Genomic DNA, 72089 nt, shown 5'->3' with positions numbered 1-72089 from the left:
TAGTTATAGTGAAATCTTCTTAATTATTTTTTTCCATAATAAACCTTGCAAAATCTTGAATATGATGTGCTAACTTAACCGGTTCCACTTTATCAAAACTTTCTCCATTAATTACTCTTTTCTTTAAGAAAGAAAGGGCCAGACTGTATTTTTCTGCCCATAACATCACAACTACCATTCTTATAACACCCATCATTAATTAAAAGTAGGAGTGGATAAAAATGGACATGCCAAGCTGAAAGTCATTCCAAGTTGATAATTCGCTATGATTTGGGATGGGGAGAGAATAAAAAGTAATTGTTTCAGAGTCTTTAAACACCTGGAGCATAATGTTATTTATGACCATCTGAGAAAAGACAAATGACTTTTCCTGAGAACTCCTGCAGTGAAGGTAGATAACTTGTTCCACCGCTCTGTCCACTCATTACTACTGAGTGCTCGTAATGCCTGTGCGATGACCAATGCTCCCTCAGACAGAAACTATGACTTGGGGGAGGGTTGTGTATGTATGTTGCAGAGCGTTTCAGAAGGGAAAGGTAAATGTACAAAATCATTCCACTCCTAATACAAAGGTCAGGATCAAAGGGAATGGTACATTTTTTTATCTTCTCTCATTTTCATGCTTTTTTCCTTCCTTCCTCCATGCATTTTCCTCCCTCCCTTTGCTTTCTTCCTCCTTTTCCTCTCCTCCACCCCTGCCAGTCTCCCATTTACACATCATTTCCTCTTCTTTAATCCTTTTTGTTTCTTCTTCTTCCAAAATATGCCTTAAGTCTGAAGCAAAACAGTACAAGTAATGAGAAATAATAATACCTAAACAGTTATGGGGCTGAGCACAGTACTTTTTATATCATATCTTTTGACAATCAAAGGTTGTTAATCTTGGGCATTGTTGTAATCCTGTGATGTCAAACAGCTGATGTTTCACAAAATTAAGCGGCTTTTTTTTGCTTTTGTTTTTTTGCTTTTTTGGTGTTTTTTTTTAGTCAAAAAGTACTCCAAAAAATTTTGCAAACAAGTTGAATGATTCTCCTTCAAAATGATTCTTTAAATTTCAGAGAGAAATACTCTTTTTATTAAAATATTGACTTTAGAAAAGTGTGTGGTCCTGTTTTATTATTTGAAGATAAATGGGTAAAATCCGCTGTTACTGGATCCCTCTCATTTCTCTGATAGAGGGAGTTGGATGTTTGAGTAATTTACAGGGATTTATGGGTAACACCTGGTTTGGGGTTTGGCAGTCCCAATAGGAACTGCCACAAGGAATTTGCAACTTGCCTGAATTGCATTATTAGATCACATTCAGAAAGTAAACGGAACCACTTGATGCTTTGACAAGAGGTAGTTGTAACACTTAGAAACCAACATTTCCACCATCGGTGTCTCCTCAAATCCTGATATAAACCCATATAGGTAGTCTGCAATTGAAGGCTGTGACATCTTTGTCATTTCGTTTTCAAATAGCTCTGAAAAGTAGTGTAATGACCACAGATTGGTGGGGAGAAGTAATTACAGAGGTCTTAAACAGTTGGTCACCTTAGATTGTTTCCTCCTCTGGAAACTATAATAGCTGGTGTGATTTGTAGTGGACAAGACTTATAGAGTCCACATCTCTAGGAAAGCTATATTTCAGCTCTGAGCAATAAGAGTCTGGCATGCAAAATAAGAACTTGGATTGAAAGAATGAATTTCAGATTTTTTTCCACCTAATATGATTGAAAAGCCCAAAGTATATCCCCAAATGTTGAGCTAAATGCCTTTTTAAAAATATTTGTTTTATTTTTCAGTTACAGTTGACATACAATATTCAGCTAAATGTCTTTACTTTACTTTAGATTTTTTTAAATCCCATCTAGTCTAGGGAGCTCTCTTTTTGAATGCACATACCACTGAAAGGTCTAACTAACACATTAACAAATAGACATGGTTAATACTCTTACATATTTTCATTTACCAGAATCTGAAAATTCTATAAAATGAAATATCAGCTTCATCTTCCAAGTATTTAAATATTAACACTGAGGTTGGTGAGAGTGGGAACAACTGAAATTCTCATACCATGCTAGTGGAAATATTAATGGCACAACGATTCTGGAGGGCAATTTAAGCAATATGTGTCAAAGGGCTTAAAAATATGCTGTTGAACCAGTAATCGTATATTTTGTCATATATGCATAAGTACATCTATGGGAACCTTGAAAATAGTTGAAAAATGTGTAATAAGACGGAAAAATGCTCACAACATAATAATATCTAACACTTATTGAGCTCTTATCATGTAAAAACACTGCTCTGATTCCTTTATCTGCTAATTTCATCCTCACAATAATTGCCAGGTGAATAAACAGATGCATAGAGTCAAAGTAACTTGCCCAGGACTGCCCAGCTGATAAGTGGTGAAGAAATAACATGAACCCAAACAGTTTGAGTCCACAGCCCTTGTTCTTACTAAAATATCGATTATGTTTTTTTCTCTGGATAAGAAAATTACAGGGGATTTGGAATTTGGTCTCTGTAGCTTCTATGTTGTCTAAAATTTCTACCTGCCTTTCTATGTTCTCTTCTCTTCTACTCCGGCGAAATTCACTAGAGGATTCCCAAGACCATGGAAGATGTTGGGTCACCAGATGAAAGGAGCTTGCTCCCCTGATGAACGCAATAGCAGAATCTCTCTTTTGACCTACAATGACTCGCACCTTAATCAAAAATTAACACCTCACTGTGTTAAGCCACCGAGATCGTGGGGTTATTATAGTAGCTTATTCCGACCAACACACCTATTCATCTCCCAAACCTCACACCCATGACCTCCTCAACTATGAATAAGTCCCCCGTTATTTCTTCAAACTGCTTGGCACACCTCCCTCATAAGAAGCACAGTCCTATCTTTCCTGTAAGTTTTTTTGAGTAGTGCCACTGAAAGGAATGGTCCACAAACACTTTGTTTCCAGTCTACAGGGAAATAAGGAGCCTGCACCAAGATGTAAATAAAGGTGATGTTTCTTCATTGATCAAATCTGAAAACGTGTTATTTTAATACATCCGAATGATACCAGTGCAACATTTTCTAAAATCAGTGTTCAAGAAACAATAGTTCCTTAAAAGTACTGTGAAAGTATATTTATTAAGTAGAGAAATTCAAGGAAAGATACCTATCGAAATGGAATTGCAGTCCCTGGACTATTTTAATGAATGATGTTTTTTCTGTGCCTAACACTGGTGTGAACTCTGTGGGATTTGTAAAGGAAGTCTAACAGACAGCTCCTGACCTTGAAGAGTAAGCATTCTAGTTGGAGGGACAAATAGATAATGCAAAACATCACGGCAGGACATTTAATTGCTAATCACGTGATCACGGAATTCAGAAAGAAGAGGTCCTATATGCCTCAGTAAGAAAACCAATCACTCTGAATACATTTTCCATTATTGACTACTCTCCATATTTTGACTGATCTACTATGCTTCATTATCCCTGCATGCTTAGAAATAATCTTTAAGGTTAAATGGGAACAGCTGAAAAGGAAAAGAAAATTCCTTTGCAAAATCCTTTTGTCCTTAGTACGGGGGAAGAAAAATCCGCTGGATAAACAGTTAGACATTCTTACGCTGAGAGATATCCTCTCAGACATTCATTCAGCTCTCCTCTTGGCGTCCATTTCCATACCTTTTAGTGCCTTAATGATCAAAGCTCAGCCCACAGAAAAGTGTTACCGCTTTCTTTTAGGAACCGGTATACAATTAGCCCCTCAGAAGCATCTCCCGCTCATCCCACTGGAGGGACAGTATGGGGAGGAATAGGGGGTCACCCTATTTTTTTCCTAAATATTGAGTGTAAAAATAAGAGGAGATTGGAGGTCCAGTGAGCGTCAGGAGATGAAAAAACAAAAAGCTGCCCATTTGCCCAACACAATGGAAGAGAACAAATAAATATCTATCTATTCAATTAGTTTTGCATGTGAAGAAACTGAGACTCACAGTAGGAAGATGATTTTTCAATGTCACTCAGTATATGAGTGTTAGAGACGAGAAGCAGGGCTTTGAAACTTGTGCTTTTTCCAATAATGCTCACAGCCCGGAAGTCTAATGATTCATTCAACTCACTGTGGTTGTTCAGAGTATGTCAAGTGTAACTGAAGATCAGAGATGAAACACCAGGAAGGAAGATTGAAATGGTTAAGGGGTCTGTGCCTCTCCGAGTATCCCAGAACCCTACTGATTGGGAAAGGATCCTAACTTCCTCCCATGCGCCAGCCTTTTTGTTCAGACCTGTATGACATTTTATTAAACAAAATGATCAATGACCTTAAATAGGGAAATAAATAAAACACATGATTCCTTCCCCCCAGTAGAAGGAAAACAATTGGCCATGGGCAGAAGGGAGTGGGGGTGGCCTGCAAGAGAGAGGGGGCATCAAGCCTCGTTCCATGCCTTTCTCTTTTATTTCTGTTTCAATTACACCATTCACCTATCTCCATGCTAGCACTTACTGAAATATATTTATCACAATTGTATACGTACTGGTCTCCTGACAAGACTCTCAGCTCCCTAAGAATGATTTCTCTGTCTTGGCACTATTGGCATCTAGGGCTGGATTATTCTTCATTGTGAGCTTGTCCTGTGCATTGTAAGATGTTTAGCAGCCTCTCTGGTCTCTACGCACAAGATGCCAGTAGCACCCCCACCGTGAGTTGTGACAACCAAATATGTCTCCACACATGGACAAGTGTCTCCAGGGGAAGTGGAGGGATTTCCCCCAGTTGAGAACAGCTGTCCTTAGGCATGAAGACAATGTTTTTATCATCTTTGAGTCCCCAGCACATAGATCAGTAACTGGCACTCAGCAAACATTTCACCAGTCAATTCAACAACTAACCAATGTATAGGAGCTTAAAGCTCAACTCTTAAAAGTAATATATTACCTAAATTTAGCAGGCTATAAATGAAGGAGCACTTGCCTCCCCACTCCAAAAACAGAGGTCTTCTGAAGTGCTTTCTAGTTCTATTATTATGTGAAAATAGGCATTTTGATTTTGTAAGTCCTCGCTAGTGATTTCCAAAATTCATATGATATTCTCTGTCCCTGTTACTGGTAGCAGTCCTATTCTAGGTCTCAGCCCAGTTTATCTGGGATACTAAATTCCAGGTAGTGGGTAATCATTGTCACAATAATCAGTTTGCTTTCTGAAAAAATAAGTGACAAAGACAGTCACAAAAAATAAGTGACAAAGACATTCACAAGTTGTGCAAGGGTGGAGAGTAATGAATTATGGAAATTATCTGTCACCATTCACCCAGCTCTGATAACCTTTGTGCCCTTAATGAGAAACAAATACCAAGCAAGTTCCAGCTGGGGATTAAAGTCAAGACTCCCAAGCCCCCTGCATGTCTAATACCAGCTGTTCTCCCAAGCACAGACCATACAGAACTCCCGAATCCAAACTCTTCAGGGCTTGGCCCTGGCAATGGGACTAGAATTAGAAGAGAATGCAAATCTGACTCCACCAAGAAGAAAATACAAGAAATGGAGGAGGAGGGTAGCAGGCACCTCTCTTCTGCATTATTTGGGGCAATCACTACAGTTTGAGAAACACAGACCAGCAGCCCTTGTAAAGTTCGTCCTGCACTTGCCAAGCTCCAGTTTAAGGTGGAAATTCAATTTATTGCTGGGTCCCTTCAAAAGCTAGTGGTGGAGTTAATGGGAGATTGATTTTTTGTAAAAGTGGGAGTGTGGGCGCTGGGAGGAAAGAATTGCATGGAGAGTGGAAGCGTGAACTGCTGGAGGGAAGTAACCCAGGAAGGAGGGCAGGGGTGCGGAGAATTTCCCTGCATTTTGCCTCCTGCTAACGTGTCTCTTTTAATGAGGTCCCCCAGTATTGCAGGGTTTTCCTGCAGGGTGGAGAGACTAGAAATGTGACAACAGCTTCATAAGAGGCCAAAGAGCAAGATGAAGCCTTTGGGCTCCTGTGCCTACAGCACCTGTTGTGCCCCTTGTGACAGCAGTCAGTCCCCACCTCTCCCCCTCAGAAAGGGCATATTGAATAAACCAGTTCCAAGTTCTCATACATGACTTACAGAAACCAAAGCGTGGAGACCTGTACACCTCCCTCAAGCCCTGTCTTTTTCCACTAATTCTCTATGACCTTGGGCAAGTCATTTACCCTCTCCAGGCGTCCGTTTTCTTTTTGGTTAAATAAGGATAAGAATAGTGCTCACCCTCGCTCACCTTAGGTGAGCTAAGCAAAGTAATTAGATAATACTTCTGTCCTAGATTTCTGGGGAAGGGTGAGGTTGTCTACAGAGGACCCCAATGAGCTCATGTGCATCTGACTGTGAAGCTCTTAAAGAGGCCACGACGAAGTCCCCTTCATCTTTGAAGCTTTGGTCTGGAATAATAAGCACTGTCTTTGCTTGAATGCTGTATTGTGTACTATGCCCTGTTCTTCGCGCTTTATGATCATGAGTTCATATGACCCTCAAAAAAAATATGAGGAAGGTACTATTACCCTTATTAAAGGAAACTGAAGACGTTTCCGACACAGCTGCAAGAGATGGGGTCTAGGTCCCTTCTCTTGGATCTGGAAGGACTTGCAATTGCCTCAACTAACAAAGCATGGCAGAAGTCAGCATTATGACCCTGATAATGGGTCATAAAAAGCAGCGCAGCTTCCAGCTTGTCTTCTAGAGCATTTACACATGGAGCGTGAGCAGCTCTGTAAGGAGTATGACCACACTGAGGTTGCCATGATGGGACAAGGCCAAGCCACATAGAGAGGCCACATGTGCATGGTCTGGTGAACAATTCTAGTCTTCCATTCAGCCCAGTCCCGTGCAGGCAATTCCAGCCTTCAGAGGATTCTGAAGGTCTCCAGCCATTTGTCACCCTCTGGCTTTAAGTCCTCCCCTCGGAGGCCCCAGCCATCACAGAACAGACACAGCCATCCCTGCTGGGCCTTGTCGGAATTCCTGACCCTCGGAATCCATGAGAAAAGTAATGTAGTTGTTTCAATCCACTATGTTTTGGGGGTAATTTGTTACATAGCAATAGTAAGTGAGATAGAAAACAGAGGTTTAGGCCTAAGGCCAAAGGGCTCTTAGATTGAGAAGCCAGGATTCCTAGGCATGTGGCTCCCACACACACGCTCTTAAACACCAGGTTCTTCTGCTTTGTAAGAGTGGTTGTGTCAATATATGTCCACTGAATGGATGAAAAAGAGTTCCAATCAATAACGATTACAATTAATGACAACAACTATTTTTATTGACTTTTGTAAACATACAAATATTTAAATCATAAATTATTTAAACGTGTATTTGTTTACACCAATCAACCAAAAAGAATTCTTTATTGCAGCTATTCTCATATAATGCCTCCGAGGTAATAACTATGCTTTTAGAAACTCTAAACTGATAAAATACACACTCTCCACAATCCAGCCATCACTAAGTGGATAAAAGGATTCACATATTATGGTGCCAAGGCCAGTCAAGCGTCTAAACCCAAATCCAGACTTTTCTAAGATAACGTGTGGCCTTTATTCTAGACTAAAATCCAGCAAGCATCTTCTCTTCTTTTTTTTTTTAATATCCTGGAATCTTTACCCTACCATACACTATAATACAAAGCACCACAGTACAAACCACCAACCACATTAAATGGCCGTGGGGCGAGGAATAAACTCCATACACACCTGAGTCAGTAGTATTATCTAGGATGTTGAGAGTGAGTCTGATCCTCTCCTTACTCCAGCTCAACAGCAAATAACAATGCATGACAACAATTTAAAGAGAAAAAGAACAAAACTTCCTCATTTCCCAGCGCACCATGATTCATGGCTTTCTAACTTCCCATTAACAAGCGGGGGGGAATCTATATCACAGTATTGGCTCTGGTTTCCCTGAACCTCAGAGAGAATACTGAGTGTATGTGTTCTCTCTAAGCTAAAGAAGAACAGGAAAACCTTATTGTAATGTATCATCACTGTGCTGGATTCCAAAGTCCAGAGGAACCTGGATTTCTTACAGGGCTTATGGCCAAGATTTTGGGAGTCCCAGACTACAGAAACCTCATCGTCTTTCAGGGTAAACATCTTTTCCAGTGAATCCAAGGTGATCATATTAATTCAGACACCCTTACTTATCCACTTGCCATTTGAGACATAAGACACTGGGACAGTAATTTCTCCAGTCTTGTTTTGTGAATATCTGCTCATAAGCTCTTTCCCTCTCACCATACCCTCTGCATGGAGTGTCCACTGTACCCAGACTTCTCTGCTTGTCCAAGTTCTGTCCTTTTTGTAAGGCCAATTTCAGGTTCAATAATTTTCACCCAGCATCCCTTTCCAAAATGCCTTTATATTCTGAATTCCAGCAACATGTACTCGAGTTATTGTTTCTGCCATTTTTCATATAACATTGCCATCATAGATATCCTTCTTTCCCACATGTATGACATGCCATGAGAGGAACAGAGAGCCGTCTCAGATTTTACAGTATCACTGGAAATTGTGGGGTGATATCCATTATTTGGTGAAGAAAAGAGAGTATGTGAGAAAAGTTACTATGGAAAGGAGGATCAGGTGAAGAGATTAAAAAAGGGGGGACTCTGATCCTGGCTGTTATCGTTGATAGACTGTGGCCAAGTCATTTCCTGTGTGTAGAACTCAGTTTTCTTTTCTAGAAAAAAACCTTGATTTGGCCAAGATGGCCTCTGAGTCCCTTTGAATTCTACTCTGAGGTCCACCAGTAACTGTGTGAGACACAGAGAAACTGTTCCTCTGCTTTAGGACTGCAGGTTTATTAGTTAACATATACTAAAAGAGATTAAATGCTGAAATCTCAGTGACAACACAATGTGAGGAGATTTCTTGTTTGTATACAACCTAGCCTGTGGCAGCAGCTGGGCTCTGCTCCACACACAACCAGTCGGGCGCACAAATTGGTGGAGGCTCTTCCAGATTCAGTGAGACTTCCAAATTCTCCCTGGGCACAGACATTGGGAGAGGAAAGAGAGGGTCTTACATGGAAATAAGGTTACCAGGTATAATACAGAATGCCCAGTTCGATTTGATTTGCAGACAGACCATGAATAATTTTTAGTATAGTATGTGGCACATAATTATGTGAAAACTCGAATTTATTGGGCATCCCATGTTTTTATTTGCTAAATCTGACAAGTCAGCTGGGCAATTTTGATGTGTCAAGCTCTAAAGTGATGCTGATCACTGCCATTAATCATTCATCAGAACTGTTATATGACCCCACCTCGCTACAAGAGGTCCTGGGAAATTTAGCCCCAGCTGGGCAGCTACTTCGCAGCAAAAACTCTACACCTGCCATTTTATGTTTCTCTGGAGGACAGCTAGCCACCTGTGCCACTACACAGTTGTTACTATCAACCTGCTGATTCAAAGGGAAAATAAACAGTATTTAGAGTGCTTTTTTTTAATGATTTCAAAGACTTGGCCTTCTTAAATATGAATGGGCTGAGGCTGGAACTGAGTGTAACGGGCATTTTATCCCATCCTGAGGTCAAAAAAATGGAGCTTTACTCTATCTGGACAGTTTACTTTCCCAGATGGAGAATTAAAATTAAGAATCAATATTCAGGTATTCTTTTTCATTTGCTTTAATTTCCTATTTACATATCATATCTTATTCAAAAGACTCTAGAATGTCATTTTGATTCAATTCAATGGTTGTTCTCTATGTTAATTCTAGGGTCCTATCTTTCCTTCCATTTCTCCCTACGTTATTTATTACTGGATGTTATACCACGATATAAGATAAACTCTTACTTTTCTAATCAAAAGTCAAAATGAACTGCTGCTGTATAAACTGCCCAGTTTTCTTCTGTGCTCTGAAGGTTATGCCAGGACTAAGCCATTACAATGTGAAAACATCTGAGCTACCGTAGCTAGCCTCCAAGAAATAGAAAAGGCTATAACGTCTGAAAGCTTAATATGGAGTTGGGGATGGATGGGCCAGACTGCAAGATGAATGGAAAGCAGTGTGGTCTGCAGAGTGTTCGAGTTTTTTTTTTTTTTCAAAAGGAATTTTTTACCCCAGGCCAGAAGCCTTTGTGTCAGGGAGACTGTCTCATTTCTCTGCTCAAAGGCTGTCAGAGATGACTGAGATTTGAGAGTAGTTTCTGATGTTGACGAGGTCAAGGGAGGCAGCCCTGCGAACCATCAGTCACTGCGTCAGCGGTGAGCCGAGGAGACACGTGAGCCCCACAGTAAAACCTGGAAAGCTATTTTCTCCAGAGGAACAGAAGAGAAGGGGGAGGTGCAGATGAGAGAAAGGAGAAAAGACACAGGTCAAATGGTCACCATGAAATTTAGCACATTAGTATTCAGCTGGAATCAGAAAAACTTTCTCAGTCCCAACTGGGAGTGTTCTGAAGAAAGAAGTTGACTACAGGCAAAGATCATATTAATATTACGGTGCTTAATCAATACATAAAACCCTCCGATGTACTTTTGCATGGCTGCTCTATACAGTTAGGACCTGCAGTGATTCTGATTCTGCCTGATGGTGTTTGCAAATGGCACAGGTTAGAGGCATCCAGACTCAGACCGTGGGAATGTGGTACTGGCAGTATATTCCTTGCTTCAGGGATCGGTTGGGTTTGCATAAAGCTGGTCAGGCTGCAGCTCAGTTAAAATCAGGCACTAGCTCAGTGTAAGAAAGTCTCAGTGGATACGGCAATGCTCTGCTCTGGGAAGGATGGGCCAATGGAAGCCACCATGTGTTATCTCTGTAGGTTAACCCCCTAAAATTGGCTTGCAGGTTGGAAGCCTTGAAGCCATGACTGGATCCTGAAGTCTTAAATGGAAATGTGAAGAGTTTTCCAGATTTCAATACCTAGTTGGGATCAAATGAAAAGAGCATCTCAAACTCAATCACTTGGCCAAATATCTGTACACCCTCTCTGAAAATTCAAAGGCTACGCAAACCAACAGACCATACAGAGTCTATATATATGTCGGACAATTAGTTTCACAAACTCATTCTAGAAAAAGTGCTATAATACATACCTCATTGCTGAATATCACTACAGTCACCTTCGAAGTACTCCCCTTGGGAAGCTATGCACCGACGCCAGTGCCTAGTCCACCCTTCAAAGCAATTTTGGAACTCTTTTTCTGGAATGGCCATCAGAGCGGGCGTACTATTACACTTGATGTCCTGAATGTCAACAAAATATCTTCCTTTCAATATATCCTTTACCTTCAGGTAAAGAAAGAAGTCATTGGGGGCCAGATCAGGTGAGCAGGGAGGGTGTTCCAATACAGTTATTTGTTTACTGGCTCAAAACTCCCTCACAGACACTGTCATGTGAGTTGGTGCATTGTCGTGATGCAAGAGCCATGAATTGTCGGCGAAAAGTTCAGTCTGTCTAACTTTTTCATGCAGCCTTTTGAGCACTTCCAAATAGTAAACTTGGTTAACTGTCTGTTCAGTTGGTACAAATTCATAATGAATGATCCCTCTGATATCAAATGGGGTTAGCAACACGGTTGCAACAAGTTCACAAACTTAATTGTCTGACCTCATAGACATGTAGAGAAAAGGTATCTTTCTATTAGAAATCCATAGAAACATTTCCCAATTTGGAGAATGTTTCTCCAATTCCATTTATTTACTTCAGTGGTTCTTAAATGGAAGAGGACATCTAGCAATGTCTAAAGATATTTTTGGCTGTCACACTGGGAAGGGGTTTGCTTTTGGCACTCAGTGGGTAGAAGCCAGAAATGCTGCTAAACATCCTTTAATGCTCAGGTCACACAGACCCCTTTCCAAAGAATCATATGTCTCAAAATGCCAACAGTGCTGAGGTTGAGAAACCCTCGCTAATTAAAACTAGGGTACTTTGGCCATCAGATGTGGAAAGAGCCACTCAAATCATCTCATTCCCCAAAATCATGACTTAGGGCTCATACTTGTACTCCTCTGCACTCCTTCTTTCCTTTATCATGTTTCCTGCTCCCCATGTCTTTCTGTCTATATCAAAATCAAATTATTTTTATTGGTATTCAACATTGCAAATGTAAACTTCTATGCACCTGTCATAATGAAGGGGTCTGTCTGTTTTACCCTCATAAAAATGTTAGTCAACTCTGAGTTGATCAGGTGGGACAACCGGATACATAAGAGTTTGTCAAACTCTTTGGAGTTAGGCCAGCCTGATAGCAAAGAGATCTAAGTTTTTATCTTCTGAGATTCTAATGTTTAGCATAAGGAACCTGGAGAATGCCAGCTGAACTCTCCCTACCCTCCCAGTTTGGAGGAATAAAGCAGCTGGAGTGAGATTCGGAAAGCTTCCCATTTCTCTCCACTGGCGTGCATTTTAAGATCTCCTCTTCTGTGGTACACGGGAAGCTCAGAGCTCATATTAGAGCCCGTATTTAGCCTGTTCTGGAGCCTTGCATTAAAGTTAAGTTCTCTTTTTTGAATAATCCCTTGGACTTCTCAGCATTACTGATTCCAGTGTTTCATCTGTGTTTCTTCTTGTAGATCTTCTAAGTGGAAATTCATTTTCTCTTTGCCTGTCCACTGGTCTCGTTTCTCTGTTCTCCCTTGCATTTGTAATGCGTCTGAATTGGGTGGCATCTGCGCATTTCATGACTGTTCCTAGTTCCCTCAACTGGAACACATATAAAAATGCTAAAGAGCACTAAACCTAACTTCACCTGTCCCCTGTGGGACTCCATTAGGCACCTTGCCTGATTGGGTACACTGCCCTTTATCTTGACTTTGCCTCCAGTGTCTTGGCTGAAGCCCTTAGTTACTTAAAAGATAATGTGGTTTCCAGTAGTGGTCGTCATCATCTTTAAAATTAACTGTACTTCTGAATAGTTCCCTTGTCTTTTCTTGGTGGCCAAAACCTCAGCCTTGGCTCACATCATGCACTAGTCTCTCCCCCAACACTCCAAGTAAGTTTCAAGCTGTCTCCAAGACAAGTCTTAAAACACCACACTTTCCAAAAACTTAAGTCAGTGATGATGACATCGTCAATGCATCTGGCTTTGTTCTTCACTGGACATCATAGAAAGTGACTGTTTGGCTCATAGGAAAAAATGAACTCTATTTCTACTCCTTTCTCTTTTCTTCCACCTTGTTGTCAAACACCAACTCCAAACCTCTTCTAGTCTCCTTTTTGCAGAAAACCACTGAGCTACATCTAGGCAGGTATACCATAGCCATCCAGAGTTGTGTGTGTTGCCCAAGAGGGCATCAGATGGAATAAATCAAGGTGCACATCACAGGAAGCCTTTCTATGCCACTCTTACACTGGATGCAAACTTGTCAGAGATTCCTCCTTTGGGCTTTGAAAACTGGTTGCCCCAATCCAGTTTCAGAGAAGCCAGATTTGAGATGACCATTATTTCATTGAAGTTCCAAAATCATTGACAATGCAGCCCTAGAGATATGGACCACTAATTCATTTCCTGCAAAACAGGATGCTGCCAAGTGAAATCCATGCCTATTTTTCTAGATTTCAGATTATGTCATTCATTCAACAAGTATTAATTCCCGACCTACTGTGGCCCAGACACTCTTCTAGGTGTTGAAGATTGAGTGCTGACTAAGAGGAAAAATCCCTGCTCCCACAGAGTCTAAAATTAAAGTGGGGCAAGATAAAGTAGGAAAGGCTGGTATGTTTTCAGGTAGTAATAAGTGCTAACTTAAGAAAACTAAAGCAGTGCAAGGAATAGAAAGATGTGTGAGGGAACAAGTGGCTATTTTAGGTAGGATGACGAGGGAGGGCTTCCTTGAGGGGCAGCATTTCACAGGACCCCGGATAAAAGGAAGAAGCCACTTAGATGAAGATCTGGGGGAAATGCCTTCTAGATCTGAAGTGCAGAGGCTTGAGATAGCAATGAAATCTACATGACCAAAGAAGATCAGTGACACTGGAGCAGAGCAAGAGCGAAACAAGACCTGAGACATGAATGGAGGCTGGATCACATAAACCCAGTGGCAAGAATGGTGAAGGGCTGCCTATTAGTTTCCTGTGGCTGTCCAAATAAATTACCACAAACTGGGTAGCTTTAAATCACAGAAGTTTTTCTCTCACAGTCTGGATGCCAGAAATCTGAAATGAGGTGTCAACAGGATCGATTCCCTCTGTAAAATCTGAGGGACAGTCTGTTCTATGCCTCTCTCCTAGCTTCCGGTGGCTCCTGGCAATCCTTAGCATTCCTTGGCGTGTAGACGCGTCACTCCAGTCTCTGCCTTTGTTTTCACATGGTGTTCTTCTCCACATCTGTAGGTCCCAAATTTTTCTCAGCCTTTCTCTTATAAGGACATCATTGGATTTGGATTTCACTCTAAATCCAAGGTGATCTCATCTCGAGATCCTTAACTATATCCACAAAGACCCTTTTCCCAAATGAAGTCATAGTCACAGGTTCCAGGGGTCAAAACATAGACATATTTCGGGGTGAGGGGGGAATCTGGGGGCGGGGCACCATTCAACCCACTAGAAGGAGCCAGCAGAGGATTCAAACCTGGGTTGAATCCCTATTCAACCTGACCTGCTACATCTTAAAAGGTCACTGTCTGCCATGTATAGTTGTCTGGTGGGGATACAGTAGCAGCATGGAGATGACACACACTGTCCTATGGATTCCACTGCATTCCATTTACCCTTTTGTTTGGGGTAGCAAGGGATCAGGAAAGCTTAACGGAAGGATTGAGGTAAGAAGAAAGAACAAAATGTTTCTTGTCCACCTATAGGAAGGTAACTACTGATGCTCTAAAAAGATAGACTAAATAGTAAATCCACCAAAGATTCAGTTAGAAAAGCTCAAGGCTGACTACCTACATAGCAAATGTTCATGCAGTCATGTTGTAAAACATTCTCTTTAAAACTACCAGTAATAACGCCTATTTATGAAGTGCTTACTAAGTGCAAGGGACTGATGTGATTGCTTTACACGTATTATTTCTCACTAAATTATTGCAATATTACATATCATTAGTTGTCTTTTGCTTCTAAGGCGCTACAATTGGAAGGATTCAAATCTACAGTTATCACAAGCTACAGCCTGGGCTCTAACACTAATCTATGTCATCATTATCAGTAATTTCTTTTAAAAATTTGAATTTAGTGTCATTATTGAATTGAATATTTCAAACATTGGATTTCACCTGACTCTGGATTTAGCTAAAATTCTAACCTGCTCATCTAAACAATAATCATGTAGCAGCCACTGTTTACTACTATTACAGTAAGGGACCTAAGGGGAAAATATTACCCACAATGCTTCACAATGGCCTATCTCTTTTCGGATATTAGCGATCCTCTCCAACATGGGAGAGTGCCTGGTATGCGACATGTACTACTTGCTTTAAAGAAAGTAGTCCTAAAATATTAGCTTCTCAAAGGTACCTTAGGTAGGAACCCTCTCATTTGACAGATGAGAGATAGAAAGCCCAGAAATAACTCTAGAACCCATTCTCCTCGAATCCTACCCAATTCTACTTTCTTTTAATATTGCTTTTCCTTTGGCAGAAATAGGTTAATGACAATTCTCTGCTATATTCTTATTTTTTAAAAAAACATATCTACAATACCAATACCATGCTTAGCAACACTTAATGAATTGATAATCATTGGTAGCTGATAACATTCTCAAAAATGATGCATCCAGAGTATGTATCTCCTGATGGAAATACACGACGCCACTAATGGAGTAGTGTTATTCCTCCTGCTCCCCAAAAAATCAAGTCCAAAATAATCAAGGTTCTATATCTATTAATTTGCGGGAAATACAAGAATCATGCAAAAATACCAAGGGGATACAATCAACAAATTAAAAAATGGTGGAAATTCCAAGGACAATTGCATGAAATTTATTTAAAATATACAAAAATAAAGAATTAAGTTATAGATAAAAAGAGACTGAAGAGAAAATCAACCAACCTCAACGTATGACAAGCAAACAAACTGTTAATGAAATGTATTATGTAATTATAAATTTACAAGAAATTCAACAGACAGGAGACATAGCCAAGAAGAGCTTGACAGTATAGTGATGACAATGAAAAATTATTGTTAATCATTTTAGGTGGGACAAGCACTGTGATCATATTTTCAGTCCTTACCTTTTAGAAATATATGCATTTAGAAATACATATACATATATGTATATATATGGAAATATGGATGAAACAATAGGATGACTTTGTTTCAAAGTAATCTAACGGGGGAAGGTATTCCTGAAATAAGACCAGCCCTGAATTTATAACTGTGGAAGTGAGTAACAGGTACATCGGGATCATAATGCTATTGTATTTTTATGCATATCGAAAATTTCCAACATTGAAGTTAAAAAAAACTTAAGAAGTCCAAAACGAAAATAAAATATAAAATGCTATATGTGCTCATTGTAGAAATTCTGGAAAGCATAGAAAAATGTTCAAATGTTTTTACAAAACTACTCCTAAAGCTGCCCCATTAGGAGTCCCTGTTAAATGAAATACCAAGTGCTCCGGAGGCTGGCTCTCTGCTCTCCAGGACTGTGTTCTAATCTGAGTGCCCTAAATAGGACGGAGAGTTCCTGTGAAGTTTGAAGAAGTTGATCTTTGGAAACATTTTTCCTTAGGTCGCTGCATGTTCCCATATCTCCAGATCAAAAGAGAAGTACTAGTCAAGAAATACATCCTCCTTGTATATAAGTGAACTTCAGTAGGTAGTTGCAAAAAAGCAAATCTGGGTCCAAGTTTGCAAACCAAATATTTCAGTGTAAGATGAGCTTCCACATTAACACCTGGATTGAAGCTTGAAGGCTTCCTTGTAGGGCCCTTGCTTCATTTGGATCTGGTTCCCTCCTCCCCATATCCCTGCACCAGACACACTAACACCGTGACAAAGTCTCTTTTCTAGTGACTTGGAGTTTACTCCCTTCTGGAGACTATATCAACCAAATAACAAATTGAGACGGGTACACAGAACTTCACCACAGTCAACGTGGTTTAGAATTGTTATCCCAAGTGGGCTGGGAAAGTCAGCTGTAGTGATAGGCAAGCTCTGCCCTATGTTTCCACACTGAAAGCACCCTATCCCTCCACAGTTAAATCCTGTCATAATGAGCTCACAGATTCATGCTGGTTTCCTTCCTGTGGCAAGGAAACAGGGCAAGCATCTTTCTAGCTCCTGCTTCTGCATCAAACAGCTGTGGCACTTGTCACTGGGAATGTTAAGACAATTTCCCCACTCTAACAAGATTTTCCTCTTGAGTAAAATAATTTTTCTCAGTATGACTAGATTTTTTTTACATCTACAACCAGTTTTCAGTGAAGGGTGGATTTTTCCCCCCCACATTCAGAAGTGATTTATATTAGGCATTTAAAGGCAAACATGGACATTTTTCTTATTTTTTATTATTATTATTTCTTTAAGCGAGCAAGCAAGAGAAATCCAACAACTTGGAGTAGATTTACAGTTAGTTCTTCGACCCTTTCTCTTGCCCTGGAGCCTGATGGGACTTGAGTGTCCTTGGAGGAATGGCAGAGGGAAATGCTAGGGGCCAATTGCTGATTTTATCATTCAAACACAAAATTTGTTACACCACTTTATCGGTCACAGGGAAAGCAATTATATTGTGGTTCAATTTTCCACTCAATGGCTGTACTGGGGATCAAAGTCAGTTTTTATGATGGGAAAAACTGTTTTGCTATTTTATTTGTTACTTAAAATAAAGAAGTACCATTATTATAATGCTTTCTGAGGTTTTGCCACCCCTGAACCCCTACTCTTTCATGAGATACAGTGGATTATTTTGGCTGTCTCCCTCCCTTTGATTAAATAATCAGTTTTCTTCCCATCCTCTAAAGCATATTTTACTGTAGAAATGAAATTGGCACGGTTTCAGGCAACACAGCATTAGGACTCTAATGATAGCCACGAAAGGCAAAACCTGCCCTGCGTTATTTATTCTTTTCTAGACTGGTACTTTTTCAAAAGAAGCAAGCAAGCATTGTGCGTGTGTGTGTGTGTGTGTGTGTGTGTGTGTGTGTTATTTACTATATATTGTTGTGACAGATGTTTACTCTCACCCATCTTCCACGTGAAATAATTAACATATGTTTTGGCTGCATTTATAATTCCTTTTTTGTTATAGAAAAAATAAAATGTGATTGGGTGTAGCGAAGGATCCATATGAAATTATAAGTAAAAAATCATACGTTTTAATTCAAAATAAAATAGGACATTTTGCCGTCAATTATAACCCTTTCATCTTATTTTCTATGTTCATTTCATTGAGAAAATTAAAGGAAGTAAAATTGAAACTATCAAAATCAAGAAAAAGTTACTGTTATTTTGCTAAGAATCCAAATTCAGCATGAGTTGATTACTAACCTTTTTTATTTAAAAGTTCCAGTTTTAAACTGAGAAATCCAGTGAGGTTCAGAATTTCAAACAATTGTGCTATGGGGCTACAGTTTGTAGTAGGACTGAATAGCTAAGTAAAAAACTAGTCGTTTTTATTGCACACTTTGTCATATTTGTTAAGAAAAAAAATAAGTAAGAGATATTTCCCTCTTTCAAACTATATCAAGTGTACCCTCCCTTTTCTAGTTGGTTTCAGCTTTTACAACTTGATTGCGACCATCTTCATTTTTTCTGGTCTCCTGCTAATTGCCTCCAGGCTCAGAGTCTTACAACATATCCCCTGAATCTGGGAGCAGGGAATTCTGGAATTTGCTGTAGGTAAATAATTATGGCAGTAGCTGAGTGATGGTCTAGCTACCACGGGACACTTTTGTCCTCATCGTGAAGCTTGAGGCGATGCAGGAGAGACGAGTGTAAAGCTCCATAAAAGTTTGCATGGGGAGGCAGCATCGGCAGGCTGGGGTGTACCTCCCTCACTCCATTTCTGCCCATCCTGGGTACTTGTGTAGACTGACTGCTGGCTTGGAGAGCAGGAGAGTCTCCCTCTCAGCGGTTTCCCTTTAGGCTTTGTCCGTTCATCTGCGTGTAAAGTGTTTTTTGTGTAACGTTGATTTTTATGACTTGGGACAAGACACTGGGCCTCAGAAAAGGCAAGCGCGTGCACCTGAGAAAGGTGTTTCTGATACCTCCCGCTACTATTTATTGAGAGTTTGTTGTATGCTGGGTTCTGTGTATACATTATCCATTACGTCCTTGGAGTAATCCTGCAAGGCACGAATTATTATCCTCATTTTTTAAGATGAGAGAGCTTAGATCCTAAAACTTATTTAAACTACTCTTTAAACTATTCCCCAAACTACCCTTGGAACACTTACTAGATGGTAAAGATTAGACAGATAATAATATTAACCCATCTCAATATAACAATACTCCTCAACTAATCTTAAACACCATATTCTAAAACTGTAAGTTAATTTTTTTCCCCTTTACATACTCCAAATGTTCTTAATTACATAGACCTTTAATTAAATAATTTGGACATTTAACTTATTTTGACAAAGCAGACTAATGAAAATTTTACTTTTCCATAGACGTCTACTGCTTTGTGTTCTGAACCTGTGAAAGCATCGCCTGTGCTGCTTATACATCTATAGTTTTATTCTGTCAAACAAAATGCAACTTTTTCAATTTAGTGACTGGCACAGTGACTAAGTACTGTTCATTAAAAAACCATTTTGATTTAGATGCTTAGATGTCAAATAACTAGGCCAACTGTTTTTCTTTTCTATTATTTTTAAGGAACTTAATGAGGAGTCCTATTTATCTTGTGATAATCCAGTCAATCAATTAATAATTTGCCTACAAATGGTCAGCTCAAGCCAGAGGCAAAACAACCTGCTTTTGCTCAGGACATTGAAAAAAGTAATTGGAGTGGCAATAGGTGTCTTAAATATCTGGACTTTAAAAACAGGATTATCTAAATGGAATAGAGTGAATGTAATCCTGAGCATTGCCCCATGTTCCCAATGGGTTTTCTCTAGATTAGTATAGATTAGTTGGTTGTCATGACACCAAACTCTTCATTTAATGCAATATGAGACTGTAAATGAGACTAGTTCTCTCTACTATGATATTATGATGCATTTTAAATAACATTTTTAAACTTTCTCTGAATTTTGAACCAAATTTTTAAGTGGTCTTTTTAAGATATTCATTCCTATGATATATAATTTTACATTTACTTTGATGTATTAAAAACTCCAGTTCTCATAAGAACACAAAACTGAATACCTTGTAAATCATTGAATTACCCTCCCCCTTTAAGAAAATCTAGTATGTTAATATTCAAATTTAGAAAGTAGATGAGGCGACTGGTAATGATTCTTTTTCTTTGGAATTTTTCACTTTACCTACAGGATAATGGATTTTTTAAATTCCAAATTGTCCCTGCTCATTTATTTTAGTACTTATTACATTTGCATTTTTATTATCTGTTTACCTGTTTTCATTCCTTACTATGCAATGCCCTTTTGAAGGGCAGGATCCTTGACTTTTAAATTTTGTCTTACTCCATTGCTTAACACATATAAGGAACTCAAATATTGTTGTATTAATGAAGTAATTAATAAAGTAATATGATTTGAAACTTAACTTTAAAGAAATATATATTTTTCTCTTTTCTTAATCCCTACACCTCTCAGACACACTAAGCTCTGTTTATAATTAGTTCTAACCTTTTCTAAAGAGCTTTTGTAGTTCTTGTAGAAAACATATAGGCTCATTTTTCAGAAAGAAATGCTATGGAACTAGATTCTTCCCCTCTGAGAAAACTTCCATAGAATTATGAAAAGAATGAACTGAACCAAACACCTTCTTCTGCAGTTTTCAGAGCAAATATTTTTTTTCTGTCCTTTTTCCTTTAACAGCACAAAGAAGAAAATGAAAATAAATAAGTAAATAAAATATTTTATCCCCAATGCTTTAAGTCCTACAATCACAAACTTCTATTTACAAACACTGGATTTCAAATAGCATCATCGGTAAATAAGGCTGCCATTTCAAGCTTAAAAGCATAGCTGATGAGAGACATGATGATTGCTTAAAATATCCTAAGGGTATGAAAACTAAAGTGGAGAAAGAATTATTTAGGCATAACTAAAGCATAACTAAAGGGAGATATAACTGGATGGAGAAATACTGTTAAGTTTTTTTTTTTTTTTTTTTTAAAGAATAATTTTAGGGAAAGAAGCAGTATATATAAAAAAAAAAAAAACCCTCAAACTTTCTTAACAGTCTATTGGGCTGTGGAATTGGTTTTAATGGAAAGTAGTAGGAAAAAATCATGAGTGCTTAAAACTAGACCAAAAACTACCAAGGACGAAATACAGATGAGGACAGTCTCACACAGGCAAGAGGTGTGTAAAAGTGACGAAACAAAGTACTATTTTTAAGCATCTTGATTTCAAGAAACAAAATCCTCATGTTTTTCCGAATTTGCTTTTCCAAGCAAATGTGCTAAGTAGAGCCCCTGTGAATAATTTCTAACAGCCGTTCAAGTAAAATCCTATTTTTCATGCAGAAAGTTAATGATTGTTTACACACACGCACACGCGCACACACACACACACACACACACACACACACACACACACACCTTCCAAATTTGATATTCTATTTTATCTTCTAAACAACTAAATAAGTAAAGGGATGCTCTTTGGACTTTTTTTTTCCCTCGAAATCTATTGGTCTCCATATGTAACCCTACTTAGAGTAGTAGAAGAATAAAGATCTGTTGGTTTTCCTCCCCAGCTATAAAAGTGCCAAGATTCTTCAGCCTGATAAATTTAAATGAGATGAAGGCATCTCCCACAGGGGAATCAGCAGACATAAATTTTTCAGTAAACCTGCACCTAGCGTGAGGAAGGGAAACCTCCCTGAATTTTTCCCTTCCTTTATCTCTTATTTCAGTTGCAGAATGGATAAGCAAGAACAATTTCTCTTTTTCCTCTGAATCTCCAAAAGACAGTGATTTTAGATATAACCAAGGAGATTCTATGTGGTACAGAAATTTCTGAATATAAGCGAACAACTGTTCTTCTTCCCTATGCCGACTGGGCTGGCTACCTGATTTTAATGGCGTCCCATTGTGACTGAAGAGCCTAGTAAGGGCGCTCCATGGAGTTGTGAGATTGATGCTGGGGCCACCTTCCTTCTGGGGTTCCTGCGTCTTGTTGGTTGGAATGCTGATGGGTAAGAGCTGTTTGCCACTTTCTGTCTCCCTGCTATTTGGGTTTTTACTGCCCTTGAACCACTTCCTAGTTTCATTATATATTTGCCCTTGCTCTATTCCTTGTTGAACAGCAATGGATTGCAAATGCAGTAAATAATTCAAAATAAAAATCAGGGTGTGTCTTGAGGCAAAATCAGCTTTTTTATTTGGACTGATCTGACAAATCCATGAATTCAGTGGAGTGGTTGACTAAATCAATTAATATTCAGGTGAAGGAGCAACATGAATGGTATATTATAGAGCAAAAGCTCAAAGTTGTTGGGTGGCATTTAAACCCCTTCGCCAAGAATCCTAGACTTGAAATTAAGTCCAAATTAGAAACTTTGAAAATTAAGGTTGTCTATTCAACTTATTGTCTGTGTGACCTTGGAGCAAGTTATTTAACCTCATTAATTCTCAGTTTCTTCATCCATAGCGTATGTGTATATAGTGAGAGTCACTCAAACAGGTAAGGAGACCTAATAATATGTATTTTTCTAAGACCTTTGCAAGCACTGCATGAAATGTGTGACTGGACCCGATATTTGCTTAAAAAATGATGTTGTGCTATATGTATATTAAGTGGAATTTGTCAATTTACTATATTAAATACTCAACTGTGAAACATTTACTATCTGCTGAACCATGACTCTCCAGTGTGATCCAAGGACTCTTCGATGTCCCAAAGAACAATTTAGAGTATTGGCAAACCTCCAAAAGTCACCCTTCTTTTCATAATAACACTAGTTGCTTTGCTTTTTTTCTCTCAATCTCTCCCATGAGTATAATAGAGCCTTCCAGACCTCACACATGTGATATCCTATGGTTGAATGCAAAAGTAGACATGAAAAGAGATTTGCAAGATTGTAAATGGGTCTTGAGAGAAAGAAAAGCTTGAGAGTCGCTGTGCTAAACTATATTAGTTCACTTTAGGTAGATGTGTCCTGAGATGAACCTGTGTGTGGTACTTGAAATTACTCAGCTAAGTATCTGAGCTCTGTATTTCACAGACGTGAAGCCACAGCCTTCAGTTCACACTCTTCAGTCACTGTGAGCTAGAGTTAAGGAACTTAAAGTCCCGTTATTAGATGTTCTCTCAGTCTAAAAAATAAAACCTGGAGGAAGAATATCCATCATGGTCATATCTATGATTGAATCTACAGAACTGTGAGTTGAGTGTCTTTCTTTAAATTCATCATTAGTTTACTTAGCACCTACAGTGTGCCAAGCACTGTATTGCAATCTGCACAAAAGGTCTTTTATTTAATCCTCAGAACCCTGTGAGATCCTTAGGCAGGGCCCTCAACTCAGTCCTTCATTTTCCACATCTGTAAAATAGGTATAATAATAGTTACCAACAGCATGGGGTTATTACAGGGTTAAATGAGTAGAAATATGCAAAGTGCTAAGAAAAATGCCTGCCATTTAGCAATCACCATATAACTGCCATGATTATTTCTACTATCAATCCAAATAATATTCTCGATTATAGAGTTAAATCCACCATTTAACATACTCATGGTTATGTAGTGCCCATGAGCCAATCAGAAGATGTTATTACTGGGTGTGTAATGAGGCCAGAGTCATCACAGGCTCAAACCCCAACCATCCTTCTCATTCCAGAACTACATATTTCATTCCTTGCTCTGGCAAATCCATTCTTTGATCTAAAGGATGACCAGATAACAGAAGCTGAATTTATTCCAAGAATATTTGGGGTATTACACGGTAGGCAGTCTTGTAAGGAAATCCTCAGGGATGACCAGAATTAGAGGGTGGAGTGAAAGGGGAAGTAAGAAGACAACCTTGTTCACCAAGCTAATGAGCTTGATTTGGCTCTGAAGAATCATTGGAATGTGGGGTTGCAGAATTACAGGGTCAAGTCTAGGCTTTAAAATTATTTTAACTATAAGCATGGAAGATGAATTATAGGGAACAAAAGTGGAGGCGATGAGGTTAATTAATTGGGAGATTATTAATGCATTTAAAGTGAGAGATTATGAGGGTCTGAGCTCAGAAGTAATAGTATAAATAAGGAGGATGGTGCATTCATGAAAAATGTGTGTGTCACTGTGAATATGTGTGTGTGTTGTGTATGTTGAATTTTAGAGCTGGAAACTACATTATAAATCATCTAATCCTTCCCTCCTCCCACCATCAATTTTACACATTGAAAAACTGAAGTAAAGTGTTGTGCTAAAGCTTCAGAGACAGAAAGTTTTGTAGAAAGGAAAAAGAAGCTTAATCATTTGACCTGGTTCCTAATTCTACTTTGGTCCCTCACCTCTTTAAGATTCAGCTGCTTATTTTCTGAAATGTAAGTAAAATTACCTGTCCTACCTGCCTCACAGAATTGTTGAAGCAATGTACCTCATGAGTCAATGTATTTGTAAGCACTAGATAACCTATAAAACATACTACGCATATAAATTATAATTTCTAAGTCCTCTGATGCATTTTCCACTCTTTGCCTTGTGAGAAGAGGAAATGGCACTAGTGATGTCAGGTGAGAGAGGCCATCCCATATTCTGATGGACAGATCCATCATCCTTCCAAAAGAATGCAGCAGGGCTGATTTCCAGAACCTGACAGAAGTCAGGTGACAGTGGGCTGCCATGTTCAGGGATATTTGTGTTTCTCATTCCTTCACGGAAATTGAAAGATGATGCCTCACTCTTGTCTACTCGTAAGCCAAGAGTGGAGAGAAGTGGATAGATAAAGATGCATAAAAATAAGTTATAAAAATGAGAAAAACATCACGGCATTCAGTGTCCCCCAGTAGATGGACAAAGCTTGCTAACAAATACCCAGAAGCACTTATATATGTCACACAGAGAAGCAATTTACATCAAAAGTGGTACATCGGTCCCAGTTTTACTAGAAGAAGATCAATAGTGAGAAACTTTTTATGTTACATTATTTTTTAGATACCTTTCTCTCTCTCTCTCACTATCTCTTACCTATCTCTATCTCTCTCTGTCTCATTGTGTGGAATATTATATGGCAAAGCATTACCATTTTAGTTAATAAGTTGAGCCCTGCATTAATTTAATGAATATAAATGGAAATACATTTTTCTGAGGAAGAGTTATAAATCCAAACTCTCTGAGTTCTATCAATCTGGGAAAACGAATCCCCTGGCAAGAGGCAAAACAAAACTAGTGTTCTCATATTTTTTTATTTAGAGGTAAGATTTGATTATACCTCTACACTCCATAAAATTTCCCTGCATCAACTACAGGCTCATATAGAAAAATATGGCACTCAGCAAAACCATTAACAATACAGAGGGTTATGGGGGAAAAAACGAGATTGGGGCAGACCAATCAAATCTACAGAACTTTGTAATAGAACCCAAACAACAACAACAACAAAATAACAATCTGAATTAAAATACTACCACAAGGAAAATCATATAACATAATGATAATCCATAGATGCTGAAAAACCTTTTGACAAGATTCGTCCTTCATTCTAAAAAAAAAAAAAAACATGAAAGGGAAAAAAAAACATATGTATACTCACACACACCTCAGTCCTAAGTCCAGCATCTTACTTAATGGGGAAACATTAGAGGCATTTCCATCAAAATTAGGAACAAGGCAAGGACGCCCACCATACGCTAATGTTTAATGTATAGAAGGCATTTGTCAATGCATTTAGACAACTCAACTAGAGGCATACAAATTGGGGTGGGAGGAGAGTGTCACTTTTTGAGGATGATTTGAGAGTAACTGGAAAAGTCTAGAGTATCAAATGATAAAAACTACTTCATCAATTGAAACAATTCAGTCAGGTACCAGGATATAAAGTTAACATATAGAAATTAACAGCTTGTAAACACAATAAGACAGAGGACACACTGGCAAGAAAATACATTTTCAATTACTTAGGAATATACTAAACAAAAAATGTATAAGACTTATATGGTAAAAACGTTAAAATATTCCTGAAGTCAAAAAAGTAGACTGAACAACTGTAAAGACATTTCTTCATCTTATGTAGGATGCCTCCCCAGAATAAAGAGTGATCAGAAACAGCTGTGATACATTAACACAATGGAGCACTATGCAGCTGTATTTGAAAAACTACAGATCTCTATTAATTGGTATAATGTGATTTCTAAGATCCATAGGAAAATGGGGAAAAAAATCAAAATGCAAAAGAGTGCCTATGCTATGCTACCTTAAAATAGTTTAACTTAGTAAAAAGAGAAGCTGTTCTTGAAGCCACTAAGGCAAGACATTTGTTGCACTTAAGAAAGGCACCTCTGCAGAATTTTAATTTTTTTTCTCAAGTCATATAGAGCTAATGCATTCTCTTTCATTCAGAACATTTGGCCCTAATTGCTACAAACTTGAACATTCTGGGTAAGAACCAACACCATGTCCTCAGTACACCACCACACCAGTATATTGATATTATTCATTTTTGCCAATGGCATATGCACCAAAGAGGAAAAAATGCATTGCAGCAGAATGAACTGGATTGCTAATCATTTTCATTGTTTTAAGGAAATGGGTTCCCCTGAGACCAATAAAGTAAATTAGAAACTCAGCTTTATCAGTTGTGTGGCCATAGGCTCATAATTTTTCTGAGCCTCGGTTTTTAAATACGTAAAACCAAGGTATTAACTAACAATGCTTACTTCATAAGGTTGCTGTGAGGATTCAATGAGATACTGCATGGAAATGCCTAGCACAGACTCCATAAAAGCACCTATTGGTACTGCCTTCCTTAGTTAGCATTCTGCCCTTTCTTTGGCCATGCCATAGCACTGAGCTCTGCATACGTATCACACAGACACACCAATGAACATAGGCACACATAAATATGCTCAAACACTGTCCAGTCTTATATAGCTCCCTCTCCTTTTTGAAAGCTCGAGAACCTTAATGCACTTTGTACATCAAATTCTTATTCTGATCTTCGGGACTCTGCTCATTTTATTCCTTCCACCTAGAAGGTCCTGCTCCCCATTTTTCAAATCGTATCTCGAGTCCCTAAACATCCCTTCCGCCTTTACCACATCACTCAGCACCCACTGAGCTTTCATGGTTCATTGGTCTATAGCAGGCTTGAGCATACTGACTTGCCATGTTCTTCAGTTATTTTGTGTTTACATCATTACAGCAACAAGCTTTCAACGTCTTTCATTCCTCGAATGTAGTATCAAGCAGTGTGTGTCATGTATTGTCGATTATCTACAAAACCTTATCAAACTGAATTGATTTGAAATGTGTCTCACCATACTTTGTAAATACGTTTCAAACAAGTATACAGTAGTGCAGAAAAACTGACTCCATATTTATAAAATCCCACCCTTGAGACTTCATGACAAGGAATTTATGAACTGTATTACACTAATTATGCCATCATATAATTTTGTCTATTAACCTCAAGGGGATGTTACCAGTTGTGGAAATTTTTTGACAAGTTGTCATATTTCAATCCGAGTTATAACAGATTCTGACACTCTAAAAATCTTGATGTAATGTGCCAGAAATAGACAGTGACTGTCACTGATAGTCTTGTCTCTTCTAAACTAAATTCATTCCTCAGGGTCATCACATCTCAGCAATGAGATTTCAACACTGGTTCTCATCCAGGTCAATGAATAAGATATCATGCAATTGGGCTTTCCATAGAAATAATAATCGGATTGAGGTTTTCACCTCCAGCTATCAGGTTCTTTTGCACTTCCACCTCTCAATAGTTTAAGGGAAAAACAACTGTTAAATTCTAAATAGAATTGAGATGGAATCATTTTTTAAAAATTTTCTTTCAATTTAAATTGCTATAAAATATTATATTAGTTTCAGGTATACAACATAGTGACTAGACATTTTGGAACAATTTCTTAATCAAAATCTAATTCTCTTTGGAAGTCAGGCATAAGACTAGGGTACAAAGCAAAACAGCAACAATAAAATCATAAGCTGTGTTTTGTGTGGTTTTAGTTATATTAATATAAACCAAAGACCATTTAGAGTATTTCTATGCAAGTATAGTATACTTTATGTGGTTAAGCAGAATAATGGCCCCCAAAGATATCCACATCCTAATCCCCAGAACTTGTGAATTTGCAGACAAAATTAATTTAAGGACCTTACGATAGGAAAATTATCCTGGATTATGCAGGTGGGCTCAATGCACTTACAAAAAGTGGAAGAAGGATGCAGAAGAGAAGAGGCAAAGAGAGATGTGACGGTGGAAGACTGGCGAGAGAGATGCTACAATGCTATATTTACAGATGGATGAAGGAGGCCATGAACCAAGGAATGCAGGCAGCCTCTTCGAAGCTGAAAAAGGCAAGGAAACAGATTTTCCCCTAGAGCCTCCAGAAAGGAATGACGCTCTGCTTCTACCTTGATTTTAGCCAGTGTTGGAATTCTAACACACAGAACTACAACTTAATACCTTTATTCTGTTCTAGGCAACAAAGTTTGTGGTGATTTTGTTATGGGCAGCAATAGCAAACTAATATACTTTACCTACAGAATATTGTAATCTCTATGAAGGCATGACCTTTGATCTGTATGTTCCTCACTTCCAAAGCCTGGAATAATGGAATAGTGCTTGATCCATGATATACATTTAGTACATATCTTTTGAAAGAAACATTGATGGAAATGTTCATATTTTTACCAAAACAATCCCAGTATATTATCTACCCTTAACTCCTACAACAATCTTGTACTTTATATTTAGGTACCGTATCATCAGATGTCTTGAATTTTATAGCTAGGGAAATATTTAGTAACGTTTTGATTATCTAGGTACATGGAGGTAAGGTCAAGGCATGAGACAAGGTCATCTGACTTTCAATCCAGTGACCTTTTCATTGTAGGACTGCATGACTACTCAACTGCGGTTTCTAAAAGAAAAAAAATGGATCGACTAATAGAACCCTCATTTTAGAGCAATCTGTTACAAGGAATGTGTCTGTAAAACAGGCTCACACCCTCTGTCTAGTCCCATTTGATTTTGAAGATAATTCAAATTAGGAACGAAATGACATCACACCTGAAAAGAAATGTCTTGCCATTCTGCTTAGAAATCTCATCAAATGGAGACGGTGTCCCGGGTTCTTTCTCTGGTCATAGAGAGCACAGACATGATCTATTGTGGTTGCTCCCAGAGCCAGGCAGCATAAGTCGGGGGAAAAGAGCCACAGCACTGCTGAAGAATTACCATAGAAGCCAGAAGTCCAACCAGAGGCAGGAAGGCTTATTGTCCCAGAATCAGGCCTCTACGTACACTTAGTGCACAGGAATCCTACTTGCGTCTCCTTTGATTCTATCCTTGGCTTCTTTGGTGGCTGTGTTAGTCTACTGCAGCATAACATAATGCCCTAAAACGTAATGATTTTGAACAGCAATTAGTTAGTATTTCACATGGTTTCTGTAGGTCATGAATTCAGAAAGGGGACAGAGGGGATGGCTGGTTCCTGCTTCACAACATTTGGGTTGTCAGCTAGATAATTCAAGAGGCTGGGAGGCTGTGGTCATCTGAAGGCCTGACTGGGGCTGGAGGATACACTTCTAACATGGCTCACTCATGTGGCTAGCAAGTCGGTACTGGATATTGGCAGAGGACTCACTTCCTTTCTACCTGGGCCTCTCCATGGGATTGCTTACTGTCTTCACTGATGGCATCTGGCTTCTTCCAGAATGAACAATCTAAGAAATTAATGGATAAGCTGTAATATATTTTATTACCTAAAGTCACATACCATCATTTCCATAATATTCTGCTGGACACATAAATCGCCCTGATTCAAAGTGAAAGAGGACTACCACACAGAGGTATGAACACCAAGAAGCAAGGATTATCAGGGGCCATCTTGGAGGCTGGCTATCACGTTGACAGAATCAAAGCACTTTGCTCTTAGGAAACATCTTAACAAGTCCTAGACCCGACATTACTGCCGACTCTGCAAAAATAGAGTGATCAAGGTCATGTGTCTTGTCAATCTTAGGTTTCCAAGGGAAACAGTTCTTTTTCATTCCCCAACTCTATTGCTCACACAATCCATAGGAAGTACATTCCATATGAGGAGAATATGGAATATTAATTAGTTAAAATAGTCTAGAAAGGAAAAAGACTGACTATACCAAATAAAACTCCAGATTTCAGTGGCTTAATACAATAAATGTTTTTCTTCTTTTAATTAATATTGTATAGAACAATGAAGGTCAGTGGCTCTGCTGGGAGTCTATTAAGTGATAAATCAAGAATCCATCTTCTTAAATGACCACTATTGGCACTGGGGAAAGGGAAATGAGGATGTGGAGGATTATCCAAGGTGACTTATAATCAGACCTGGAAGATGTGTACATCATTTTTTATGGAGCTCAGTCACATGGACCCAACATAACTGCAAGGAAAGTTGGGAAATGTAGTTCTTCTTAGTGTCCAGGAGGAGGAAATAGGATTAGTAGGAACAAACACAGCTCACTAATATGTCTGTGCCATGCTGAGCTACCTAAGTCAATCTACTACCTTGATATCAGAGAGATTTGTTTAAAATATGACTTAGTTGATCAGGTTAATTCTCTGTTTTCAAACTATCACTCAGGATAAAGACTAAGCTCCATAGCAAGCCATCCACGGCCTTAACCACTGACTCTACTTCTCTTACCACACGTTTGCCATGTCCCTCCCTTCTTCACACGTGAACTTTTCCGTTCCCTCTGGCCTCCTGCTTCACATGGACATTAGATTCCAGTCCTGGCTCTTAGTTGTATAATGACTTTAAGCAAGGGCTTTAATCTTGCTAAGCCTCAATTTCATCATTGATGAAATGCAGAACAATATTCACCTCGCAGTTGTTGTGAAGATTAAATGAGAAAATATGTCTAAAGCACAGCACCTGGAGCATAGAAGTGACTCAATAAATTCTGGTTGTTTACTTAATTGTTTTCCTTCCATTTTGCTATGTAATGTAACCAATGTGCTTGATGAATAATAATATACCATATTACTTATTAATAGTGATATAAATTGTATTAGTAATAATTATTAATAATACAAATATCTTGAGAGAGTGATTGAAAGCTTGGATTCAAGTTCAGTCATGCTTCTTAGACTTATTCCCAGGCTTTACCATTTCTTGCTTTGTGAGTTTGATAAAGTTCTTTAACCCTTTTAAAAATCTGTTTCCAGACCTATGAAATCTCTTAAGCAAAGATAATAATTATACTCATTTCATAGTATTTTTGTGAGGCTCAATTAAATAACAAATGTAAAATAATTTTTGGCTTCTGGTTCATAGTAAATAGCTTAATAAATAATAGCTATCATTACTTTTACTACGATATTTAATGAATTCCTAACATGGGCCAAATATTACGCTAGATACTTTAACCTTAAAAATGCCTTTTTTTTTTTTAATTAAAAAATGCGAGTTACCAAAAGTTAAGTAACTTTCCCAAGATCGTACTGCTATGACATTTAAGTTGAGACATAAAGACAGGACAACCTGACCCTGACATCGGTGTACTTTCTACTATATCACTCTATCTCCCAAACTCAATGCAAGTTTCTCCAAAAGTATGAGACCTCAGTGGGGGTATTTAAACACAAGGAAGGCACATATACCTGTTATGGCTTTAGCACAACTGGAACTTTGATTTCTACAATTAGAATGAGTGTAAAAATCTAGAATACAAACATACTCCGCTAGCATAACATCCAAGGGACCCACCCTGACATATCCCTTCAGACATTGTCTGTGGATGCCAGGTCAGCTTTCCAGCTCTTCCATAAAGAAGCCAAGGGGCACCATGGGCCCTTTCCAGTTTGGTTGGTATTAGAACTGCTTTAAAAAGTTGTTATTCAAAGAAACTACACTTGCCCTGCCAGGGGTTTTGTTTTGTCAGGACCTGTCCCCTGAAACAATTCAAGTAAGGCCTACATACTTGAAGGCCAGCATTCTCATGTGCAGTCTTAACCATAAGTGGCTCCAACCAGTGAATAATTTATATACCGGGGGTGCCAAAAAAATATATGCAAGTGGACACTTCGGTCAACGTTGCTCAAGCAGTAGTTCACTGTAATCCGAAGTGTGTGGACGCTGATGGTAACCACTTTGAGCACCTCTTGTAATTGCAGAAGTCAAATGTGACTTGTATTCCTCTTTTGTTATCAATATATGTTGAGTATTACAATTTTAATACAGTTTTCCTTTCCTAAAATGTGTCTACATTTTTTTGGCGCCGTCTGTATTTAAGGCATCACATGGTCCTTAGTATTCATTTAATTTTGTTTTGTTTACCTGGGTGTTTGGGCCTGAATTGGTCAAAGTAGATGCTCAGATGTAAAGCACTTCAAAAGGGGAGTCTACAACATACCTAAGGATTTATCAATCCAATAACAACCCATGATTTCACAGTATTGATCGACTGTTGGAAGTAAATTGATAGGTGAAAGGTTACCTATCCATCCTTCCATCCAACCTCAAGTATAACTCCTTCCTTGAGGTCTTCTCTGGCAATTCCAAGTGCACAGTGTCTAGCTGTGGGCCAGCACTGCTCATTCCACACTTAGTTACATAGTGGTTCTTGCTATTATTTATTCAATAAATATTTACTGAACACTTACTCTATGCCAGACAGTGTTCTAGATGCTGTGGGTACATCAATAAGTAAGACAGAAACCTTACCTTCCGGGAGCTTATACTCTGATAAACGAGGCAGACACTAAATGCATAGATATTTATAAATGTCAGGAGAAAAAGAAAAGTGGGGAAAGGCAAAAAGATATATGGAGAGAGAGCACCATTTTAGTACAGTAATCAGGAAAGGCCTCTGTAATGATGTATCATTTGAGCCAAGACCCAAATAAAGCTCAGCCGTGTGATTATACAGGTGAAGAGTGTTCCTAGGAGAGAGAAGATCCCTCAGAAGTTTACATGCACACTGTACTCAAGAAATATAAATCAAATCAGTGCAGCAGAAGCCCAGTGAAGGCTGGAAAGATGAGTAGAAAATAAAATCAGAAAAAGAGGCAGAGGAGAAAGCAAGTCCAACTATTGGCTTTTATTCTAGAAGTAAAGGTAACCTGTTGGAGGGTTGAAAGCCAGGAAGGGAGATGATGTAATACATTAGGTTGGCGTAAAAGTAATTGTGGTTTAAAAGGCTAAAAATAATTGCAAAAACCGCAATTACTTTTGCACCAGCCTAATACATTTTAGAAGAATCACTGGCTGTTGTGTAAAGAAAAAACAGGGGTCAAGGGACGTGGGCAACATTGCAAGCTGGAGACAGGTTAGGCCGGTATTACAGTGGTCCAATGAGTAGTTGTGTGACCTAAGTTTGTCTAACACTGTCCTTCTGTTTTCTGTTTTCCTGAGATATAATTAACATACAGTACTGTTTAAGGAGGACAGTATAACGAATTGACTTACGTATATTATAAAATTACTACTACAGTAAGTTTAATTGACATCCATCATTTCACACAGATATAAAATAGTTTTTTTCCTGGAGATGAGAACTCAGGATCTACTCTCTCTTAACAACTTTCAAATATACCATACAGCAGTGCTAACTAGTCCCCAAGTTGGACATTCCATCCCTAGTACTTATTTATCTCATCACTGGACATTTGTACCTTTTGACCACCTTCATCCAATTACCCCACCCTCCATCCCCTGCCTCTCTTAACCACACATTAACATCTTTTTCTATGAGTTTGGCTTTTATTAGATTCTACACATCAATGAGATCATAAAGTACTTGTCTTAGTCTGTCTGATTTATTTCACTTAACATAATGTCCTCAAGGTCCATCCATGTCACCACAAATGGCAGGATTTCCTTCTTTTTTACGGCTGAATAATATTCCATTGTAATATACCGTGTTTCCCTGAAAATAAGACCTAGCCAGACAATCAGCTCTAATGCGTCTTTTGGAGCAAAAATTAATATAAGACCTGGTATTATATTATATTATATTATATTATATTATATTATAGTATAGTATAGTATATTATAGTATATTATAGTATATTATATTATATTAACCGGGTCTTATAGTAAAATAAGACTGGGTCTTACATTAATTTTTGCTCCAAAAGACACATTAGAGCTGATGGTCCAGATAGGTGTTATTTTGGGGGAAACAGGGTATATATGTACCACAACTTCTTTAGCCATTCACCGTTTAATGGACACTTAGGTAGTTTCCATGTCTTGGCATTAGAAACAATAATGCAATGAACATGGGGATGCATATATCTCTTTGAAATGGTATTTCACTTCCTTCAGATACATTCTCAAAAACAGAATTGCTGAATCTTGTGGTGCTTCTATTTTTAATTTTTTGAGGACTTTACCACCATTTTTTGACTTCAATGTGCTTATGATGGCTTATCTGTTTTTACTTTATTTCCAAGTGAGATTGTAAGTAATTGCCAGCCGAGACGGGGGTGTGGAGCAGAGGAAATGGACGTGGTACAGATAAAAGGCAGGGACTGAAACAGAGGCCCCAAATGATATTTCTTAGTAGTACCCAGAGCATTTGCAACAAAGCTGTGCTGTGCTCGAGAGAGAACTCAATGTGTACTCACTGAAAAAAATGGCATACAAGTTTTTAACTAGTACGTTGAAAGCTGGGTTAGCATAACCTTGGGTAGAGTCTTGCCACTGCAAGTAAAATTCTCAGTGCATAAAACATCCTTTGGAGGCCTTATGGGAGGCTTCCAAGATTAGGACAAATATATGATCCTGACTAAATATAGTGTGACTGAACCTGCATCTGCTGAAGAATGCCGGTGCAGTGAGGAGAGGGGAAAGTCCAGAAAGTCAGTATAGGACTGAACTAGCAGAAGAAATATGATTGGAAATAGAGATTCAAAAACTATACTTTCTAAATGAAAAATAATTTTCTTCATTCCCATCTATATATATTTTATATATACATTCTTAAATGACATCATATAGCACATGCTTTTTTTTAAGCACTGGCTTTTTTCATTCTTATGCTTTGACCCATCCTCGGCTTCTTCTCCTTCCTTCCTCCACCCATATTACTTCCATCTCTGCACTACAGTCCCAGACAGCTACCTGCACCTGTGTTAAAATCACAAATCTTTCTTTTTACCTTTTTTTTTTGACTAAGGCCTTAAGATCACTTATAAGCATACACACGTATATATTTACCTATGTGTATGTGTATGTTTTACTTATATGGCATAATATTACTCTCTGCATCTTGCTTTGTCATTTGCCATTTACTCATAAAAATCCGTCCAAGCCAACTGGTAAATCTCTAACTCATTCTTTCTAATGGCCATATAAAATTGCATGATGTAGATGTATTACAATTTAGTGTGCCATCCTTCTATTTAAAATCAATGTGGTCTTGGTTAAACAAGTTTTCCCCTTCCTCTAGAGTGGACATGTAGTTCTTCTATTATTTTCTTTTAAAATATTTATTATTTCATTAAAAAATATGTAACGCTATTAATTCATATGAACGTTAATTTGGGAATCCAGATTGGTAGCCATTTGTGTCACCGCAATTTATTAACCTCTCTTTTCTCTCTGAATTGATCATAGGTTGTTTTAATAGATTAAATGTTCATGTAATTGTAATAGTAATAGTAATATTTTTCCTGTATGTTTTATTGTCTCCCACTGGCCTATTCATCTAGTGTTACGCTGTTACCACATTTATCTGATTGCCATGACTACAGAGTACATTGCCCTATTCTGCTTGTCATAGTATGCTCGGTTATTGTCCTGTATTTATTCCTCCTTTAGATCATTTACACAACTCTCTCCCGAAGCTTGGATTCCAGCTGTAATTACAATAAATGTACATACATTACAACTTATCTATGACATTGCCTTCTCATTAAAGACCATGGGTAGGTTTTCCCATTTGTTCCAATCTTGTCCTTGGATAGGATTTTATACATTTATAAGTACATGTCCTGAGCTTTACTTATGTAGGTTATCCTTCAATGTTTCATAGTTTGATCTCTGAGCTCTTGTCTTGAAGCTCCTGTTATACAAGGAACCTACTTGTTGTTACATATACTTATTTGGGGTGACTCAGGGGAAGTGTTGATGGAAATCGGAAAGGTGGGGATAAATTCTTCCAAGACACCCCAGCACTTAACTTGCCTGATCTCTCTCCCAAGCTACTGGGTTTCTGAGGACAAAAGGGAAAATTAAGCAGTGTTTTCTGTCTTGAGTATGCTTTCTTTGATTTTGATCATAGTCATTTTAAGTTTCTGATAATTGTCATTACAAGTGCGTGTACCATGGGTGGTCTTTATGTTTTCACACAGGTGGTTCTCAGGGAATTAAAGCAACCGGGGCTTTGGGGTGTTTTTATTTAAATGGGGCAGAGAAAGAGTAGGCACACACATACCAATATTAATAATATTTCCATGGTACAGAAATTAGAATATTCACCATAAGAATGTCCTGCACATGTAGACTAACTTTAACGGCAAAAATAAAAATTAACTTATTAGCTATGACTCTAAATGCCTATGCACAAATACGTTTTGGTTTTTTCTTTGTTAGGCACCTGTGCTAATAAAATTCTTGGATTCTGAGTTTGATAGCAGTCTTAATAAAAATAAGATTATAGAAGCAGCAATAAAACCTATCATGCATGATTAAGTATGGAGGGGCAAATTAATCTGGCACTGCCTTGACAGAAAATTTCCCTTTGTTGTGCTTCTATGCCTGTATTTTGTACCAATGGCTTTTTTGATTCCCTCCTTTAATCATGCCTTTAAGGTGATGAGCTACGTGCTGATGATAGAATATCAAACTCTAGATGTTTACTTAGGAAATACACAGAGGTCGGAGCAGGCACAGAGTCCTGTGCTGCCTGTGGCATTTATACAAAAAGGAATGCCTTATATTTTGCAAAACAATGAACTCTGTGTTTGAAATATCTTGTAAAGAAAATTTCTAATTTTAGTACTTTACTAGCAGAAGATGATATATTTTCACATCGTCAAATGGAGATGGAGAAAGTAAAGTCTATTAAGAGTTAAGGAAAATTGATAGCAAACTATACATCCCACAGTTTTTCCAAATGTCCACCTTTTATTCCACGAATAGATTCTGCAGTGCACGGAAGTTTAGAGACAAAGAGATGGCAGTCTTCTATGAGAGACAGTAGGAAATTCAGAACAAGGGTAGAATTTGACATCCCTCTTTAAGAGATGATTAAGAAGAGTCTGTGCTTATCAGCAGCTTGAAATGTGCGGTTAAATCATTTTTCGAATACAATCATTTTCCAAGTTTGTATGCATCGTGATATAAGTGTGATAAAATACAATTAATGACAGGATAGAAACTTATGTTTATATTTAATATATAAGGCAGTTACCTGAGATGGATTGATAGAACTACTAGTTACCTGCTTCAATGCTTTGGCAGTTATGATTCTGCTTTCCGTTGCAAAATAAACGATGCCCATACAGACTTTTGTCTTATGATCCAAACGTGTGTTTTTCTAGTTCCTTTCCTATATGAACTGATCAAAGAAACCTTAGTCAAGGTCAGCTTTCAGGAAATGTAAGATGCTATCTAGGTTAATGTATGGCCAATTTCAGCTGAATTTATTTGTGGGAAGATGACAAATCACTTTCTTTGCATTTACATCAGCAATTATACTTTAAATTTACTTCGATTTACTTTCATTTGAATTGCATCAATCACACAGGATTTTCCTGGATTTCATGAAAGACTTCCCTTCCATGCATACTTGTACCCCACATAAATTGTTTCATAATTGAGAAATGATGATAAATATCTCAGAATAGGAAACCATTCTTGATTCAATGAGTCTAACTAACTTGAAGTTTCCATCCAATTCAGTTTAAATTCTAATGAATTTCTTCTCCTGGGAAAGGAGTATCTGCGTTTTAATTAGGGGGGGGGGAAGCCAAAGAATGAATGTCTAAGTGTGGGATTACAAGTATTAATGAAGACTATAGCAGGCACCAAAAATACTTCCTCCATGTCATAATATACCATCTAAAAAGAATGATAAAACCAAATGCTAAATTCTACTTAGCAGTCCAAAACTATGACTAGACCTTGGAATTCGCGTGGAAATAGTCCAGAACCAGAAATGTCTTTAAAAAAAGAGAGGTATTCCTAGCAAAGTTCTTCTATAACTCAAAACCTTAGCAAGAACAATAGTTAGGGTTATCATATAGTTTATTATCCAAACCAGGACACTTTTGAGAGTGCAAAAAGGTGGTATTATAATTATACCAGAACATTCAGCAAAATCAAGAATGTCCTAGGCAAACCAAGCCTATCAATAATGTCAGCATTATCAATAGTGAAACTGCCCTGAGTGGAACTGTTCTTACTAATTGGTCCTGAATTCCTCCTGGGTTCAGGAAATCTTTCTTTTAAATTATCGACATGCTGGCCAATAGGCCTCTACATAATAATGGATAACATTTATTGAGTACCTACTCTGTGCTCTTAGCACACGTACATTTTAACACGGGGCTAAGAATTTTTACACGCATTACCTCATTTAATCCTCACTTGCTATTTTTGTCCTTATTTTACTGTTGAGAAAACCGAAGCACAGATAAATTAAGTAAAATGTTAACGAGCACAACTTTATTGAGTGGCAAAGCTGAATACAGTTTGACTCTGCAATCTACATTCTTAAATAATAAATTGTATTCTTTCATCGTAGTTGCCTTTAAACATCAGAATCAGAATTATGCATAATTTCTACTTCCTGAGCCCAGCAGACCCTGCTTATCTAACCCTGTTGTCCTTCCAGCTGAGCCCAGACGTGGCCACAGACTTCTCAGTACAAGGCTGTAGGAAGCAATCTCTGGTGTTCATATCTTTCTATAGACCTGGAACTAGTCCAGGTCCATGTTTTTACAAATGGGAAAACTGAAGCCCCATTGTACTTGCTGAGGCTGACTTGGTTATTGTCCACCCAACATCATTACCTACCCTTTTCTTCTTCCCACCAAAACTCCAGTTTTACTCAACTCCTGGGTGGCTACATATAACAGAAGAGGCTGGGCTTTCTCTAGGCACAGGGCATAAATCTGCTTTAGCCAAAGCCAATCATGTTATCAAGCATTCCTCCTACCAGTGGCCTATTTAGGAATGAGTATGAGATGCAATTCTAGCTAATGAGATGGGAGGTTAGTAGCTACTACTAGCTAGGAAGAGGAAACTCTGAAAATTTTGTTCTTGAAGAACAAGCATGTGAGAAGATACAGTCCATCCTCTCCTTCCTGCCTTGGGACACTATAATCCTTGGGAAGAGTAACATTTAGGATGTTGTCAGCCATAAAACACAAGCCTGAACACACCCAATTCCTATATCATGTGGATGACCAAAAAGTGCTATATATTAGGTTGGTGCAAAAGTAATTGCGGTTTAAAAAGTTAAAAATAATTGCCATAACCGCAATTACTTTTGCACCAACCTAATAGTTTTCTATTGCTGTAGAACAACGTCCCCCACGCTTAGCAGCTTAAAACAGCACACATTTATTATCTGTTTCCATAGGTCGGGCATCCAGGTATGGCTCAGCTGGGCTTTCTGCTCAGGGTATCACAGGGTTGTAATCAAGATATCAGTCAGGATGCATTTTCATCTGGAGGCTGGCTCAACTGGGGAAGAACCCAGTTCCAAGCTCATTCAGGATGTTTGGAGAATTTATTTTCTTCCAGTTTTTGACTGAGGGTCGCAATTTTTGTATAGCTGTTGGCTAGAGGCCACCCTCAGGTTTCATGGGCTGCCCAGAGTTCCTAGAGGCCATCTGCTGTTCCTTGCCACACCGGCTTCTCCTACGTGGCCACTTACTTCATTAAGGCCTCAAGTAGACCTTCTCTCTATGTTTTCTGAGGCTATTGGTGGGAAAGAGAAGGATCATACTGATTTTTCACGACGGAAAACAAACTTAGGAGTCTGGCTTCAAAAGTGGCTAAATGGTTTCTCAGTGGTGTACAAGCTATGTTGAACAAACTGGGTAATGGGTACAGTTAGAATTTTCTCGCCTGTTTTGTGGTCTACTGTAAAGAATAGAGAGGGAGAATAGGATCCAGATTAGGTACAGAATAAACGTTCATAGTCATTCCTTTGTGCATTTATTCCTTCCTAAATTCATCCAATCGATATTAACGAGAATGGAATATAACATCGGAGCTCCGGCAGATACTAAGACGAATCATGGACACATATATAATCCAATGGCAGCAGGGAGAAGCAAACAACACAGGTATAAAATAACACAGCAATTGCTAAGCACCTTAAAAGATGAACGTGCCTTGCCAATGTCCAGTGCCTATTTTCACGACCACTAAATGCTAAGCTTGCTTTTGTCCAGTAAGAACCCAAAGGCAAATTAGAACATTCAAAAACAGGGAGGGAAAGTTGTCCAGGGAGAGGAACAGGTAAGCAAAGGGAAGAAGAAAAGTGTTAAATATGTGAGGATATGAGCAGGGGAGAGCTTTCAGTACAATGTGACAGAAGAACAGTACAAAAAGCTCACAGGATCAAAACGAGAAGGATTGCAAAGGTAGTGAATAGAAAGGGGAGGTGCCAGAATCCATTACATTCATATTAGACTTTTTTCATGAAACCTCAAGTGACATATGCCAACTCAAGCTGATTTATAGGAGTTAGGGCATAGTGGATGGAGAGGTTTCTGGATTGAGGATGAGTTTAAATAAAAAGAATAAATTACTGGAGTTTGCATTATCACAACTACCAAAGAATAATATTAAAATTATTTGCAAGAAAACCATCTTAAATGTAGTTAAGGTGATATATCGTATTTGCCCTTGGGAAAGCAAAGCTACCCTAATAAATTGAATCCTTTTCTTCTTTCTCCCACTTTCCTCCCTTCCCTGTACCTCTCTCCTAAATGTTACCCATCTGATGGACTAATGATCACCGTTTAGTCCTTCAATATCTTCTTTAGAAGCTTCTCATTACAGAAAAAGACAAATTTCTCATGGTAACTTTTCTTTAAAGTGGTAAACTCATAAGACAGTAAAATTGTAATTGAGGTGATTCTGGTCATAATCCAGGAGCCAAAACTTCGCTCTATTAGGGCACTAAGCTTGGCTCATAGTGTGTCCTCTGAGATTGGGATCCTAAAACCACTTGCACAGTGTCCAGGGGGTTCAGTGCTTCGTCTGTGTAACTTGAGTGACCAGTGAAATGCATTCACATGCTATGTGACCTCCGCCAAGTTTATTCAACATTCACAAACACAAATCTTGTGACCTTTGGAGGATTTTAGGAAAGCTTTGAGGGTGTGTGTGTGTATGTGTGTGTCAAACAAATTATGTTGTAATGCTGTCAAACAAATTATGTGGGAGGCATATGAGTCAATAGAGGTATAGCAAAGCAAATCAGTGCATTTGTGAGCATGTACCTGGATGTTTGCCATCATTTCTGAAGTGTGAGCTTTTTGGATGATTTTTTTTTTTTTTTTTGTCCTGGCCTTTTGTTTCTTCCTGAAAACTCATTCTCAAACTCTTATGGTCATCCATTCTAGAACAGAATACAGTCCTCACTGAGATTATCACTGATGTTCAAGACAGCGATAAACATTATTTCACCGAGACCCTATGTGGAGCCCATTAATGAAGAGAGTTGAGTTTCATTCTCATGTCTTTTTTAAAAATATAGTTTTGTGCTAGACCAAATAAACATGCAAATATACTACAGCTCTAATTTTAATCCCTAGCATGGGTGATGGAAGGGGGAGCACTGAGCCTACAGTTTTTGGTAAACAGTGGAAAATAAATTAATAAATGAGGTTTATATTTATTTATTGGCTTTTCATAGTTATTATCTTCAAGCATATCATCAGGTCATTACTACCATTGCTTTAAGGAAGTCTAAGTGGCCCAAATATGGTGCTAGTTCTATTCTGAAGAACACAACCGCCATCCTCACCTCTAATCCCAGGACAGTTGGTCACTCAGCCCACACATTTAATGAATGACTGCTTTATCACAGGCCCTGTTAACAACTATAGAGCAAATATAGAGCTGACGGGAATATTGCAAGTCTCTGCCCGTAAGGCCAGTTCTGCAAATAGTGGGGGACAGAGGATGGCAAAGGGTGGGGTGTACAGCACATAGGTCAAACATTCCAAAAGAGAAACAAACACTCAAAATCATTTGTCATTAGGAAACAGAAGATTGCAACAACAAAGATCGTACTGCATATGTAGAATGGCTGAAATATTTTAAATGATGATTCCGATTGCTGGATTCAATCATTCTGTGAGGATACAGAACAATAGGAACGCTCAGTCATCGCTGGTAGAAATGCAGACAATAGTTTAGTGGTTACCAGAGGGTAAGGGGGGAAGGGGATGGTAGATGAGGGTAAAAAGGATCAAATATATGGTGATGGAAGGAGAACTGACTCTGGGTGGTGAACACACAATGTGATATATAGATGATGTAATACAGAATTGTACACCTGAAACCTACGTAACTTTCCTAACAATTGTCACCCCAATAAACTTTAATTTAAAAAAAAGTAAAATGGTACAGTCACTTTGGACAACAGCTTGGCAGTTTATTAAGGAATAACTAGTCTTATCCAGCACCTACAGTCCTAGATATTTATTCCAACTGGTTTCAAAACTTAGGTCTACACAAAACCTACACGTGAATGTTTATAACAGGTTATTCATAATCACTAAAATCTGGAAACAGCTGAGAAGTCCTCCAACAGGTGATTGTGGTATATCCTGTTGTATATCGTGATGTATTGTGGTATATCATTCAGTGATAAAAAGCATGCGCTAATAAGCCACATCACTAAGAGCATATCACTAAGTGAAAGAAGTCCATCTGAAAAAAACTGCATTTCATACGATTGTATTTATATGACATTCTGGAAGAGGCAAAACTATAGAGATGGTGAACACAACAATGGCTCTGTAAATCTGAAACTATTCTTAATTAAATTAAAAAGTTTATGGAGGAAAAATCCCTTAAAGGAGGAAAGAATAAGTTTGGGGAAAAGACAATAGTTCATTTTTAGACTTGTTATGTTTGAAATACTATGAAACATCTAGGTGGAGATATTCGAGGTCTGATCGAGCTAGAGCAAGAGCTTCAAAGCTAGGGTATCCATTTCGAAAGGATTATTATAAGCAGAATTCAAGAACTTAAGAAAGCTGATATTGAGCCAATCCTGGCCATACATTTGTGAAGATTTTTATTACCATCTTAATTCAGTGATATCCCCACTCAGAACACTTGGCATTTAATGACTTAAAAACTACAAATGAAAGATGGCATCTAAGTTTAGTTTTCTTCAGCTTTCACATGTTACCCATACCTCTCTTACCATCTACATTATCCTTCCCTGAAAGCAAAGACTGCTGACATTTGCCAGTGTTTGCCTCCTCCCCCAGTGTCTTGCAAAACACTACATCCATAGTAGGCACCCAATAATTTTTATGCAAATAACTGGATGTTTGGATAGATGGATAGATAGATGGAGAAAGATGGATGGATGGATGGATAGATGGATCGATAAATGTATTCCACAAAATCCCTTCATTTCTTTAGTAGAGGTAGTCGTGTTAATCTATAAGACAGCTATGAACGGTAATTTTATCTAGTTAGAGTCCATGTGAATTTGCAGACCCTGTTATGATGAACAAACAGAAAAAACTCCTACAACATATTTGAAATCCGTATGTCTAGAGGTGGATCAAAAGAAAACCAGATTTTGAATTGTGGTTGTTGACTTGTATCCCCCCAAAGAAGATATGTTCAAGTCCCAATCCCTAGTACAACAGAATGTGACTTTATTTGGAAATAGGTTCTCTACAGAGGTAATCAAATTAAAATGAGGTCACTGGGCCCCAATCCAATATCACGGGTGTCCTTATGAAAGGGGAAATTTGCATACAGACATATGAAGAGGCACAAGGAGAAGACAGCCGTCTACAAGACCTGAGATGTCTGAGGACACCGGAAGCTAAGAGAGAGGCATGGAGTCGATCTTTCCCTACCACTGCAGAGGGACATGGCTGCAGAGGGAGAAACACCCAAATTTTGGTCTTCTCACTTCCAGAGCTGTGAGACAATACATTTCTTTTTTTAAGCCACCCAGTTTGTGGTACTTTGTTATGGCAGCCCTAGCAAATGAATAAAACTGTGAACAAGGTATTTTTGGTGGGGGAGAGCAACGTCTGAATGCATGGGTGTGCCTGTTTTCCTTACTATGAGAAAGACTGCTGGTTTTATTCCTTTTATAGAAAACTAATGACAATAATCTTAGAAGCTTTTGACAGACTCACAAAGCACCAAACCCATCAGCTTTGAGGTGAAGAATTTGAGACCTCAAGTACATAACCCTTTAAAGGCATATTACTGTCAAGGGGAGAAAAGGGGTGGCAGATGGAACTCAAAATGGGGTTCTGAGAGGGCTTTTTTAAAATTGGAAAACTTCGAATATGTTTGTAGGCTAATAAGAACATGCAGTAGACAGGGAAAAGAAGGGAACTGCCTGAATGACATCTTTGAGTAGGTGACGTGGAAGAGGTCCCAGAGCAGGGGTGGCATCCTAGAGCGTGTCCGTGTAAGTAATGGTTTCTTTTTCTCTCTTCTCCACATTTCTGAAATCTTTTTAAAAACTGAAAAATCCTACATAAAACTTGCCAAAGAGAGGAATTAGGGGTGATTAATCTTATTATAAAAGAACCTTTTAAATAACAAGCTCCCCTAATGCATGGAAAGGATTTTTAATATTGAATTTGCACTCCACTTTTTCAGCAGCAAGTCTACTGCATAATAATACGGGGTACATCTGTATACAATTATACAGTACAGAGGTAGAGACATGTGGCTACACAGTTATGCCTATAGTTTAGTAATTTAAGGTATAATGTAGGGCATTCTCCTAAAGACTTCGACTTTAATAATTTGAGGAGATTGTTTTGGTTAATGTTATCCTGGCAGGCTTACAAGGTGGAGGTTGCTGACACGTTAGAATATTTTCGCTTACGTGGATGTTGCAGCTGTCTGAGAATGGTTTGGTTTTTTTCACAAATTAATAAGCTCCAATGTAATTTGGTCTCCTTCACTACCTCTGTGCTTTTATATATTCTGCACAAATGCCTCAATGTTCCATTCTATTTTAACTATAAAATATAATAATGCATTACAGGGAGGTGGTAACATTTACTATAAAGTTGCAGTTTTTTCCACTTTGCTTTCCAAAGCCATTTAAGTTAGCAGCACAAAGCATAGTTCCTTTATAATGCTTATGTTCATAGCAAAAGCACATAAATATTCCGTCCGCAAACTGGTTCATAAAGAGAACGTTAGAGGAAGGGATATTTTAGGTAACATCAGTACATATGTGTAAACCCTATATAACTTAGGCCATAAATTACAGGATCTCAAACTCCTTGTGCTGAGACATTCATACCAGCTTCTTAATAAGATCAAAAGCAAAGAAGCACCTGCTCGCACCTTCACCCCTGTAATTATTATATTGGTGGAGGTCCTACTTGACCTATAAGAAAGTGAGTTTAATTAAATTACAGCTCTACATATTTCAAAGACACATTAAATGTGGAAAATTTGGCCAATCATCTCAATCTTTACTATTCAATGGTATCTATAACCCAAATGTGACTACTTACTTGAAATGTGGCTACTCTTACTTGAGATATGATTTAAGTGTAAATAGACACTCAATTTCCAAGACATAGGAGGCAAACTATCTCATTAATACTTTCTTACATTTATTACCAGTTGTAATAATATTTTGGATATGTTGGATTAAACAATACTTATTACTGAACTTGAATCCATCTATTTCTTCTTACTCTTTTAAATGGGGCTATGAGAAAATTTTAAATTACATATGTGGCTTGCAATTTTATCTATGGGATAATGTTCTTCTAGATTTTTCCAAATGTTACATGCTTTGTATTCTGTGGGGGGAAAATAACTGATTGCTTATCTGCCATATATATTTTGCGTTATTGTGACTAAGATCACAAAATATGAAACCAGAATGTCTGTCTCCATATTCATTACTCTACTTCTTAATAGTAACTTACTTCTTTGTTGAGCCTTAGTTTTCTCAGCAGGAAAATGAAGATGATAGCAGCACTAACCTCATATAATTTATTATGGGGAGTTAATGAAATATTGTACATAATGATTTTAGCAGAATGCGAGCCATGCAGGATTCGGGAGCTGACATCTTTTGTTTAGCCAATGCAGCATTTTGTAAAAATCTGAATTTCATTGCCTGTAGGTAAACCATGTATTCTACAGTTTAGCCACAGGCCCTGCCATTCTCTATCGGTCATACACAATTTGAGTTGTCTGTCTCCTGGGGATATTTGAACTTGTTCAAATGGAAACATTCAAAATAACCCCTTTTATCACCAGATCAGAGGACTATCTGGCTAATTAGAGATTCTAACCAATCTGAAATGCACTTCATTCAGTTAACTTTCATCCTTTCCCTCTCTCTTTCCCTTTCTCCCTCTCTCTCTCTCTCTCTCTCTCCCCCCTCCCTCCTTCCCCCCCTCCCTCCCTCCCTCCCCCTCTCTCTCTCTCTCTCTCTCTCTCTCTCTCTCTCTCTCTCTCTTTCTCTCTCTCTTCTTCTTTCTTTCCTCCTCTATTATATTAAAAGTGTGCCTCTTTCATTGAAGTCCCCAGGCACATAAAAGTAATATAAATTGCTAGCATTTCATTATGTTATTTGATAAGATTTCTTAAGTATTCCCCACCAAACACACCAACAGTGGGTCTTATAGCAGGCCTAACCAAAAGGAGTGAGGTAGCTAGCATAGTAAAATATTCTATAACATTAATTTGGATGACCAGTGTCCATTTATGCACAGTTGATAACTGATGCAATTATACAGTTAATTAAAATATTCAGAGAGTTTCTAAAACACTGTTTTGAAGTTGGAGATCTGACGATGTTATTATCTCACTTTTGCTTTCTTTTCTTTTATCATTACAATAAACGCTTGGGACCACAATCCTCACACATATTGTGACTTACAGACACAGTCCTTAATCTCCTCGAACACTGAATTCCATTAGAAGTGACCTATATGGCCCTAAATGGCCTGCCCCACCCCTTGTCTCTTACTACTTCCCTAGTTGAGTCTCGCTGTGTTGCAGCCACTCTGGTTTCCTGGTTGTTCTCCCAAGAGTCCAAGTCTGCTCCTTCCTTCAGGCCTTTGTACGTATGGTTCCCTCTTCCTTGAGTACTTTCTCTAGATAACCACCTGACTCCCTGGCTCTCCCTTGACCTCTGGCAACCTTGTCTAAAACTGCAACCATCACTGCAACCCTAACACAGTACTTTCGCTCAGCGTTTGTTTTCACATAGTTTATTACTACTGTTCTACATAGTTTACATATTTTTCTTTTTTTCTAATTATCTGTATTTTTCTGCTAGAAGGTAAGCTCCTTGAAAGCATGGAGTTTTGCGCATTCAGTTCACTGTTCTATTCTTAGGATTTAGAAAAATAAAAACACATATTAAATAACGATAATTGCTAAGAAGTAAAATAATGTAGGGAAGGGAAAAATAAGGTACAAGTGAGGGATGGGGTGTGTGGCCAGGGAGGGCCTCACCAAGAAGGAGCATTTGAGGAATCATCTGAAGAAGGTCAGGGAATGTTTAGGGCCAAGCATACAAGGGAAAGGATACAATGACCCTGATAAGAAGCAGACATGACATGGTATATCCCACATACACGGCATACTGCAGTTGCTCAATAAATATTTGTTGAAGTAATTAATTTTTTTTAAAAAAGTTCACTACACAAAACATCCCATGTTCATGAATCAGAAGATTTATTCTTCGAAGTGATCTGCAGAGTCAACACAATTCCCATCAGAATCACATCTGATTGCAGAAATTAACAAGCTGATCTTAAAATTCATCTGAAATTGCAAGGGACTCAGAGTAGCCAAAACAATCTTGAAAAGGAAGAACAAAGTAAGAAGATTCACACTTTCTGATTTCAAAACAAAGCCACAATCAACAAAATAGTATAGTACTGGCACAAGGATAAACATATAGGTCAATGGAGTAAAATTGAAAGTCCAGAAAGAAATCCATACATCAACTGTTTTTCAACAAAGGTCATAGAGCCTTTTCAATGAATAGGGCTGGGACAACTGGATAGACACATGCAGAATTCATTTGGACCTTAACTCACGCCATATACAAAAATTAACTAAAAATGGATCAAAGACTTAAAAAATAAGAGTTAAAACTATAAAATCTTAGAGGCAAATGTAGGGGTAAACCTTCATGACCTTGGATTTGACAAAGGATTCTTAGACATGACATCAAAAGCATGAGCAGCAAAAGAAAAAGAAAAAAAGGTAAATCGGACTTCATCAAAATTAAAAACTTTTGTGCTTCAAAAGCACCATCAAGAAAGTGAAAGGAAAAACCAAAGAATAGGAGAAAATATTTGCAAACCATGTATCTTATAAGAGCCTTAAATAAAATCAGAATATATAAAAAAACTTTTACAATTCAATAATAAAAAGACAGATAAACCAGTTACAAAATGAACAAAAGATATGAATAGATATTTCTCCAAAAAAGATATACAAATGGACAATATGCACATGAAATGATGCTCAAAATCATTAGCCACCAGGGAAAAGCAAATCAAAACTACAACTTACCACTTCATAGCCACTAGGTCGGCTAGAATCAAGAAGCCAGATAATAAAAACTGGGGAGGATGTGGAGAAGTCTGAACTCTCAGATACTGCAGGTGAGAATGTAAAATGGTGAAGCCATTTTAGAAAACAGTCTAGAAAACACTCAAAATACATATGACCCAGAAATTCTACTTCTGGATATATATCTGAAGAGAAATTAAGACATGTATCCATATATCCATATAGAAATCTATACACAAATGTTTATAGCAGCATTGTTTATAATAGCCCAAAGGTAGAACAACCCAAATGTCTAACAAGTGATGAAAGGATAAACAAATATGGTAATTCATACATTGAATACTATTTAGCCATAAAATAAATGAAATTTTCGGCATGGCAAAAACTTCCAATAGTAAAGCCAAAAGAAAGAATAAATTACTAGTTGGAGAAAATATTTGTAATACAAACTTGTATAAAACATAAGGAGCTTATATAAATAAATAATAAATATACCTATAACCCAATAGGAAAAAAAAAATCAGGCAAAATGCATTAACAGAGAGTTCACCAAAAAAAGAAATACAAGTGGTTCTTAAACATATGAAACTATGCTCAGACTCATTCTTAATCAGGGAAATGCAAATTTAAACTACGAAGATACCAGAAAAGGATCCAAGATGGTAGAGTAGATAAAACACTGCCTGCTTCCTTCCATGAACACATTCAAATTACAATTAAATTATAGAACACTAAACCTAGAGAACCATTTGAAATTTAGCTGCACAGAAGTTTTATAACTAAGGCTATAAAGAAGCCATGTTGAAACTGGTAGGAGGGGTAGAGACGCAAAACGGGTTGGCCCCCAAACCTCCATGTAGCGGTTGAGAATCAGGAGCGATGTCTCAGACACAGAGGTTCCCCAGGCCCACACAAGTATCCCCAGCCTTAAGTTGTGTTGCTGGGAAAAGAAGCAGCCCCACAACACCTGCCTGTGAAAAACAGTGGGGATTCTGACCATCCAGGTGGGACTTCACAGCCCAAATGGCTGTGGGAAATCCAAATGTCCTCTTAAAAGGGCCGCACATAGACTCACTCACTTGCAGGCACTCACCTTGGGCTCCAGCGGTGGGATGGTGCCTGGGGGCGGGAAAAGGCATGTTGGAGACTGAGGTGTGTGACTTCAGAGCAAGGGTTTGAGGACAGTCACCATTTTCATCTTGGATCCTTTTCCGGTATCTGTGTAGTTTAAATTTGCATTTCCCTGATTAGGAATGAGTCTGAGCATAGTTTCATATGTTCAAGAACCCTTTGTATTTCTTTTTTGGTGAACTCTCTGTTAATGCACTTTGCCTGATTTTTTTTTCCTATTGGGTTATAGGTATATTTATTATTTATTTATATAAGCTCCTTATGTTTTATACAAGTTTGTATTACAAATATTATAAGGATGCTCAAGGAACTTCGTGAGCACTTCAACAGAGAGATAGCAAGCATAAGAAAGGACATAGGAACCATAAAGAATAACCAGTCAGAAGTGAGGAATACAACAACTGAAATGAGGAATGCACTAGAAGGAATCATCAGCAGACTTGATGAAGCAGAGGATCAAATCAGCAATTTGGAGGACAAGGTAGCAAAAAACACCTAATAGGAACAGCAAAAAGGAAAAGACTTTAAAAACTGAGGATAGTTTAAGAACCTCTGGGACAACACCAAGTGAAACAACCAGAAGAAGAGAGAAAGCAAGGGATAGAGAACGTATTTGAAGAAATAATAACTGAAAACTTCCCTAACCTGGCAAAGGAAATAGACATACAAGCTCAGGAAGTGCAGAGAGTCCCAAACAAGATGAACCCAAACAGGCCCACACCATGACACATTATAATTAAACTGGCAAAGGTTAAAGACAAAGAGAGAATCCTAAAAGCAGCAAGGAAAGGCAACTAGTAACTTATAAGGGAGGCCCCATAAGATTGTTAGCTGATTTCTCAACAGAAACTGTGCAGGCTTGAGAGAATTGGCAGAAAATATTCAATGTAATATTTTCAATGATAAAAAGCAAGGATCTACAATCAAGGGCACTCTATCCAGCAAGGCTATCATTTAAAATCAAATGACAGATAAAGAGCTTCCCAGACAAGAAAAAGCTAAAGAAGTTTATCACCACCAATCTAGTATTACAAAAATATGTTAGAGGCACTTCACGATGAAAAAAAAATTATGAATAATGAAATAGGAATAGCTACATATCTATCAACAATTATTTTCAATGTAAATGGATTAGATGCTCCAATCAAAAGACATAGGAGGGATGAATGGATAAGAAAACAAAACATATGCTGCCTACAAAAGACCAGATTGAAAGACACACACACACGGAAAGTGAATAGATAGAAAAATTTATTTCATGAAAATGGAAACAAACAAACAAACTGGAGTAGCAATACTTATACCAGACAAAATAGATTTTGAAACAAATGCTCTAACATGACAAAGAAGGAACTAGTAATCCCATTTCTGGGTATTTATCTGAAGAAACTCAAAAATGCTACTTTGAGGGGATGTATGCATCCATATGTTCATTTCAGCATTGTTCTCAATCACCAAGATGTGGAGGCACCTTGGCATCAATGGAACAATGGATAAAGAGTAGGTGGTACATATAGACAATGGAATATTTCCCGATGATGGTAAGGAATGGGTTCTTGCCATCTGTGGCAGCATGGATGGAACTGGAGGGTGTTGTGCTGAGTGGAGTATGTCAGATAGAGAAAGACAGATGCAATTGATTTTGCTTATATGTTGGAAAAAGGTAAACAAAATAAAGAACAAAATAAACAAATCAGAAACAAACTCATAGATACAGAGAACATTTTGATGGTGGGAGGGAGACTGGGGGTATGTATGAAAAAGCTGAAGGGATTAAAATGTACAAATTGGTGGTTACAAAATAGTCATGGGGATGTAAAATAAAGCATAAGGAATATAGTCAACAATATGGTAATAACTATGTATAGTGCCAGGTGGGTACTACTCAGGTGTATCACTTCTTAAATTATATAAATGTCTAACCACTATGCTGTACACCTGAAATTAATATAAAATAATATTGAATGTCAATTGTAATTGAAAATTTTAAAAAGGAGGGGAAATGTGAAGGGGAATAAGAGGTCCAAATTTCCAGGTATAAAACAAATAAGTCATGGGGATGTAACGTACAGAAGGGGAATACAGTCAATAATATTGTGATAGCATAATATGGTGTCAGATGGTTGCTGTACTTGTGGTGGTCAACACTTCTTTAAATGGTGAATAACTCTGGTGTACCCCTGAAACTAATATAATATTGTACGTTAGCTATATTTTTAATTAAAAAATCTTTTTAAAAGGAAAATGTAAACCATGATAACGTATCTACTGCAAGTAAGTTAGCACAAATTATTTTATGAAAATTCTATTTTTCAAAACAAAATATTTAGTGGGAGAAGTAGCATTACTTTACATTTTTGCAAATCTTTTTAATGTCTGGTGTAATAGAAGAGAGATGGATTCTTTCTGCTTCTTCATTCACTCTTCTGTGATATGTTGCTCTGGTTGAAATACAGGAAGAAAATCCTTTCTCAGACATATATACGTTGGAAAATCCAGAAATATTTTATTAGGCATTTCAGGTAACTGTGGATATTCTTTGATAATACATCAAAATTTGACAAGTGGGAAGTTTCTTGGGGGTTAGTGCCAATGTGGAATCTGAAACCGTATCAGTGAACTTTTTGTGTTTTCATACAAGAAAAAATCCATTAGTATATCATCGTTTTGAATAGATTTTTTTCACCCATGCATGATTTTGTAACATCATGCACTAATCATTTGAAAAATATAACTTCACTGAGTTATGCAAATCTTCCAAATATTGACATATTTAATGATACAATATAAAAATATCACATTTGTTACAATAACAATTGGTCTCATCAGAAAACCACTTATGTTTTGGATAGCTGTGAAGCTCATGATGGCACATACAAGTTACCTATAATGCTAATTTTCACTCAAAAATTTGAATTTTGTAATTGGCAAAAAAAACCCTGTTAGTTGTTTTCCTTGAAGTGACAGACTCACTTTGTTAATTTTAGAGAAGAGATCTGCCAAGAACTGAAATCTGATAACCAAAGTTTGTCTGTCTATAATTCTTTTAAGCAAAATGTTGTTTCGTGAAAGTGTTTTAAATTGCACAAATGTTTGTCTTTGAGGTAATTATTATACTTCAATTCAGGATGCAGAAATGCTTTATGCATTTTTCCCATTTTGTCAGACAAAAAATTTAAAAACCATGTACTCAAGGGTCAGTATTTATAACATTAATAAAATTTTCACTGCTTCATCAAACAAAAAAACAAACTATACAGATACTATTTTTTCACCTACACTGCTGGTGCGAGCATAACTTAGTACAACTTCTATGGAGGGAAGTTTGGCAATATCTAAATAAAACAGATTATAAATGAACATGTCATGTGGCCCAACAGTTTCATTCTGAGGAATTTGTGCCACAGATACACTTGACACGTCTACAATGGTCAACATAAAAAGTTATTCATTATAGCATTCTTTGCAATAGCAAAATATTGGGGGAAATCCTACATAAAGTATGGTTAAATATATTAAGAAATCTCTTTAATTTATTACATACACAGCAATACCATGCAGCTATTAAAAAATGAGGGAGCTTTTTCAGAAAATATTTATCCATAAAGATATATGCATATGTGTTCCTGGAAAGACATCTGAAAAACTGATATCACTGATTGCCTGGGGAGAGACACCAGTGTTTAGAAGACAGGAAGGGGGTGAGACTTTTCCTTGTATATCCTTTTATACCATTTGAATTTTGAATCATTTTGAGAAAATAATACACATAAAAAAATAGCTTTCTTTTACTTACTTCTCAGAGACAATATAGCTTACATCTCAGAGATGTCACCTCTTTTATTTTAGACTATATTTAACCTTAGTTCACTTTAGTAGACAACTTTGAACTTTGTCTATACTTGACTCTTCAGCAGGAAACCTACACAACATGCAAAGTAGGGAACGCCTACAACGGGCAGCAGATGAGGGAACCGTCTTCCTGTTACCTGAAGAGGCAGTGTCCAGGATTAGAGAAACGGGGGCAGTCTGAATGTGTATTTACCTGAGACAAAGCTCCAACCAGCTTCTCCAAACCCAGCAAGCCCCACAGGGACTCTAAGACAGATTTGTGTCTAGAAAGGCACTGAGCTCAGAGGACCTAAGACGGTGTGTTACTCTACCCTAACATTTCTTCTAAGCCATAATGCCTACACACACACCACACATACACCCGTCATAAACAACCACTTTTCTGACTTCTTCCTAGAATTTACCCCCCAGAAGCACATGACCACATAAAGTACATGAGCTCAATTCATCGCACCTAGGGACACCAGTGGCATCTCAGATCATTACTAGACAGAATGAGACTGTTCTGGGCTCAAAATTGCATTATTAATATCAAACATTGGCTGGATCATTCAAACAGAAATCAATTAGCCTAAGATTTTCAAATAGCAGATACCTTACTGAGCATCCATTATTTTGTCTCACACTACAGAAATGACGATCATATTTTCCAAAGTAAATCAGATCACGTACTTTGTTTATTTGTTTCTGGCTGAGTCAACACGTTTATTTGAAAAGACATTTAACAAAGGCATAAAATTCAGTTCCGTTCATTCATTTACTTACATATACTTACTAGTTGCCCAGTACCATATGTCAGGGGCTGTTCTGCTGCTGAGCAGATCCTTCTCCAGTCTCATGGAATTCACATTTTAATAGAGAAGATAATCAACAGCATAATACATAAGTAATAAATGTCAGATAAGTATAAATGCAATGAAGAAAAATACAGCAGTGTGATCAGATAGACAGCGAAGGGGGTCAGGACTGGGGGAGACACTCTTTGGGGTTGAATGGTTAGAGACAGACTCTCCAAGGAGAAGACATTTGTTCAAGCCCCTGCATGAAGTGGAGGAGGAAGGCATCCAGGTGGAGGGAACAGCTAGTACAAAGGCCCCGAGTAAGAATCAGTTTGATGAGCTCAAGTACCAGCAAGAAGGCAACCCCTTCACCCTGCCACAATTACTTTGCTGGAATTTTTTTTTTTTTTACTCCTAGAGCGATACATGGTAAGAATCATTGAAACTGTTGAAAGAATGATATAACGCCTGAAAAGTAAAAATCAGACTTTGCTACTCATAATACGAACATGCACCAAAATGCCACAGAAGAAACTGATCTCAGCAGTGAGGCTGCTGCTAACTTATTTCTCAATGTAAACTCACCTGGGAGTAGAGACAGGCCTTTCAGATTAAAAAAAAAAAAAAAAAAAAAAAAAAAAAAAAAGTCTAGGACTCACTGATGCATGGGTAATTGGCCTGCAGAAGCACTTAGTTTTGCATCTTTATTTTTTAAGCTATAGACATGAGAAGATAAATAAAATAACAGCATCTTCCTTTTTTAAGTTTGAAAGACAGCTCTGTAAATAAACACCCAGAACCACATATAAATAACTTGTATATTTTTAAATAAAATAAATGCATATTAATGAAATACAGTAGAAACACTGACAAATAAAGAAATTAATATTTGATAGGAAACAGGATATAATCAGGCCATTTCTGAATTCATGTTTTCTAGATAAGCACCAACAAGACCTGAAGCCAAGTGGACTTCATTTACACTATTTACCTTTTTCTTCAATTAAGATGGGAGAAGTGATATAAAATATGAATTCCAGGCAATCCTTTTCTTCATAAATACAAAAATGCCAGCAATATCAGAATAATTAAAGCTGAACTGAAACACAAATGCTTTTCGAGTTGTAGTTCTTCCACTTGCAAAACCTTGATGTTCCTTTACCAGGTCAAGAAAGCATCCTTTCAGAAATTGGGTTCAAATTATTACAGAAATGTCCCCAGTGTCAATAGAAAATCAACTTCATACTACAGCTTCAATGGTCACCCCCTTAAAGAAAAAGAAGTATGCTTCTATAAGCCCTGAGCTCATAATCATAGAACAAGTAATCATAAAACTAATGCTAAATAAACTAATCTGCAAGGGGAATAATCATATGGTTAAATTTTGCTTCTTTTTTCTGACTGCTCTTATATTAGAATTAAATGAAAATTCTATTTGGCAGCTCCAGCCAAAAGTTCCCATTTAGAAGGCAAAAAAAAAAAAAAAAAAAAAAAAAAAAAAAAAAAAAAAAAAAAAAAAACACCTCAAAAGAGAGCATGAGTTCTTTTGCCACCAGCTCCCAGCTCCCACTGGGGTCAGAGGAGGTGACCTGCAGGTTTCCCACCTGCACAGTCTTCAGCTGTCAAGGGGATGGGCCCTAAGTAATAACGCATGGTGAATGCAGCTCTCTCTCTCTCTTACACACACACACACATACACACACGCTCACACGCAATTCTTGAGAGTCACCAGATGCACCTTCCTCTCTTCTAAAGTACAGACTATTGTAGGTTTCTGCAGACAGACCACATCTTACTCATGAGTATGTCATTGATAAAGTACTGGAACCCTTGGAAGACCAGAGTAAGAGACTCCCAGACACCCAAGCACCGGCTCAGGAACAGGAAAAGGATTGGAATTGATTGGACTTGGGATGGTTCCCTTAATAATATATATTGTTTTCATTAGGATAATAAAACATTCTAGGAAGTAAGTTGCCAGGGAGAGAAACGGAGAAGAAACTCTCCTTCCCCCACCCGCTCTCTTCTGAAGGAAACAGCATCGTCTCCTTGCAGAACGACAACCCTGAGGACACAGCAGTTGTCTTCAAATCTGTGACCATAAAAAATCATTATCTCTGTGAAATACAGCAATTTGGGAGATAATCAAACGGTGACCAGGGGGCAGAACTGCCAATCTGAAGGATTACGCTCCCGCGCGCCCGCCTGCGCCTGACCTTCCTGGGAGCCAGCTGTCGGCGCGCGGCAACGACGCCCCATCCACTCCGGGCACATTCATTAGGCTGCCTTCGGTGCACGAGCCATTTGCATAACACCCCGGCTTTCTTAATTAGTACTTCATTTCTCCCTTGACTTATTTTGTGGCTAAATTCACTGCCCCCGCCCCCACCCCCACCCCCTTGATTCTCTCTTCCCTTGCTGACATCGATGAAGGGGTAGAGGAGGTGGGCCGGAAGGGTGAGAAGGAAAAACCAATAGGACTTGCAAATTAAGGCACTGGTAATTAGTCTATTAATATTTTCAGATTTGTGTGCGGTTTCTTCGTGGAACAACTAGGAAGAGAGGCTGCTTGGGGAAAAACTGCTCCTCGCAACTTCTAATTCCACTATGCGCCAATGGGCTGTGGGAAGGATACAGGCGGTGCGAATATATTTGCCTCGTGCTCTGCCCTCTACTTAGAATATACCCTACCAGGGGTTGAGGAGTCTTTGGTTTTACATTTTCAGAATTACCATTAATGCCATCAGAGGGAGGGATCCTGTCTATTCACTAATCAGTTGAGCTGCTCTCAAATTCTAAGCGGGGGTTGGGCAAATGTTTACCTGGCAGTTTCATACATTTCCAGTGTCTTACTCCAACCTCTCTCTGGCTGGATAATCCTATACAAGTGAAATGAAAATAAGAGCAAATGTATTCAACATGTGATTATTAAAGTTTGCCAGTATGGATAATTCAGATCCAAACGAAACCAGACTACTCTTAAAATTAGGGTTTATTTTACCTGAGGGGAGAACCAGAAATGCCTTAACTCCCTCACATGATAGTTATAACCTGTGAGATCAGTGAATCAACAATTCTGATCATGAAAAGGGGGCAGATTCTGTTTTGTGGGCCCAGGAGACATCTGATGAAGAAAATAGAAAGTGATCGTTATTAAAAGCCACAAGAAATGATACTTAAGTTAGTCACGAGATATAATAATCACAGCAACAAAAATCACTAATTATTTCTAAAAAGTCTCACTTATTTCAACATCTGCATTCCTTTCATTTCTTCAAATATTTTAACTCTATAAAGTAAATCATTCCATTTGTGCTATGATACACACAGGAATTTTTTTCAACCAAATATCTAATAAACCTTGATCCTTATCAAAAGTATAATGTTAGACTGAGTGAACTGGGGAGGTTAATAGGAAATATAAATCCTCATGAAGTTGCAGTCTAATTGAGGAAAAAAGACTTATGCATAAGCAGGATGACAACTGTCCCTGGCAATAAATAGGTTAACATCATGAATAAGATGTCTTGGCCAGGGGCTTTGTAGACTTACTGGGGATAGGAGGTCATTTATTGGTTGCTATTGTAATGTGAATTCCAGGGTCTTTAAATGGACTATATTTACGACCACGGTCTATGCACATATAGGTAGCAAAATATTTCCTTTCTGTGTCTTAGTTTCCTCATCAATATACAGATAACCCAATCTACTACCAGTAGTTTTTAGAGGATTTACCTGATGCTTCTCAATACCAATAAGAAAAGATTAACTGGTGAATGTCACATGATATAAATTACCCAAAATTTTATTCTTTATTTCTATGGTTAAGAAAACTCCAAATGAAAAGCCAAAACCTAAACACAAGAACCTGTAAGTATAGCTGCCTAAAGGGAAAAAAAAAAAATAGTCTTTAAGACAGACTTTTTAATTGTTTTAGCCTTTCGAAAAAAAAAAATAATAACGAAATACATTTCCATTACATTTGTGCTAAACACACTAATTTAAGCCATGATGACTTTGAAAATTCTTAACCTATTTTCTTTAAATGTGGCTTCATTTTCCTCCTTTAGTGGGTTCTGTAACTAAGCCAAATAGTTCATAGCTTCAAAGCAAGTGATATCTTAACAATACAGATGGAGGGAGGGCTTTTTAAAAAATCTCGAGACCCCAAATCAGCTGAATCTATTTTGCTATAACTATTGAACACATTCACCCATACATACAAATAGAAATAAATTAAACAAAAAGAGATTTTGAACATTAATTCACAAAACAAAACATTTCAACTCCAAACCACTATTTTGAAGAATGTTGTAAGCAACCCAAGGAAATAGTTTTTAAAAAGGAACTTTTACCTTTAAAAAAATTGCTAATACACATTCAGAATTTACCTTTCAAGACTATTTTTCTTAAAATGTAAAATGTATAAATTACAATTATGTGGACAATATGTTTTTCATTATATATGCGTGTACACTTGTATTTAGAATAAACACATTTATATATGGAATAATATGCAAATGATAATTTTTATGACTAACAGATTCTCTTTAATATGTAATCATGCACACATGCATAATTTATAAGTAACGTACCTATTCACATTTCCAAATGAATTTCCTTTTCATTATTTTATTTTAATTCATTCTTTATTTTCAACTAAAATCCAATCTTACTCTTGTACTGGGGACTTTTTCCTCTCTCTTGAAAAGTGTGAATACAGTAATGAATTGCTACAATTAAAACTGTAAGAATTCTATCTGAAAAGTTAAAAACACACAGGGCAAAGGAGAGGCCAAGAAGTTATGTTGGCAGTGACATATATTACTCATGAGCAATAAGAGGGGGTAAAATAGTATGTGAAGCGATCGTTTGAAATGTTAAGCTTTGAAATATTTGCCTATAATGTTATTTTAACATAGTTGGTTGCACTGAATGGATGTAGCGCTCTGTCCCAAGTGATACTTTCTGTGAACATAAAGTGTCTGCAGGTGTTTGCCTCCAGGTAGGTCACTGAAAGACAATGCAAATGAGGACAATTTCCCCAGTAGCGGCAACAGTAGAAATTAACAAGCAGAAACCTGGCAGACACTGGCATCTGTCTCTACAGCAAGGTAGGTTTTGGGATATTTTAGAATTTGCCCTACATTAACTCCTGTGAGGTACACAGGTGGGATTACCCCATCCCAACTGTGTACTACCAGGTCATAATCATAGAAACTAAATGTAAGACATTCTCAATTGTCCACTTACAGAATATCCATTTTATATTTTAGTCAGGGCATAATTTGATATCCCACACGTGGCTACCATCAACCACATGTTTGCTTCTGTAGCATACTCCTCCCTGGCAACGGGCTAGCCCTTTGGCAAATAATTTTAATACAAGCTTAGAGGAGGCAAACCTCTGACCACCCCCCACCCTGTAAAAGTCATCTAATACATTTCTAGTTTAAAAAATAATCCTGTAGCAAATCTTATTTTAGATTACTTCATATACTAGTTCACTCTGACCACTCTATCAGCACAGATAATTGAGAAGAGGTAAAAGAGAGAAAGAAAATAATTTACAAAATAAGTCAATCTTTTTTATTTGCGTTACTCATTTAATTTCTCTTCAAGTTTCCATGAGATATGTATTAATGTCCCTATTTCACAGATGAGGAAACTAAGGCATACATGGATTGAGTAACTCCCTGAATATCACATCGTAGAAAACAACGATGTCAATACTTGATGCCAGATCTCTCTGACTCTAAAGTACTTGATTTTTTTCTACAATAAACGGTTACCTTGGCCTGTACACATATGCAAAGTTTGCAAATGGTTTGGGTAATTGCAAAATGAAAGACATCTACAAAAGGAAGCATTCATAGTGCCTTGGAACTCATCTAATGAAACATCCCACAGAAGTTCCTGGATTTACAATGGGGTTATGTCCTAATAAACCCACGTCAAGTTGAAAATATATTTAGTCAAAAATGCGTTTAATGTCCCTAACCTACTGAACATCATAGCTTAGTTTAGCCAACATTAAACGTGTTTGGAACACAATATTCAAAAGACGTTGACAACACAGTTAGGCTGTGGAGTCCTGGTTTTCCATCTTCGCGGGAGCTGTGGCTCACTGCTGCCGCCCAGCATCCCCAGGGGTTCGTAAGGTCGGTCTATCACTAGCCCAGAAAAAAGTCAAAATTCAAAACGAGAAGTACTGTTTCTACTGAATGCGTATCACTTTTGCACTATCATAAAGTGTAAAACTCATGAATCAGGGGCCCTCTGTATACAATGCAACATATGTAAAAAAAAAAAAAATCACTCAAATTTAGCAACTGCCTAGAATGACATGACATGTTCACTTATAGCACGCCTACTAGTCAGGTCTGGGCAATGCAGACAGAATAGAGGAGAAGCCCTCCTGACCACAGTTCTAGCGTTCTGACCATGCTTGTATATCCATTCCTCATACTATATGCCATCATTGGTAATAAAATAGAACTAGAATTTTACCACACGGAGGCAATGAAATGTCCTGCATAGCAACCAGATGTCCACAGTGGAAGGTCTGGGAAAGACAATTAAATACAGTACTTTCCCTCCAGGGCAGTATTGATCAAAGGAGTAACACATATACATGTTTCATCATTCAAATGCTAATGAATCTATAAACCTCATTATTTCTTATCTATCTTTGAGTTTCCACAGCAGTTTTTGATGACATACCATATTTGTGCCAGTAATGTTTGCACTTTTTATTTCCATTTTCTGAGCCCAATGACAGGAAACTATTAGTCAAGAAAAAACATTATATGAATATAATCCCAGAGCATGCATTATTTGCAGATTGAGAATAGATACAAATTTTTCTACTCTCCACTTGAAGTATAACTTGTGTCAAACTCGGATTATTGCTAGGTAGAACAACAAAACAACATTTACCAAGTGAGACACCAGAAAACATCTCCTACGTGACCTTTGAAATTCTTGGAAGATACTATGAAAACATTATTATGGGTTTTTACACATATTGCTCAGATCCATAATGATCAGAGGGCGCAGCGAAAACAACTAACTAGCTAAGATATCAATGCAGAGACAAAATAGTCCTCTTTTTCTTTCCAATTAGATATCCTTCTCTTCTTTATTATACCTTTTAATGTACTTTTTGTTGTCACTGCAATTGTTTATTTGTTTTTAGAGAGGCAGTGTGATGATATGCTGGAAACACCAGGACACTTGCAGTCACAAAGATCTGGGTTCGAATCTGTCCTGCTACTTATTTGTAAAATGACCTTGAGCAAGTTAATTGATCTCTCTGAGACTCGGTGTTTCAATCTGTAAAACGGGGATAATAATTGTTATTGCTAACTGTGTAATCTAATTTACTCAGAATTTCTGAGATGTGGGTTTCTTCTATGTGACATGAAATTAATATCTCTTTTATAGGGTGTGTCAAGGATTCAGTGTGATAGTAGCTACACAGACCTAGCACAGTACTGAGTGTCTAGCCTGCTCTGAGTAAATCGGTTGTCAGTTAGTAATTTATGTTAGAACTACCGGGGGTGCCAAAAAAAATATATACACGTTTTAAGTTATCTATGCTCAAGCAGAAGTTTGCCATAATCAGAAGTGTCTGGACGTGGATGGTAACCACTTTGAGCACCTCTTGCAATTGCAGAAGTCAAACGTGACTTGTATTCATCTTTTATTATCGGTATATATTGAGTACTACAATTTTAATAGTTTTCCTTTCTTCAAATGTGTATACATTTTTTTGGCACCCTCTGTATATGCTCATAGCAAAATATTTGTAACATAATCCCAATAGTCAGAGATAATCTTTGTATATTTTGATATATCTTCCGGTCTTTTTTCTATGTATATACTTTTGTATATGGTTAAGATTATATTAGCCATATTTTCATAGCTTCATGGTTGCTATTACTTATTATATAGTAAACATTTCCCCTTATCACAATAAATTCTTTGTAATAATTGTTTCAATAGCAGGATAATATCGTATTTGGGGATATAATACAATTTGTTCAATTAAATTTTGATTTTGCTATTACAAATACTACACTGTATCATTAGCTACATTTATGAATATTTTTGTTGAGTTCTATTTCCGAAAGTGCTTATCTGTAACCCTGTGCCAAGAGATACACTGACTTGGAGAAGTTTTACAAAAGAAATATAAAGAAGGATCAATTTCCCCAACAGCAGTGAAAGAGAGTCAAAGAAAAATACAATTTTGTTACAGTTAAGTGTAAAAAAGGAAAGAAAAACTAGAAAAATGCCACATGGAGACCTCCTTTTCAAAGGCCCTATAGTTTGACAAATTTACAATTAAAAAAAAAGTACTGACTGGAGAATTCCCCATGTCCAATGGAGTCTGTACATATTAAGAAAAAAATCCTCAGGAGAGATCTGCAAGCCATCGCACCAGTAGCTCAAATGCTGGAATTTTGTACACGTTCAAGGGAGGGTCTAGAGAAGATTAGAAGTACATGGATCTGAAAATTAGGCATAGCCCTAAAGTCCTCGGAAGTGCAGGAGAGACCTTTCTTTGATGTCCCCACCTACTTCTTGTATTTTTTTTTTAATTCTACTCTAAAACTACTAATAAGCTTTCTTGCAGAATTAGTAGTTTAAAAACCCCAGAGGGTATTTTTTTTTTCTGATACTGACGTAAATTCACTAGATTCCCCAGTACAAATATCTATATTTATTAACATGCAAAAAAAAAGGCATTGAAATTACATTCCAATAGAGAATGAGAAAAACAACCACTATGTTTCTGCTCCCCACTTTGATAACAGAAGTCTCTTATTTCTAAACACAAATTGAACAAAACAGTTTAAACAAATTGTTTTTAAGAAAATTAGACATAGAGGCCAACGAGCTTGGACCACAAATCGTGAACCTTTTATTTAAATCATCCTCTGAGTAGAAATGCATTTCTATCAACTCAGACTTGATGGCCAGGGTCGGTATGATGGACCGTTTTCAGGGTTAGGCAATATTACTGCACCCGTTTTCGTTGATACTGTAGGAGGAAGGAGTTGGACAAACGTGTGTATTTGAAGAGAAATGCAATGTATCTCTTTCTCATTCCTTCCTACTTAGTCCAAAAGATGCTCAAGGAGAACTTTTCCATGTTCAAGTTTGTTTGTTTTACTGTTATAAGAAACCAGGTAAATTTTCCTTCTCCAGTCTTTCCCTCACATACATCTCTCCTTACTGACTCTGGGGTTTCGTCAAAACAAAATTATCATGGAGCCTGGGGTAGGACTCGATTTTTTATCCTATTGATCTGTATATCTGGTAATTGCAGTTGTAGCAGTAAAATTCTATTTATTGGAAGTCCCGTGGGCTTGTGGCTTGATACCAGACACAGGGGTGGGGGGTGTGGGGAGGGTGGAGAAAAACCGCCTACTTGGAACACGTGCTTTCCTAACTTCCCATCTGACACAGACCAAAGTACAAGAGGATGCCCAAAGGAAAGAACAAAACAAGGAATGGTAATATTTCATTTCTATCCATATTTGCAGAGATATCTATAGCTATAAATATATAGTTATAACATAAATAGCTTATGTGTTATATCAGGAGTGACAGAGTATGACCCAAGTCAAATAAATCTTGTGAAAAGTTATGTTATAAAAGTATTTATTTTTTATTTGTAAACAGTTTATCCATAGCTATCCAAAACCCTCATCTTACAGGATGTAAGAATGGCACACAATCAGAAGTGATTACAAGGGCTAGCTCTAGCAGGCAATTGTGTCACAAAGTCTGTACTTGGGACATATTTTTAAAAGCCCTAAATTTCCCAATTTGGATAGTTTGACAACTGTGCCTTCAACTGTCAATTGCCTGACAGTTGTGTCTTTAAATTCAGAAACTCCCAATCTTGTTCTCTGGCCAAATTTGGAAGATTCATTGATACACAAAAATTAACTTACATCTGAGAACATATTTGACACGAGTCTAAAACTAAGTACTTGCTTCATGTATTAAATCCTCCTAGAATGAAACATCTATTATATCTTTGGCAGAATGTCCCTCCTCTTTTGCCTACATGCCTTCTGCCATTGTGTCGTTTTAGTACCTTCCAAAGTCACCCCCACTCATTACATCCTCTCTGTCCTTGTTTACTAATGTGACAATCAAGAACTATTTGTGTTATAAATTATCTTCTAAAATTAAACTGGGACAACCAATCTCATGTTCAGTAAAAGACCTTAGGCTGGGCAAAAAAATACAGTCTCAGAAGTGAAATACCAGGATTTTATTTACTATTGTCTTTAGTCTAGTCACCGGTTTTAATTGACATTGAAATGACATTTGGACAAGACTATATTTCGTATTTCTAATGTAACTGTTTAAAGTCTCACCATTAGATAGCTACCAGTAATACCATCAATACAAATGAATGCTGGATGCAGTAATACTACTGATTGGCACAACTGAGAGAAGAGTTGGGGTAAAAAGTTTTTGTAGTGAAAGAAGAACATTTTCTCAGAATGTGTAGAATTATAAGGTGACCACAAAAGAATTATCTAGATATATGTTCGATTCAACTTTAGACATAAATGAATGAAAAAGGAAGAGTAGGGAGGTGAAAGGACAGAGGGAGAAAGGGAGGGGAAAGATAGTAGAGAGTGAGAATATGAAAAATGTTTTGTTCTTATCAAATATGGGGGACTTTTTATTATGTGACATTTCTCAGTGGTAAATATCAAACTTGGTCAATTTTTAAGACTAAGACACTTTAAGAATATCTATAAATTAATACATTTACATAAATTGGTTCTTTTGTTTGTTTGTTTGTTTGTACCATTTTCTATGTCTGGCTCCTCTATTCGCTGGGCTATGTCCTTTATGCACTTAACATTTTGTTCTGCTGTGGCCTATGAGAGGACATTCCAATCTTGAGTCTCATTAGGAGGACCAGCTGACGAGATGACATTCATTTCAACAAGTCACTCATTCTGGGTCACTAGGTCTCTTTATGTACCCATATCCTGTTATAGATTCTAAAATGATTCAATCATTTAAAACTTACTGGCTTCTGTAAAATAATGTTATTTCTCTCCAAGCATTTGAAATCAGTCATTTCAAAAGAAATGCTGATTATCAAACCAAACCAGAACTGAACTTACAAAACAAAGATTAAACAACTGTGGGCATTCCCCCATGATTTCAAATACAAATGATCGTGTAAGGTATAGTTCACTGTACTAAGCCACTTTTATCCAAATTTATCAAGTGTTCATTTTACTAACTTTCATTTCCTTACTTACACCGTTTACACTTAAACGCAAATCTTAGTTTTGTGATTCTACTAAAGATCTTACATAGAACCAAGGAAAATTATTATACAAATGCCATTACCTAGAAGTTTGAAATCCTAAGACGACAAAAGGGTTAATTAATTACATTATCTGTAGCATTACCCTGGCTACATTCTGCCTGGAAGGCATATGGATCCACTCAGCTGCTGAATTTGAAAGAGCTGTGTCCTTTTCATGCAGAAGAAAAATCATCGACATAACCGTCTCTCACCCCCACCACAAGCACTAGATGTTTCTTTCTTTTTTTTTTACCTGATTATTTTATTTCTGGTGAAATAATTAATAAAGCCGACATTAACTATTATAAGTATCAAAATATTTCATACCATCCTGAAAATCGGAATACTGAAGAATGTATTTCAATCAGTGCCTACTGGCTAAGCTTCTCCTATGTTCTAGACACAGTGCTAGACATTGGCGTGGGCTGGGGAGATTCAAAGATCAATGAGACTCGGTGCTTACCCATCAGGAATTCGTATCAGACTAAGTCCCTAAGAAGTTAAGCAAAAAAGAACATTAAAAAAAAGCATCCAAGATTTGATTTGCTAAGAAATTAGTGGTGGTATGTAAACCATTTCCTTCGCTATTTATGCAGTTCAAATTAATTGTATAATTGTTCAGCCTATTTGAGATTTTCTTTTCTCGTCTTTCCTTCCTCTTCTAATTTTACTCCGTCGTCCGTTTAGTTCTTTCACCTTTTCCCCCTCTAATTTGCTTTACTTTTCCCCCCAAATGGAGGCTTCTAAAAAACAGTACTGTAGGAAAAAAAATGCCAAAAGGCAAACGGAAATAGAAGGTAGACAAGTAAATTGAAGTGGGATAAAATTAGTATACCAAAGTACACCAGAAACTCTTGTATATAAATATGGATGTCAAATGGGCTGTGAGTTCTCTAGTGGGCAAAGATAAAGGCGGCATAATTCAAAGTTTCCAAATATTGGCAGCATTTCAGCAGCTGCTCAGATGCAGCACGACTTCTCTGAGAATTAAGTTGGAGAAAACATTCTTCTTGAGTGCACAAGAAGGGGACCTGTGGAGCAGGAGACAGTATCCTCCACAATATCCAATTACCTGGCAGAGTCGGTTTTTAGGTATGAAATGTCAGAGATTTTGTTAGTATAACATGTTATGGAGGGATTGAAACTGAAATCTGAATCATGTACATCATGAGATTTCTCTCTTTCTCTCCAACAATCCCCTCACCCCCCACCCCGTGTGTGTGTGTGTGTGTGTGTGTGTGTGTGTGTGTGTGTGTGTGTAGATAACATTGCCCTGATTTAGAAAGTGTTCTCTAACTCCATAATTCTCAAGAGGAAAAAGAAAGAGACTCAACAGAGGAAAAACTCCTATCATACAAGTAACTCTTATTCTACTTCAAAGACTTCATAAAAAAATAGAAAATGAACATAACTGCTGAAATTAATATACACAGAGCATTGGAAGATATGCACTATAGCTAAAGACAAGACAGAAGATAAAGACCAAAGAAGACAAGTGAAGGCTTCAGTTGAAAAAGAAAATGAAAATACACTATCCACAAAAAAAAAAAAAAAAAAAAAAAAAAAAAAAAAAATTGCTGTCCTTACACCTCCCTCTCAAAAAATCAATTGTTCAGAAAATTCTCATGGATACATACAAGATGAAATTATTTGAAGCTGAAGAAAAGTATTTGCACTTAGTTTATTACGAATGTAATTATAATAGGTGTAGAGTCTAAAAAACTGCTTCGACAGATGGAAAATTTTTCTCAAAAATACACTTACAACTTTTTATTAGACCAGCAATATTTAATTTAAAAGATCAAATGTTAGTTTATTTTCCATTTTCAAGATAATTTTTTTAAATTTTGTGTTTAGTTTATTTCTATATAGTGATTTATTTGTATTAACTTTCAACTAATATTTTTGTGAAAATTATTGTGGGTTTAACATTTACATTTTTATAAATTTCTGTTTTTACTTGACATTCTGTAATACGTTTACACATATTTAAAATTTTGATTTGCTTTGAGAACGTAGTAGCACTGATTAATTTGTGAACCTGAACATTTTAAAAATAAAATACTGTGATTATTGCCAATGTTTGTATATTACAACTTCATAAATATTAAAAATGTTGTTCCTTTTGTGTTGCAATCATCACACAACCTGAGATTTCTTCAGGTACTTCTACTACCAACTCTAAGTCTGTCTCAACCATGCACACCGTTTTCAGCAAACATCAGAGCAGAGATTGCAAACTCCCCAAAATAAAATGTACAACACTATGAGTTTCCTAAAACCTGTTCTGCCTGCTTGTCCCCCCACGTTCTATCTAATGAATGCCTTCCATAAGATTATGTGACATGGTCAAAGACTCAGAATTCCATGAATATCTAGCACAGATACAAGGATTAAAAACATAATAATGCCAACACTTTTGTTGAAAAACATGGAATTCAACTTAAAAAAACAAAAACAAAAAACTCACGGTATTGTATTGGTTCACATAGTCACCAAAATTCTTTGTGTCATAATGCCCTCGTGTTGCATATGGATACACTGAAATAACATTTTCTGGTTTAGGGATGCTTTGTGGAATAATCTATTTGTTTATTAAGGGACTGTGAAATGTAAATGACAAGCTCTCCTTGTTTCTAGAAAGTCACATATTTTTTTAAACCTCAGTTTATTTTTGATAGCTCAAACAGAGAATCTAGTCCCTTGTGTGGATGAATTAAAGTAATATAGGCGAAGTAACTGGTTACACAGCACTAAAACAGCTAGATTTGATCAAAACTGGTTATTTACAGCTATGTGGTCTGCATTGGACCCAATACCTAGTCGTACTGCATATTTGATTGCGTGTATGAGCTCTTTGGCTGTCAGTAATTGCAACCTATACTTCCACTGCAGGGATTCAGGCATTCTGAACATGACTGTACCAAAAGTACCAAAATCCTGCACAGATTGTCATTTCAAAACTGAGAAACAAATCAGCCAGTTTCATGGAAAGTTCAGTCAACGAGCTTGGTGCCTTATAGATAAGACAATTTACCAAAGGATTGAACTTTCCCTTTATGTTTCAAGGATCTCTTTTGGCTCGATACAGGCAGGGAGGCAGAGAGAAAAGAGGTTTGGTGAGAAGCGTACTTCGAGTCTAACCCAATAAATATATCAGAGAGGATACATTTTTCTGTGAGCTCCAGTCATTTTCTATACTGTTCAGTTGAGTGGGACCTAGCAATGAATCATTTTATCACCTCTTAGGGAAACTTCTCAGGTCAGCTACATCTTCATATATAACATGGGAAGGCTGCCTGGAGGAGTTATGGCCTGTCACCTAGAAAACGTCTGAGCTCCCTCACAGTCCCAAGTAGCATATATTGAGCACCCACTGTGTGCTTAGCACTGTGCAAACACAAGGTGTCAGGTTAACAAATCACAACCCTTCTGGCTGCAAAATAATTTTTAAAAACCCCCAGTGCCATTAATATTCCATGCCATATTAGGGAGAAAGGTCTAAATTCTATTGCTTTTGCTTTACGGATAATTTATGAAAAAAAAATGAAATATTAACTAGGAATGTGGTAGAATGGCTTTCTGTTTCGCTAGGAGATGACAAATGAAGCCGCATAGGCACACATTTGAATAAGGAATTATCAATCAACCTCAAACTTGACCCATAGCTGTCATCCCTATAAATTAATGTTTACCATTTTTAAGTATGTGCAGGACATCTGGAAACACACAGGCTGTGGCTGGTGAGAAATTTCTAAGATATAGTATATCAAAAGCTAATTATAGCAGCAGCGAGCCCAAGTGTCATTTTGTTATGGTGAATTATAGACAGGGAGCTCTATCACCGCAAACTGTTATTCATAACTAAATCATAATGCTTTTAAGTTTTAATTAATCTGCTTAGCTTTAGTTGCAAGGGAGAAGCTTGCTTAACTGTTAAGCCACCGAGGCTCTCTCAAGCGACCCTGAAACGGCATCTGAGCACCTGAGGGAGCAAGACCACATTATCAGGCTGACATTGCGTCTATTAAAGAGAATTTCTTTTAATATGCCAGAGTCTGAATATTTCTTCCTATTTCATTATCCAAAAACCAATTAATTTTCCATAAGAGCACCAAATTAATTACAAAATACTATGGAAATCAGAGATGTCTCTGCTTCCCCACCATTACAGAAATGCCAAGCCCCTTGGCAGCAAAGTCCTTCGCAGGTTCTAGTTTTTTTCCTTAGTTAACCTTTTATTTGTGATGTCAGGAAAACCCTTAAGAGCTGGCATTTTTATTTCTCCTTCACCTGACTTATTTCCTCCCTTTGCTTACCCAGTCCACACTCTTTCTATTTAATCATCCTCACCTCATGAAGGTTAGCAGGAGAAAGGAAATTTTTTCCATAAAGAAACTCCCTCTTATTCACTGATTTCTTGGGTTTTTATCTTGTCTGCCCAAGTAGACTCTCCTCATGGGCAGGGCCGTGTTTTTTGTTTTTAAATTAGTTTCAGGTGCACAAAACAATGTAATAGTTAGACATTTACCATTTATAGCCCTCACAGTGTGTGAACCCCCCTCCCTCATCCACTATCCCTCTGACATCGCACACGGCCATTACATTTCCACTGTCTCTATTCCTAATGCTGTACTCCACTTCTTGTAACTATATACACACACACACACACACACACACACACATATATATATGTATGTATATAAAATTGTAGTTGACATTCATTATTGTTCAGTGTTTTAAACTTAATTTATATCCACAAGTTCCCCTACCAGCCCTTGGTATGAATATTCAGAATATTCTATTCTGAATCCATAGTAGGGATTTAGTAAATTCTTGTCAGTTGAAAGAAATCTAATTTTAATTCACAAAGAGATATTAAAATGTATTGGACTTGCAATCCAAAACAAATCCAAAAAGAGACACAATAACAGAAATCTATAAGGTTTCTCACCAAGCAACCCACAGGAAAAATAATAGCCATAACTTGTGGCTACTTAAAACTCTGTTAAACAAACAAGGTATTTTTCCTTCTGAGGAATTTATGATGCCCTTACATAAAAGGGGAGAAATGAAAGGAAATGCAAAAAATAGGTACATAGGATGATGATATTTGATTATACGTTTCATCATCTCTGAAATAAAAGCATTAGCTGATCTTTCAACTTTTATTTAAAACAGTGGAATCTTTGTCAAATGAAACAGTAGGAGGACCTTCTTGCAGCTTAGATTGAAGCAGGTTACAAGGGTCCTGGTCCTATAGTGCCTTCTTGGACTTCCCTTGGCCCCAGAGGTGACTCCTCCACTTTCCAAAAAAAGACCCTGGTTTGTGAAAACCCTGTCTGGAAATACCTAGGAATGTCTCCCCAAGGACAAAGCAAACATCATACTTCATCTGTTTCTCTGAAGCGCCCAGAACTATAACCCAGCAGGCATTTATTATACCTTTTATTGATTTAGCACCAGGGTCAGTATCTTTCAAGGCTTTCTACCTTGAATTACTGATTTAATTCTTAGGACATATGCCTATATCTAGATTAACTGAAATTTAAAAGTACAAGATTTTCCCCATTGTTTTTGTCTCCATTAACCTAATTTTTTAGCTTATAGATGGGTGTATGGTTAAAATGTTGTAATGTATGCAGCAGTAGATGATCATTTAAATAAGGGCTCTTTTGTAAACAGTTTTTACAGAACCATGTGATCTAAAAGTTGTGAAAGATGCAGGCTAGGCCAATTTGGCCTTCTGCCCTAGAACCATGGATCGCTTTCACCTTATTTAAATGGAAAGCCCCCTGGGTGTACTGCCTGGCCACTAAGGTCTCTTCCAACCTTCAGAGTCTACAGTTCTCTGGCAAAAAAGGTCGTTTCCTATCCCATTTGTCAAATAATTCAGCCATTTGTATATTCGCTTCCTCAAGAGAGGTATGGAATTAAAGATGGAAGAGGATGTGTACATATTTAATCCTAAATCAAACACAGGAAGGCAAAAGATTTAATTTGCCTCTGTTTGGCAGGTAATTTTGTCTGGTACTTTAAAACATTATTATGGGTTAGTGCTGTTCCACGAGAGTGGCAGTCATACTTTGAAGCCT

Source organism: Rhinolophus ferrumequinum, chromosome 3, assembly GCF_004115265.2.
Source record: "Rhinolophus ferrumequinum isolate MPI-CBG mRhiFer1 chromosome 3, mRhiFer1_v1.p, whole genome shotgun sequence".
Classification (NCBI taxonomy): Eukaryota; Metazoa; Chordata; class Mammalia; order Chiroptera; family Rhinolophidae; genus Rhinolophus; species Rhinolophus ferrumequinum.
The sequence above is the reverse complement of the archived record's forward strand: the minus strand, read 5'-3'. Positions refer to the sequence as shown.